The sequence below is a fragment of the Cupressus sempervirens genome, chromosome 4, assembly GCF_028749045.1.
Source record: "Cupressus sempervirens isolate cs-2001-9-10 chromosome 4, ASM2874904v1, whole genome shotgun sequence".
Lineage (NCBI taxonomy): Eukaryota > Viridiplantae > Streptophyta > Pinopsida > Cupressales > Cupressaceae > Cupressus > Cupressus sempervirens.
Genome location: NC_143121.1, coordinates 695,985,221 through 696,057,309, shown reverse-complemented (window position 1 = coordinate 696,057,309; position 72,089 = coordinate 695,985,221). Strand labels below are relative to the sequence as shown.

Here is a 72,089-nt window from a genome sequence, read left to right as displayed (position 1 = left end):
CACTGAATTGTAATATTGTGGTTGTACCTCATCTTGCAGTGCAATGTGTAGTTCTCTAGAAAGTCAACAACTAAAAGTATAGAACCAATTGGAAATGTATTCTTACATATGTGAATTTTTCCATCAAGCCATCTAGCATATTGAGAGTGTTTAACATATTTTGGTATGATCACACTCTTAAACTCATCCATAAATGCATGACAACTAACTTTATCTATAACTAGATCACACCTTCTTCCCATCTTCCCATCCTTTAATGGATATTCAATAGTTTTGAATCTTTTTACATCAACTAACAATTGTCCAAAAGTAGTCAAAGCATTTTCATGCAAAAATTCATCTAACAAAGAAATATTACCACACATATCACATGTACTAGAAAGACACACCTATATTGAATTTTTTATTGGAATGTGCACCCAAATCTCCTTGTATTGGGTTCTCTTCTTCAACCTTTGCATCTGTTGTGGTATCCTTAATGTCTTTTTCCTTTGAAACATTGTTCAATTCTCTAATTCTTTGTCTTCTCTCTCATTGACGTTGTGCTTTATTCTCTCTTTTTTTTCTGCAAATTTTCTCAGTTTTTAGAACTTTTATTTTCTTGTTTCTTCATTTGTTGTTGCAGATAGAAACTATTATTCAATCATTGCAATCATTGAAAATTGGCCTATGGGGCATCTTTTGGGGCCTAATGGGTACATTAGAATCAGGTACCAATTTGTTTAAAAATTGGGTACCCAATTTTTAAACAATCAGGTACCTGATTCTATCAATGGTTAAAATGCAATTAGGCACTTGATCTTTGAACTACAAATTAGGTGCTCGATTGTAGTGACATAGGCAAAAATTTAGAATGGCCACAAAACTCACATGGTTTTTTTTATTAGGGAAAGGCATGGCATAGGCTTGGTCCCACCAAGCCATGCGTTTATGAACCATTTTTTCTCTAAGGCATTTAATTGACAATTTCAAGGATTTTTGTAATTTTTATATGGTCATCCCCATTGAATTTTGTGATGAAACAAAAACCTATTATAGGTCTTACTATTCTGATTTCAAAAATGTAAATTTTATACTGTTATTTTTTTATTATTTATTAATCAAATGTATTTGTTAAACATTAAAAAGTGACATTGACTAGAACTTTAATAACTTTTTAAATTTTTCATATTTTGTAAATTAATTTCCATGTCATCAATCCTCACCATTACCATTGAGCATGTGGAACCTATTGGTGCTTCAACTACTAAGAATATGAGAAATAAAAAGGAAAACAACCAGGCAATGCTAGGGATTGACTCTACCCTAAGTTATTCTGAAATTGATGATACTAAAAGTCTTGATAGTGCAAGGAAAATGTGGGATGCCCTAGTTGTCATCTATGGAGGAGACAACAATATTCTTAGAGCCAAAGTTGAATGCCTCAGAGGTAAGTTTGATGAAATGAGAATGGAAGAAGGTCAAAATATTGCTCAATATGTTGCAAGAATAAAAGAAGTGCTTAGTGCAATAAGAGGAGCAAATTGAAAACTAGATGATGATACTATGTTAAATAAAGTTTTAAGGACACTACTACCTATATATGTTATTAGAGTCTTTGCAATTCAAGAACTAAGATGTATACAAGGGAATGATCTATCACTTGAAGGACTAGTAGGTAGACTCACTGCTTTTGATCTATCTAATTTTAATAATTAAAAACTTGAGAGTATTGAATCTACTTCCAGAGCTAAAGTGTCATTGAAGGAACCTGATGAGAAGAAGAAAAAGGAAAAGATAAAATATGTATCTAGTGATAGTGGTACAGATGAGGAGGATGTTGAACAACTTAAAGCACTACTAGCAAGAAGATTCCAGAAAGGTAAAGACAAGTTCAAATGTAAGTTGCCTATCATTTGTTTCAATTGTAATGACATTGGTAATTTTTCTACTAAATGTCTAGAAAAGAAAAATTATAGAGGTGGTGACATATACAAGTATAGAATAGATGAAAAAATTAAGGACTACAAAGACAAAGGCAAAATGTCATGCTACATTGCTGAAGAAGAAGCATCTGATGAACATGATGATGAATTAGTATATGTTGCAATGAAGGACAAATCTAATGAAGATGAGGCAACTACACTTGTAACTTGTGTGAACAAGAATGATAGATGGATCATTGATAGTGGATGTTCACATCATATGACCGGAGACAAAAGTAAGATCATTACCTTGAATTGTTAAGATAGAAATGGTGCAAGATATGATAATGATGTACCATGTTTGATAAAAGGAAAAGTTTCTATCAAACTCACAAATAAGATTTTTTTGGAAATGCTTACTATGTTGAAGGACTTAACTATAATTTATTGAGTGTGTTCACAACTAAATAATTTGGAATGTAAGGTTGAGTTTGAAAATAATGTTTCTAAGATATATGATAAAAATGGGAAACTAATTGGAAAAGGTGGTCAAACTAGAAGCAATATTTTCTATCTTGACATAGAGAATGCTACTTATCTTGTTGTAAAGTTTGATGAAGTATGGATATGACACAATGATAGTTATGCAAAATGACAAAGTCAAATTTTTAAGAGCAAAACGTACATCTCAAAAGAAATACTAGAGATTGTTCATACTGACTTGTGTGGACTAATTGATGTGCAAAGTTATAAAGGAGATAAGTGCATTATGTTGTTTTTTGATGATTATACTAGAATGATGATAGTTATGTTTATAAAAAAATAAAAATTGATGCCTTCAAAATGTTTAAGTGGTACCTAGCAAGAGTTGAAAAGGAAATAGGTAAAATTTGAAGTGTTTAAGATCTAACAGAGGACAAGAATTCACATCAAATGAATTTGAGATGTTCTACAATAACAAAGGAATCAAAAGGCAAACATCTATACCTGGAAACGCTCCACAAAATGGAATTTCTAAAAGGAGGAACCAATCTGTAGTGGACTATGCTAGAACATTCATGATGGAAAAGAATGTTTCTTTGAAATACTGAGGAGAAGCTATAAGTACAAATGTCTATACCTTGAAACATGTACAAGTCAAGAAAGATACTCATTCAACACCTTTTGAATTATGGTATGGATACTCACCCAATGTAAAATATTTTAAGGCATTTAAAAGAAAATGTTACATTATTAAGGATTTTAGGAATGGTAAACTTGATGTGAAAAGTGAAGAAGGTATATTCCTACGCTATTGCACAAGAATTAAAGCTTTTAGGTGTTTAAATACTAGCACTAACAAAGTTGTGGAAATTGCAAGTGTAAACTTTGATGAATACACATAAGTAAATGAGGGTGAGCCTGTGAAAGAATGAAGAGAATATAAATTGTTTTTATACTCTTATGAAGGTATGTTTGTTGAAGAAGATGTTGCAAATAAAGCTACAATTAGTAGCAAGTTCCAGTGAGTATTCAATCACATACTATGAATGTTGAGTTGCATTCAAGAAGCAAGCCACATTCAGATGTTGAGTTACAGAATGAGATTGAAACATATTCCAATTCTAAGATTGGTGAAAATGCTATGTTACTTGATAGAGATGCACATAGTGATTCTCAAGAGGAAAGAAAGAGTAAAGAAACAAAAGCTGAAGCAAGATTGTCCAAACATGTGAAGAGAGATCACCTTACTACACAAATCATTGGAGATAAATATGCTAGACCAATGACAAGAAACAAATTGAGCAATGATACATGTTTGTTGAGATGAAGAAAACCTAATAAGTGAAAGATGCATTAGAGGATATAGAGTGGAGAAATGCCATGGAAGAAGAGATTGAAAAAATTGAGTAAAACAAAACATGGAGTCTAGTTCCTATACCAGATGACAAAAACATGATTGGCACCAAGTGGGTATTCAAAAACAAGTTAGGTGAAAATAGTGATGTCAAAATGAACAAAGAAAGACTAGTTTGCAAGGGATATGCGCAAGAAGAAGGAATTGACTACAGAGAGACATTTTCACTTGTTGTTAGATTAGAAGATGTAAAAAATCTACTTGCTTATTCTGTATACAAAAGTTTCAAGTTTTATCAAATGGATGTTAAATCTACATTTTTTAATGTCATATTAGAGGAAGAAGTTTACATAGAACATCCAAAAGGTTTTGTTGACATTAATAATAAGAACATGGTATCTAAATTACAAAAATCTCTATATGGTTTGAAACAAGCACCAAGAGCATGGCATGAGAGACTTCATAAGTATCTTGTGAAGATTAGATTTGAAAGGACTGATGATAAAAAAAATTTGTACATAAAAATAGAGAAAGACAAAGATATTTTGTTATCTAAATTTTTTGTTGATGATATCATATTTGGCGGTCAAGATGCTTTATGTAAAGATTTTACAAATTAGATGAAGCTAGAATTTGAAATGTCTATGTTTGGAGAAATCTAATTCATTGTGGGATTGTAAGTATATCAAATGAAATATGGTATATACCTCACTTAATCAAAGTATGTCAAGAAAATATTGATTTTTTTTGGATTGGAGGATTGCAAACTACTAAGTACACCTATGGTGACAAGACTTAAGTTGTCAAAGAATTATGATTCAGCTGAAGTAAATCCAATACTGTATAGGTCTATGATTACAAAATTACAATATGTGGTACATAAAAGACTTGACATTGCATTATCTATAGGGATAGTTGCAAGATTCTCTTTAAATCCTAGGGAGAATCATTTAATTATTGTGAAGAGAAGAATGAGATATCTGAAAGGAATAGAAGAATTTGGTCTATACTATAAGAAGAATGGTAAATTTGAGTTAAGAGCCTATACTGATGTTGATTGGGCTAGAAAAATTGATGACAGGAAAAACACCAGTGGAGGAGTATTTTTTCTTAGGCAAGAGACTAGTTACATGGACTAGTAAGAATCAAAACTACACCTTGTAATCAATTACTAAAGCTAAATATGTTGCTACTATTGTAAATTGCATAAACATTGTATGGATCAAATAGCTACTCAAAGGAGTTAAGGAAGAGATCATAGAATCAGTGATACTTTATTGTGATAATACAAGTGCTATCAATATATCAATGAATCCTGTGATGCACACAAAGACTAAGCACATTGCAATCAAGCATCATTACTTGAGGGAGTTCGTTCAAGATAAAGAGGTGAAGATGGAATATGTTAACAAAAAAGAGAAAATTGTTGATATCTTCACAAAAGCATTGCCTAAGGATGCTCATGAGTACCTAAGAGGTAAACTAGGGGTAATACCCCTATCAAAGGCTATCTAATAACAAGATGAGTTTTGTGTATCAATCAAGTTGATGTTCATATCCTAAAAATTGATGCAAAGGATCATACTTTAGGAGCTTTCTAAAGTAAACCAAAGAACTAAAATCTCAAACTAGTCATAAGCAAGGTGACAGAGGGAGAAACCAAAGAAACTGAAATCCAAATGAAAAAAAACTTGCTGAGCTAGCAAATTTGTTTTGGCATAAGTCTTTGGCATTGTTGTCAAAGAAGGAGATATAATTACTGATCAAGTCAAGAACAAGCTAGTACAGAGAAATTTATTGATCAAGACAAGATTGCCAAGAAAAGAGAGAAGAAAGAGGGAAAAATCCAAAAATATCTACCTAGTAAGAGGGAGATATAAGATGAAAATCAGAGGGAGTTATAAAGAGTTTTGTACCCTATTCAGAACATGGAAGTTTCTGATAGAGGGAGGGATTTCAATACAAATAATTACTTTCTTTTTGGTATTGATATTTTCTTACTATTTTAACCTTACAATTTCATTAATTTGGTTGATCAGTTTGGTTTGCCATTAATGCCAAAGAGGGAGATTGTTGAGAATGGATCGAAGAAGATAATCAAAGAGGGAGATTATAAAATGAAATTGTTGAGAACATAAAAGTATGCTTCAATCATTATTTTGTCACTAATATCAAATTTACTATTTACTAGTAAGACAATTGCTTATATGATTTAAGTACTATCACTTAGATGATTAATGGAGAGGATTTGATCAAAAGTTGTAATAATAGCACATAGAGAAAAGGCCGAGTTATGATAATATAAAGAAGTACAAGAATCAGTTAAAATAGTGATGACATGATGTATTGATAATCTACTTAATCTTATAGAGGCTGGCTACACTAAGAAAGTTCAAAAGAACAAGGTACACAAAGTTTTCCTACCAAGCTTGACTAAGTGGATAGTAGGTGCCGAGAAAAGTCAATGCAAGCTAAGAAGAAAATTAGTTGAAGCTAAGTAAAAGTTCATTCTATTGTATGTCGAGCAGAATAGTGGACACTAAGAAAATTTTGGTTGATGTCGAGCATCAGTAAACTTTAATTAATTTTGAGTAATTTTACATTGGATGTAAAGCAATGCAGTATGTGTTGAGCATGTTGAGCATTAGAAGCAAGATAATGTCAAGTTGTTGCATTATTTAAAAGATCATGAATTTGATGAATCTAAGCCAACGAGTTTGTTTTCTTTGATTATGTGAACTAGGTGAAAGATAAGGATGATGAAATGGTGTCACAAACTTTAAGGTAAACTATTTTTAGGCTAATTCAAAGAGGATTCAAATAGAAATTTCTAGAAGAGAGATGGAATGTGTAATAGATTCATTATATCCTACCTAATCTATCCTAACCCTAAATTGAATGATGGAGAATGAGCAGAAAAATATCTTAATTTCCTATTTATAGGAAATGTTGTTAATGAAGTAGAGAGAGTTAGGTGTGAGAACCTAAGGAAGAGAAGGAGTCGAGGGCTCTACTTCACCAAGTGACCTAAGAGAACAATTTGCATTGGCATGCTAACCAAAGAGGCTTGAGATGAATGTTTGAAGGGTGAACAAGCTATCAAAGCTACAAAGTATGAAGGCCAAGAAGAATTGAGGACTAAATAGTGATCTGTAATTTGCAAATGAAGTTGTAAGTTGTATTAGATCAAGCCTTACTCTTACTCTCTAACAATTGTATCAGTCCAGGGTAAATCCTTTGGATTAAGGTTGACTTAATAGTCATTTGTAAATTCTTTAGTTGGGTGACATTCCAAGTGAATGGTATAAAGTCCTATAACAAGGCTCACTCCTAATAGGGTGATTGAAATCCTTTAATAGGATCATATTTAATAGTGCGTATTGTAACCTTTAATAGGGTTGACCTTTCATAGGACATCACTTTAGAAGAGTGAAAAAAGAGTAGCATGTTACTAATGGTTTTTTCAAAATTGAGTTTCCACGTAAATCATTTTGCTACGTGTCCTAATAAATCTATTATGTTTCATTTTTACATTTCTGCAAGTTGATTTGACAATAACCTACAATTTGTAAGTGATTGCATAATTTTATGGATGCATACATGATGAATAAAGTTTTATGGGTTTACTAAGTTGTGAAAAGTTTTAACTATGCATTTGGACCTTGAGTAACTAATTTCCCCGCCGCTGCCCAGTTATTCTAAAAGTATTCCAACATGAAACATATGATAGGTAACTTACCTTTGTATTTTCCTTTGCCTCGATGAAATCTCCTAACGAACAATGCTTCAAGCTCCTAATGAGCATCTTCATCTATATCACTTTCACTAGAAACATGTTTGATCTTTTTCTTTTTCTTTTCCTTAGTCTCTTTGAATGGTAATTTAGTTTTGAAAGTAAATTCAACATTTTTAGTTGTGAAATTATAAATATTAGAGAGTTCAAAGGTAGTGAGTCTACCCATCTAGCCTTCAAGAGTCAGATCATTGCAAGGTGTGCATCTTAGCTCTTGTACGACCGACACTAATAGCACAGATAGGTAGCAATATTCTCAATACTTTTCTAATTATACTCTCATTTTCAATCTTTCCAATCACTCCTTTAATAGCATTTACAACTTCTTTTAGGGTAAGTTGTAGAAGTTAGGTCTCACTTTTGGGCAAAAAGTGGAAGTGTTTTTCCAATTTTGGAATTTTTTTGTCAATTGATGTCAAAATTTGAGGCATTTAGAGATTGAATATAAAAATACTTCAAAAATAAAAAATTTAGCATTTGAAATCTACTTTTTGAATATGTAATTTATTTGTTTACCCATATGATTGATTTTGTTTATTGGTATGGATATTTAGAAACCAGTTTTTCAAAGTGCTTATTTCAAGACCATACCACACTCGTGTACGGACACCATAATTTGACACAAATAAATGAATTTTCATAAATCCTTTTAGAGGGAGTTACCTAATACACCTAAGATTGATGAAAATATTTTTTCTTAATTTTTTATTGAATATTTTTTTATTAATTATTAATTAGCTATAAAAATAAAATTGAAAACCTCTCATGCACGGACACCATAATTTGATCAAAATTTCACTTTTTTCAAAAATTCATTTTTTAACCTCAAAAGAGTTTTATGTAGATTGATGACATATAAATTAATTTAAGAAAAAATATAAAATAAGAAAGTTATTAAAGTTATAGTGGACTTCACTATTTTACATTTAGGTACCACCTTTCATTAAAAAATAGTGCAGAAATAGTAAATAAAATCATAGTACTATAAAATTTATATTTCTAAAATCACAACAGTGAGAACTCTAATGGTTTTCTATTTCATAGAAGAAAATTGATCGAGAAGACCCTTTAAAAATTATGGCAAGATGTAAATTTGTTAGTTTAATGCCTTAGCCAAATCTTGAGAGGTCAAGGCATAGACTTGGTCTAACCAAGCCTATCCTGAACTAAAATATGAGGTAGGAGGAAAAATTTCTGCCCCATGTTGTAAGAAATGAGTACCCCTTATTTGACATTCAAAAAATGGGTACATGATTTTAAAATATCAAATTGTTGCATAAAATTGCCCAAAAACAAGAAAATTTGAATGTTTAGAATGGGTACCCATTTTTGAAAAGTTAAAAATGCATAAAAAAATGGGTACCCATTTTTTTGTTTTAAAAAATGGGTAAGCCCTTTCTAAAAAATAAAAATCTTTTATATTTTCAAAAATGGGTACCTATTTTTTTTAAATAAAAAATGGGGACCCAATTTTTTTAAATTGGGTGCTCATTTTTTAAATTTTTGATTGGGCACTCAAACCTAGAACAGGTACCCATTTTTCAAAATCGAGTACCTGTTTCTGAAAGAGTGTGATTTCAATCCGTGGACTTCCACAAAATTGAGACCCAACTTCTTGCTTCTATCCTTTTACTCTAGCATAGTATTGAACTATATTCTCACCTTCTTGCATTCTCATAGCATCAAACTACATCTGAGTCTTTAAGATTTGGCTCTTAGCACATTTTTGTCTCCCTTGTAGATATTTTTAATGGTATCCCACATCTCCTTAGTAGAGTCAATTCCTTTGATGTCAGTGAGCTTAGTGTAGCTTAGGGTAGATGCAATCTCCAACATTTCCTAATTGTGCTATTTCTTATTTTTTTAGATCTTTAGGAGTAAGGGCTGCAATAGGGTTAACATGCTCGACAAAAATGGTATATTATGCATAGTCTCCAAGTCCACCTAGGTGTAGCTCCATCAAAATTTTCCATGTAGGAAAGTTCTCCTTGTTAAGATTTGGTACCTCTCGTTTGGGCATTTTGATCTTTTAGCTTATAATACATTAAAACTATTCCTAACAAGAAAAAAATGTTGTGATACTAATTGTTGGAATACTTTAGAATAACTGAGGGGAGGCTAAATCAATTACCCAAGATCCAAATGTCCTAATAATATTTTTCAAAATTTAAGAAAACTCATACATATATATCATTATAACATATCTTGCATGTATCTAAAAATTCCATAACTTAATAGATCACTATCTTAAACTAGGATTACTATGTAGAAATATAGACATTAAATACTACAAAATCATTCACACATTTTGACACAAGGATTTTACATTGAAACCCAATTTGCGAAAAATGACGAGTAACATACTACTAATTCTTAGCCTTTTGAAGTGATGCACTATGAAAGGCCAACCTTGTTAAAGGTTAGAATATACAATCTTAAATGTGACCTAGTTAAAGGATTTCAATCACCTTGTTAGGAGTGAGCCTTGTTATAGAACTTTAGAACATTCCATTAAAAGGCCACTCAGTTAAAATATTTACAAATGACTATTAGGTCAACCTTAGTTCAAAGTATTTATCCTAAATTGATCCAATGGTTATAAAGTGATAGTCAAATTTAATCTGATAACAAATCACAACTCACTTGTCCATTACAGATCTTTGTTTTAGTCCTCCATTCTACTTGGCTTCATTCACTTTAACTCTAATATCTTGTTCGCCCTTCAAGCATTCATCTTGTCAAGCCTACATGCCTTGCATGTGAATTGTAGACTCTCTTATTTGGCCACCATATCAAACAACACCCTAGACTTATTGTCTTCCTTGCATTCTCACACATGTCAATTGTTACTTCAAGTCTTGTAACCTCTTATAAAGAGAATTTAGGTCTTTTTCGCTTAATAACAATTGTCCAATTTAGGGTTACATTAAATTCACTAAATCCTCCCTCTTTTTCATTTTGTTTACTCTAGAAACTTCTATAATCCTCTTTGAATTTTCCTCAAAATAGTTTTTCTTGAATTTTATGCCTTCAGCTCATCAAGATTATCTTCCACACACTTCACACAGTCCAAGAAATTGACTTTTTCAACTTAGATTTAGCGAATCCATCATTAAAGTCTAATTGTTGTCACTTAGGAGGAACTAACCTTTAATGTTCGAGACATAATGTATTGCTCGACATCAACTAAAATTCATTTGGCACATACTAAGTTATATTGTCACTCAACACACATTAGAATTTACTTGACACATCCTAAATTCACTCGGTATACAGTGTAACTTCACTTTTCTTAGAACTAACATAGTTTTCTCCCACCTTGAACTAACTCTGCTCAGCTCCTACTAATCACTTAGTCAACCTTAGCAAACTCTATTTTTTTTTCCTTGTTCTTCAAGACTAATCTAGTGTATCGATCAATTTCAACTTTAAGTAGATAAACAATAAAACATATCATCCATGTCTTACTTGGTCTTATTTCTCCTTTTATACACCATATAACTCAACCTTTCCTCTAGTTTCTCTTGTTATCTCATCTTATTAAATCCTTTCCATTAATCAAACAACTGGTAGCATTTAGACCAAACAAACCATTATCTCACCAACAAGTAGCAAGTTTGACATCATTAAAAATATAATGATTGGTTTAGATTTCATACAAGCAATCTTGTTTTTAACAATATACCAATTATTGGATTAATTTAGAATAATTGAGAGGGGGTGTATTAGTTATCCAAGGTCCAAATGTCCCATATTTAAAACTTTTCAGGACTTAAATATTTTTTTTACTTACATATCCTTATCATGTATCTTGCATGTATCTAAAAATTTCATAAGTTAGTAGGTCACTGTCCTAGGTAAGAATCACTTTTCAAAAATATAAACATTAAACACTTCAAAATGATTCATGTATTTTGACACAAGCATTTTATGTGGAAAACCAATTAGGGAAAATGTATGAGTAACATGCTACTAATTCTCACTCTTATTAAGTAATACTTTTTTAAATCTTCTAATGCATAATGTTCAATGGGGCTTGGTTAAAGGATTTCAATCAGCCTATTAGCAGTAAACCTTGTTAGAGGACTTTAGAGCATTCCATTAGAATATAACCTTGTTAAAGGATTTACAAATTAATATTAGGTCAACCTTAATCCAAAGGATTTATCCTAAACTGATACAAAGATTACAAAGTAATAGTAGGACATGATCTTATAACAAATCTCAACTCACTTATAGATTATAGATCTTTTTTTTAATCCTCCATTATCCTTGGCATCATTCCCTTCAGCTCTCAAAACTTTTTTACCTTTCAATAATTCATCCTCTTAAGCCTTATTTCTATTCATGTCATTTGCAGACTCTCTTATTTATACACCATTTGCAACAATACCCTAGATTCCTTCTCTTCCTTGGGTTCTCGTACATCCCAACTATTTCTTCAAGCTTTGTATCCCCTTATAAAGAGAATTTAGTTCTTTTCCCACTCAATAAAAATCATCCAATTTCGGGTTAGGTCAAATTCATTAAATCCTCCCTCTTTTCCATTTTGTTCTCTCCAGAAATTTCTTCTACAATCCTCGTTGAATTTTCCTCAAAATGGTTCATCTTGAACTTTTTGCCTCGAAATCATCAAGCTTATCTTCCACACACTTCACACAATAAAAGAAATGAACTTTGTTAGCTTAGATTTAGTGAATCCCTGATTAAACTCTAATTGTTGTCACTCGACAACAACTAGCCTCTGATGATCAGCACATGCTGTATTGCTTGACATCCACTAAAATTCACTTCGGATATACTAACTTATATTGTTACTCAAGACACACTAGAATTTACTCAACACATACTAAATTCACTTGGCATACACTGTAAGTTAGATTTTTTTTGGGATTAACCAATTTTCTACTAAGCTTGAACTAACTTTGATTAGCTCCCACTCATCAATTAGTCAAGCTTAGAAGACTAATTTTTTTTTTGTTGTTCTTCAAGACTTAGCTAGTGTATACACTCAATTTTAATTTTTAGTGGAAAAATAATAAAACATATCAGCCATGTCTTAATTAATCCTAGTGCTCCTTTTATACACCATATAACTCAACCTATCCTCTAGGTTCTGTTATTAACTCATCTCATCAAATCCTCTTCTTCAATAAAACAAATGATAGCATTTAGACCAAATAAATAATTGTCTCACCAGAAAGTAGTAGGTTTGACATCATTGACAACATAATGATTGTTCCAAATTCTATGCAAACAATCTTGTTTTCAACATTTATAGTCCAAGAGACTTGACCATACTCATTATCCCTTAAGCATACACACATCCTTATGCCTAGATCCATTTTTTTTTATTCTAATTTTTGGGGCATGGAGTTCCCTTGAAGATGGATCTTCTCAATAGATTTGATAACATGGGACACACACTTTATAGACTATTCAATTCATCTTAGATAGTTTGACTAGCATTCCACACACACCTGCTATACCATTCAATGTCATGATCTCTTATCAGTAGACCCCTTTTTATTTTGTTTTTCTCTATGTAGTTCCTAACTAGGAAAAAAATTGTAGTTGCTCTACTTAACTATATATTTTCTTATAAGTGACATATGGCTTATTTTAATTTTGGATATTATGAGGAATCAAGTCTCTTGGTAGCTTGATGGTTTCTTCATCTCCTTCATCATGATGTGATCAACCATTTTATTTTAATCTCCTCTACTACATGTTTGGTAAAACTCATAATCTTACTAAAGTGGGTGATTAATGTCATCTTAAAATTGAAGCACCCATCATTTAAGACATTTTAGAACCTATTTTATAGAGACAACATGATCCATAAATTCACCCACACTACATGTTCTCATTCTCATATTACCATGCATAAGGAAAATGTTAATCTCCTTGATACATCAACAACTTTTCTCTCCCCCATTGACATGAATGAAAACTATACCACTATGTAAACTCTCAAAGTTCAATCATTTCCAAAATAATATGTCAAAGCTATAGTGTCTGAAGACACTATGTAAACTAATACCAAGAGTCCTCAATGACTTAGCTCAAACACAGATACTCCCCCATAGGAGAAGAATCAAGAATCTAAGTTTAGATAAAGAAATAATGCTCTACTATCACCTTGATTGTTCCAATCTTTGTATCAACTACTCTGAACTAGGTTGGGGCATAATCCCAAACATACCTCTCAAATACTAAAATGTATCCTTATCTAACAATTTTTTGAAATATCTTCTATCTTCTCCTTTGAGCTAACATACTGAAATCTAATATGATTGTCTCCAACTTTCTCTCTCAAAAGTGATGCCTAATAGATATATTATTTATCTTTTAAAGTAACACTATATTTATTGACAAAGTTACAATACTTTTTTTATTACAGTGTGTGATAATAGTCTCAAAAACTCTATTCCAATGTCTTTTAACATTTTATTCATCCAAAACATCTTGTTACAAATGTTTTCTCCTACTTCATACTTTGTAATTGTTGTACTTTATGAAATACAATCTTGTTTGTTACTTAGCCAAGAAACCAATATTTGTCCCAATAGAAATGTTCCACCACTTGTAGTCTTTTAGTCATCTACACTTCCTTCGCAATCAGCATTAATATATGTGGTTAAATTGAAATCATTTGATCTATGATACCATAATCTATAATCAATTGTGCCTTTAGAATATATGAAAACTTTTTGTACTGCAGCATAATGTGATAATTTAGGATCCACCTGAAATCTTGCTACAATTTCAACTACATTAGCTATATTAGGTCTATTGTGTGTCAAATGCTACAATTCCTCAATCATGGATCTATACTTATTTTTATTTAGTAGTAGGGGATTCATCTTTTCTAGATACTTTATATTTAGTTACCATAGCTTTTCCATTAGTTTTTCCACTTTCCAATCAAAATCTTTTTAGAAAATCTTTAAGATACTTTGTTTGTGATATAAAAATTTGATCTTTGTTTTGTAGAACATTCAATCCCAAGAAGTATTTCATCTCTCCAATCATACTTATTTCAAATTCTTTATTCATTTCTTCTAAAAATTCCTCACTTGCCTTGATTATTTCCTCCAAAAATAATGTTATCCACAAATACTACAACAATTGGAAAACATTTATGATTCTTTCTTAGATACAACTTACAATTGACATTACCTTTTAGAAATCCCAAAATTTTCAACTATTTATCCAATCTCACATACATGGATCTAGGTGTTTGTTTCAATCTATGTAGTTCTTTTTGCAATCTGCAAACCATATCAATTTTGTCTATGAAAGGAAAACCAATAGGTTGTTCAATTTGTAGCTCTTCTTCTATTTTATTATTTAAAAAACTTGATTTGACATTCACTTGATAAACTATAATTTTCTTGTTAATTTCTTATGCTAAAAACATTCTTACCACTTCTAATCCAGAAATAAGTTCAAAAATTTCCTCAAAATCAATTCCTTCTTGGTTTGAATAACCCTTACATACAAGTCTTTCAATGTTTCTAAAAAATTTACCTTGTTTACTCTTATTTCTAAATACCCATTCAGTTCCAATAACATTTGTATCTTTAGGTCTAGGAACCGATTCTCAAGTATTGTTCTTTTCAATTTGATCTAATTATTCTTTAATATATTTTATTTTATAATAATCTTTACAAGATTCAACAACATTCCTAGGTTCAACTTGAGAAATTAAACATAGTTCTTCATGTACTTTCTCCCTTCTAATTACTTCTTTGTCTTTACTTCTAATGATTTTTTCAAAGAGATGATTATTTGCCACATTCCTCTTAAGAGTCACTTGTTGAATTCTAAGTTCTTCTCTAGGTTCTCATATATTTTCTTCTCTCTTTTCTTCTCTTAATCTAGTTTGCAAATCAATGTCAGTCTCATAAAATAATTCTTGTTCAACATTATTCTTGTTAGTTCTTTGATTAGTTTCCTCATTAGAATTATAATAGAGTATCATTTGATGAATTCTAAAATTTTCATGAACTCTCACATTAACACTCTCCACAATAATTTTTGATCTTTTATTAAAACATCTATATATGTTTCTTTTTAATGAACATTCCATAAATATTCCTTCATCACTTCTATAATCATACTTTCCAATACCATCATCTCTCTTAATATACCATTTACTTTCTTAGGTTCTGAACTACTTTATAGTAGGTGCATGTCCAAACAAAAGTTCACATGGGGTCTTTCCAGTGCCTTGTTTTATTTTTAAACTATTCATACTATATATTGCTTTATATACTTCTTCTCTCTAGAAGATATGTGATTATTTATTTTCTAACATCATTTCTCTTTCTACTTCACAAACTAATTTGTTTATCCTTTCTACAATCTCATTCTACTTACATGTCTTAGGTGCTAAAAGCTACCTCTTTATATCATTGTCTTCAAAAAAATAAAAAAAATCATTTGAAATAAATTCTCATCCTCTCTCACATCTCAAGCATTTAATCTTCAAACCAAATTCATTCTCAACTCCACTATTAAATATCTTGAACTTATTGAAAGCTTCATTTTTTTCTCTAAGAAATGAAAACCATATAATTTTAGTGAAATAATCAACAAGAATCATAAATTACCTTTCACCATAGAAGGCTCTAGTTTTTGTAGGACAACACAAATCTATTAGCACAATCTACAACTTTACTAAAGTAGTAAACTATTTTCCTAGAATGGAATATTTCTTTTCATTTGTCATCATGAAAGTCTCTAACTAAAAATTTAGTACTGGACTTCATAATGTTATCAAAGTTGATATAATAAAATCTCACTTGCTATAACAAAGTCTTATCCACTTAAGAAATAAAACTTAACATTTCACTAGGATTTAGTTGAAATAAATGGCCTCTTGTTCCTATACTAGTATCATTTAATCTATCATTATTATCCTTGATAAAATAAGTCTCTTCTATGAACTACAACTAATATCCCTTATCAACAAGCTATTCAACACTTAAAACATTATGTTTTAAACCATCCACAATGTAAATATCTTGAGTGTTAGTCTTTCCATTGTTAGAGTAAATAATTATTATTTATACTTTACTTAAATTTACTTAGGTTAAATGCATTAGTCACCTAGGAGTTAGCATAGCTTTATGTGTTGACTTGTTGACAACATAGAAGTTTGTGTACATGTTTTCAACACTTCATCATACTTATCCTCTCATAAAATTGGAGGGAAATCCACTTTTCATGAATGTATTCTTAGTTTTCATACTTATTTCCTAGCTCATTCTAGCTCATTCTAGAAGCTTCTTAGAGGCCTTTATAAACAGGCTCTCCTAGTGTATTTGCATGCCTTATTGTATAGAAATTTCATTTTTCTTTGTTGCAATATACTCACTATTGAGATTCTCCAAGCCCTACCTTTCCTTCTCTAGTTTCTTTTTAGCAAGTTATTTGCATGCAGGTGATCTTGGTGAACTATGAAGCTAGCTTTCACAACTTCTACATGGTATCAGAGCCTCCTTGTTGCTTCCTAGTTTGAAGGATTTTCAAAATCATAATTCTTAGAAACAAACCCTAGTTTGTTTGTTATTTTTTTCTTCAATTAGGAGGAAGTGATTTTTTTGGGGGGCACTTTGGGCTCCTATGTCTGGCTTTGGCTCTTGCATCTGGTTCCTGCGATTGACTTTGGCTTTAGTGTCCAGCTCCTACGATCAACTTTGACTTCTCCATCCAACTCCTGCATCTAGTTCCTATTATCAGCTTTGGCTTCTACATCTAGCTTTGGCTCCCACATACAACTTCTATGTCTAGCTTTAGCTCTTGCATTTAGCTTTGGTTCATGTGTCTGGCTTCAACTCTTGCATTTGGCTCTAGCTCGTGCATCTGGCTTTGGCTCTTGCCTTTGGCTTTCGAGTTAGTCCACCATTGTATCAATGTCATTTCTTGGTAGGAAATTTTTGTTTTCTAGTGATGGGCTATTGACGGCCATACAACCATCAATTTTTTTTCCCGTGACTATAATTTTCCAGTGAGTTTGATTTTGAAGCAGCAGTTCATTTTTTGGCCCACTACCATGTGGGTGCCACATGGCAATCTCTTTTTTGTTGCGATAGCCTCCAAGCCATCAAGTTAAGGACAATAAAATTCTGATGTTAGCATGATGTCAACACTACATTAGCCCTCCTGCATCCCCTTTAGGTCCTTTTTTGACATATTTTTATTCTTTTGGCCATAACTTGAGCATACAAAGATTTTTTTCGATCCGAAAGAAGTGTTGGAAAGCTAGTTCTAAGATGAAGGCATTGGTGTAACTATTTCTTGGTTTTGATGTACTTTGGTTGCCTATTTTTTTAGTCAAATTTAGATGTTCTATTTTTCACTCCAATGAGCATATCTTGAGTGTCCCATCTCTGTTTTTTTGAAATGTTATATTTTTGGGAAGTTGGTTTTGTCTATTTTTTTAAAATGTTATAATTTCCTTTAGATTCTGCCTCATGCTCTTTCTATCATGTTTTCTTTCTTTTTTGCACTATGGTGGATATCTTGGGTGTTCTAGGCTCGAGGATCATTTTCATGGCATGGGATTTTTTCTTTTGGGCTGTACTATGTATTGTACCATCTTTTCCCTTTTTGATCATTTTTGATATCATTTGTAAGCATCTTTATGCAAATGCACTAAGATAAAGTGCCACTCTTGCATTTTAGGATCTTGAACATTATTTTGAGATAGTTGTACTCACCCTATATTATAAAGTGCAATGGGAGATTAGTTGTTACCATTTTGTGCCCTCTTCCTTTGTCAAGTGAGTGTCCCTTCCATGATATTAGCCCCATGATGTGTTGGTTACATGTGCCTTTATAGATGTTTGGACCTCTTCCTCACTCTCGTTATTCTTGGTTGTTTCTCCAAAGGTCTTTTGGCCCACTTTCTTAGTTTTCTATCACCTCACCTTGTCTACATTAAGGGGTGGTTCTTTTGTTGTTTCTAATGCTTCATTGTTTTGATCGTTCAATGGAATGGGATATGTATTTAGTATTTGATCCTAAATACTAATTGATTGTAGTGGTTAGCTACCTATGCATTTTGGTGAGATGGATCATCTACCATATAGACATTCTTCCTATTCATAGCCTTCTATTTCTATGGAGGTTCTTCAAATTAGCAATTTTCTTTTGAAAGAGTTTGTGGCTTCTTCATGCTTTAGTGATGTTCTTCATGATCTTTTTGTTCCTATTTTCTAGGACATTCCTCTAGTTGGAAGCTTCTTTAGTCCTTCACTAGGTTTTCTACTATCTCTTTGTGGAGAGGGGTTTTTCCCATTGGGTTTTCTCCTTTTTCTTCGGCTTATAGAGATTGCATTGCATTTCTTTGCATTTCTACATGGGTACCTTTCTTGGCATTGTTAAGATGGCCCATTCTGAATTTCATCTTAACTTTTTTATAAGCTTAAGTGCATTCCCCTAAGTTGTATTTAAGGGGGGGTGTTAGATTAAATAATAATTATTTATGCTTTACTTAAGTTTACTTAGGTTAAATGCATTAGTCACCTAGGAGTTAGCTTAGCTTTACGTGATGACTTGTTGACAACACCGAAGTTTGTGTACATGTTGTCAACACCTTGTCATACTTATCCTCTCACCTACTTGGAGGGTAATCAACTTTTTGTCGACGTATGCTTAGTTGTCATACTTATCTCCTAGCTCTTTCTAGCTCATTCTAGAAGCTTTGTAGAGGCCTTTATAAATAGGTTCTCCTAGTTTATTTTCATATCATATTGTACAACAATGTCATTTTTCATTATTGCAATATAATTTCTCTCATACTGTTGAGATTCTCCAAGCCCTACCTTTCCTTCTTCGGTTTCTCTTTAGTAGGTTATTTGCATGTAGGTGATCTTGGCGAACTGTGAAGTTGGTTTTCACAACTTCTACATCCATCAAGTGCAATAGATATTTTTCCTTATATGTGACATGTTGCATTATTTTTGGCTCTAATGATTCCACCATCATCACTATTAAATTTTTAAAAAATCACATATGTTGTGATATGATGGGAACATCAAATATCTATAACTTAATCAAACTTTTTCTTTTCAACGTCCAATATTAATTCTCTTTCTTCTTTTCTAGGGCTCTCTTCTTTAATAGAAAAATCCAATTTCATCATCACCGTCATTCAAGAAGTCTACCATTTTGAAATCAAATTTTACCATCCTCATTAAGATAAAATAAATCCTTATGTATTATTGATTTATAAGACCTTTTAGGCTTAAACTTCTTTTATTTTTTAAGAAATTAAGGAGAATAGTGATTAAATTATTTACATATCCATCAAAAAAGAATTTTGATAACATTACATTCTCTCCTTATATGTAGGGAAATTCCTTCTTCAATATTATTTTATTCATCATCTTTTTTTTGGATACTACTAGCATAGTCCCCACTTGTACTTGTACTTCTTATAAATTTAGGTTTCTCTCTCTATTAGCTGAAAAGAGTCTCCACTCTAGGAAAATTTTCACTTCATTTCATCCATATTTGAGATGTATACAATCTTGTAAAAAGAGTCTCTCTTGTAAAGTTGGTTCTGCAAGGAATGGCATATTTAATTATCTCCATTGTCTATTTATAATAATGTGTCAAGATCTTCAATATTTTCCATAGAACTACATCTTCTAATTTTTCTTCTCCACATTCTTTATTCCAATGAAAAACCCTTATATCGTAGCAAAATATCCTCATACCATTTCATCTTAAAATATCTTAGCATCTTGAAAAATATATTTTATTCTCTGATCTTGACTTCTTAGATTTTACCTCTAGATATTCAATTTCAGGACGAGCTAATAACATTTCTTCTTTACCAATCACATTTTGTATAAACATATCTTTTTGTGCTTTGTTACAACCTACAAGATTTCCTTTTCCAATCATAATTATAGTCTTTGAATTTACCAACTAAAATTTTGGACCCATGCATAGAAAATGTGTCTTTATCTTTTATTTCTAGCTAACATAGTTAATTATATCAAACTTTTGACTGTGTTTTCTAAAATGTGCCATAGTTCTCCTTAAACTATTAATATTTTTGTTCAAGGACTTGATGCTATGATACCAATATTTTTTAAAGAGGGAGGTAGGGGGTATAAGAATTTTCCTTAGGGAAAAATCACCCAAGACCAAGAAGCTCAACAACTAGCACAAAATAGACCAATACAGTATTATCATAATATTGATATGAAAATGAATGATATATAAATAAACTAGAGGTTCATATATATATAAAGGACTCTAAGATGCATCTAGAATGTCTCTAGAATGAACTAGGAGATAAGCACGACAACTAAGCACACATCTACCAGAAGTGGATTATCCTCCATTGTGGATGAATGCACATGCATCAATGAGAGGATACGTATGAAAAGGTGTATCTTGTGTAGATATTTTGTAGACACTATGTGCTTAAATTAGATTATAACTCCTATGTTGTAGAAACTATGTGCATAAAAGAGTTTCTAACTCTATGTTGTTAACAAGACAACTCATATGAGTATATAAACTCCTAGGTGCCTAACCTAATAAATAATAGAATAATGCATTTATCCTAAGTAAACTTAAATAAAGTGTAAATAATAATTATTTACACTAACACCCCCCCTTAAGTGCAACTTGGGGGAATGCACTTAAGCTCACAAAAGATATGATGAAAATCCATGATGGGTCCCGGCTACTAGGCCATGTCAGGTACCCATGTACAAATACAATGTAATCTCTCTGCAAAATAGGGAAATAAGGAAAACCTCATTGGAAAAAACCTCCCCCAAAAAGAGAGATAAGTACAATAAAGAAAGATGCATGAATGGATGGAGTAATCAAGAACCCCCCATCATGACATACATCATGCATATACAATAGAGAATCCCTCCATGAAATCCCCCCCATAGTGAAGGATCTCATAATGATGAGTGCTTGAAGACAAAAGAGAATCCAATACCTAAAAGAAACATTTATCCCTTTGGGAAGAAGATACACCAACTATAGGTGAAAGTATGCTTCCCACTATGTATAGGAAGATGGAAGAGAGATCCATATGTAGTATGTTGTCAATGCTACCTTTGAAGTCTACTCATATGTTGACAAGTCCTTGATGAATATAGATGCCACAAACCAATTTGGTGGATACCCAAAAGAAGGTGGCAAAGAATGTAGCATGTCCATGTATTAAAGTGAATTAATCTACAAAGACACAGAATCATCCTTATAGGAAGATATTGGAAGAGAATCAATGTCACCTCCCATCAATGATTGATGCACACCCATGATAGAGGCTCCTTGATGACTGAAGAAGCTACACCATGAAAGTTAAATGATCTTCCTCCTTGTAGGAAGAAATGATGCCATAGGTGTACTAGAGAATGCTCCCCAAGTAGTAGGAAGTATCCTTAGAAGATATGATATCTGAAAAATATAGAATACAATCTCCAAAAACTGATATGTCTCCTCTAAAGTGAAAGAGTCTTGCATCTATTGTAAAGAAGCCACAATCAAGTCACTCTCAAAACAAAGATCAAGTGCTTGAGGGTCAGAGTGTTTCCTCACAATGAGTGAAGAAGTCTCCTCGAAAAAGAGAAGATGGATGTCATCAATGATGTCTCCCAAATCTTCAATGCATGAGTCCATGAACAATGTTGCAATGTCTGGAAGGAAGTCATCCCATGAAGCTAAAGTAGGAAGACATGGTATTTCCTACTACACTGAATCAAGAGCATCTGTGGCTAGAACTAGATCAATCAAAGAAATAGGAGCATTAGGAGGTAGAATCTCAACTGGTGTTAAAGGTACCATAACTTGAGTGATAAGAGGTAGAATATCCTCTAGAAATGGAGGAACTAATCTCCATATGCTTTCCAAAGACCTATCCAAATGTCATAAGGATCATTGAACTTGTTAATGACATCAAAGAAATATTTATTGACACTGAAATAAATAACATCCATAATCATTTTAATGGGTGTTCGATCATCAGAGGATCATTCTTTCAAGCATAAATAAGGAAATAATTCCTCATGCTCTCTTCTTAAATGATCAATTATCAAGGCACTCCATTTTTGATAGTGCCTCTTTGTGAACCTTGGTCTAACACCAAATTGAAATGTGACAAAAAAATCCATGAGATCTATGTATGCACCCCTCAAAATTAATGAAGCCCCCCTAATATATGATTTGGAACTTTATACTTAGTGCAATTATAATAGCAACTTGCCAATTTAGGGCCTATTTATGAAACTATTATTTATATCCAAATAAGCCTATAATATGATTACAGATCTACAAAGCCAACAAAAAATTATGCACTTATAAAAAAATGGAACTTGATTATGTATCCAGATGAGCCCTGGACTAAGCCTTTGAAGTGGCAAAAATCAAGATTTGCGATTTGCAATAAAATCTAGGGAAAAAGATCTCAAACATCTTGCACCAATGTGTAGATCATGAAATTCTATCGCAAAATAAAAAAGAATGCTTGAAAAAAGGAGTCTCTATGAAGGAGATATCGGTGTTTTAAAATCACCTTTGTAATTATTTTTCCTGAATCACCGTAGTCACGCCTCCAAAAATGACATGACTCTAGCTTTCACCTTAGATGTCCAATTTTGATGAAACAAAAGTCAATTTAGGGGTTCTTTGACCTTCTAAAAATGATGTCAATATTTGACTTGTACCAGCAAGCTCCAATCTTCACCTATAAAAAGCCTCCCCTATTAGCCTGATGGCCAATTTTTTTTTGGAAAATAATGCAAATCCAAAAAAAATTGTAGAGATGCAAATAAAAAATGCAGATCTAGAAATTAATGGTACAGATCTGAAATGATCATACCAATTTGAGTGTTGGTTTACAAAAAAAATTGCTCAGATTTTCCTATGGCCTAAGGTAGGCAAAATTATAATTAAAATTTACTGAATCGACTCTCCAGATGCAATGGTGAGGTCCACTTTAGCTCTAGACACTCCCAATAACTACGAATACTCTAGATCTAAATCAAGGTCCTCCAAGAGGTGAAGCAAGAATGGTCTCCAACGGCTATAAAATGACACCTCCTCAACTCTTATACCATGCAAGAATTTGTCTTTGGGAAAAATCACCCAAGACCAAGAAGCTCAACAAATAGCACAAAATAAACCAATAGAGTATGATCAGAATATCAATATGAAAAATGAATTATATGTACATATACTAGAGGTTCTTGTATATAAAGGCCCCTAAGATGCATCTAGAATGTCTCTAAAATGAACTAAGAGATAAGCATGACAACTAGGCACACGTCCACTAGAAGTGGATTATCCTCCATTGTGCATGAATGTACATGCATCAATGAGAGGATAAGTATGACAAGGTGCATCTCATGTAAAGATGTTGTAGACAAAATGTACTTAAACTAGATGCTAACTCCTATGTTGTAGAAACCATGTGTATAAATGAGTTGCTAACTCCTATGTTGTCAACAAGACAACTCATATGAGTACACAAACTCCTAGGTGCTGAACCTAATAAATAATAAAATAATGCATTTATCCTATGTAAACTTAAGTAAAGTGTAAATAATAATAATTTATACTCATAGGGGGTGGGTTGGGGGGTTTCGATAAACCACCTATGCTCTTCAAATAACTCTTGATATATTTATTAATTTTGAAACATGTAAATCATAGATACAATCACTATAGAAAGATAAGCATGTACAATAGCACAAGATATATTAACTAGGGAAAACCTTGATCAGAGGGAAAGCTATAGTGCCGATTGTACCTGGAAGATGATGCACTAATATAAAAATTCCTTCTTAGATAATAGACCCCATTAGGAGCCAATAAAATATAATTAATACATATGAGTTCCTATTAGGAGACTCTTAATCTGTATTAGGGTATTCCAACTTTGTTAGGAGTTGTGTTAGAGCTTTTATGAGTTAAAAGGAGGAACACTAAACCTAGTTAGCCTCATTAATATTCCTTCAAAATAATACAATGTGAACCAATAACTAACTAACCAACAACTTATTCTACCAAATATAGTTCCTTGCAATCTTGACATGCCTCAATTGCACTAAAATCTTCTTTGATCTTCAAAAGATCATACAATAAATATTATAAAGATATGACCATATACCATTACCTTACCTCCAAGGAAAACATATTTCCTTTATATCAATTCATAAAACAAGTTACTGAGTCATCCTTGAGGCTTTCCCAATTTACAGTAATAATATAGTACCATCTAAAGATATTACAATACATGTACATAACTTTTATATGTTATCTAGGATTACAAACAAATTGTCAGCTCACAAACTTCATTAATTTTCACTGAATGATATTCGCATTATACCCTCTTAATAAAGGCATGTAAAACATGTATTCCACCTTTTCCACAATCCACTTATGCCAATTCCATCCCTCTAAGAAGATAGATTTTAAAAAACAATATCCAATTTCCAAAAATATTCTTTAAAAGCTACATTCCCTCAAACTCTCATAACCATTTCTAATCTTCATATTATTTTGAATGCTCTTAAGTATAGTATCTAGACATATTGGACAACATAACCTCAAGTGCACATTAGTTGGTCTTCAATCCTTGAACCGCATCAAATGCTTCTACATTTGTAACTTTGCTAGTCTTCTTAGAATAACCAATATGTTGACATTAAAGACAAATACTATTATGAATGGAGCACATAACATCTGAATCATGTCTATAGTAATGCTAATATACTCCCTTATTGTAATATCATAAGAATTCATGCTAAGAAACTCCTAAACTTACATTTTTATAGATAAATAGAAAGTGATGAAAAAAATCCAAAAAGGAAAAAAAAAATACATTCTAGCAAAAATGATTGAGCATGGAAAATAGGTGATAATGTAGCCATTTGTACCTTCCCTCTCTAGTGAAAAACTAGATGAGTACTTTCACCATGTTCAAAAAAAATCCTCCTTAAAAACCATTCTCATATTCATCAAAATTTTCACAACTTCCATACTCAACATAGAGATGGCCCAAGTAAACTCTAGCATCACCGCAAAAGAAACATAAGACGTAGTTATCTTCTTGGCTTCCCACGATTCCCCAATCCTCTAAGATAGATTAGGATTGTAACCATTCATACTAGTAATGTGCTTAGTTATCCCTACATAATCAAGAGTTTCCTAGAACTCTACATCACTCTAATATTCCTTGCAATTATCAAGGTTCACTTAAGAAAGACCCCCCATGACCTTATTCTCACTACACAACCACCTAAGACACATGTAGGAATTGAATTTCTGAAAAACTAGAGAAAATAAAGAAAAATTTTAGCTTCACATGCATGTTAAATAACAAAATCTAGTGTAGAATCCAATATATAAAAAGGGCTATCATAAAAAAACCCCATTAAGGAAATAAATACATTATCATTAATGAGTAATCTCTCTACAATAATAGAAGATCAATTTGTATGTCTTCACAAGTATACACAAGTTGTCTTTCAAAATTTTGAACACTTGTTCAAATCTTACCATGGCCACCAATATGTTCATAGCATGATTTTGTTCTTGATCAATGTGGAAGAATGATACCTTACTAATACTATTTAACATGTGTCCAATCATGTTAGTGACATCTCTTCCATTCTATTGCAACACTCACCACATTGTTTCAAATATTCATTATGTTAGGGGAGACTCCCTCAAAGATAACATTTTAATCCAATAATATCATTTTTTCAATTCTATAGGTATTTCCATAATCAAAATGTATTTTCCCCTAAAACTCTTTTAATATGATTCTTGGCCAAGGAATCCAAATGATTAAGTTTGTGGTTATATCTTTAAGCTTTATTTCCCCCATTTAAGGCCATTGTCTTATCGCTAAATGTGTGGCATAGAACATTATTGGTTCTATTGTTGACTAACTACATAAGTCTTTCATACAAGATAACCAGTAGAAAAACCAACTTGAAAGGTCTCTATACTGTAAGATCAAGATATGAATGCGTAAAAGATTTATTCTAATTAACTAATTAATATATTTTTTATTTTTGTGTAATTATGTGTGTAACCATTTATCTATGTGAATTTTTTATTTTTTTGAATTATCCTTAAATATACTTTTGATTTAATGATTAGTGATTCTAATTTTTAACTAGCTTGTTATTATTAAAGATTTCCTTCAAATTTATACCATTTTCTTCATTACTAGCCAGCCCATTGGATATTTTATTTCCTTTTCTCACTAAAACCAAGTTGATATTTTAATTTAGTCATTTGTAACATCTAAATGCATTAATGATGATATACCATTCTCCTTTTTATTTCCAAATATTTTATGCCAAGTTCTTTGCATAATATTAACCCTTATACTAGTGCGAGTATTTATGCACTATTATTTAAGGTTTACTGTAAGGGTTTTTATAATTTTGTCAAAATTTTATTGTTCAATGAGTGTATTATGCAATCTATAGAAGTACTTTTGGGATTACCCATGAATGCTCCATCAAATTCAACTTATACCCAATGTAGTTTAGGGCATTAGCATTTCGTTTTTCCTTTCCTAGTCTTCTTACGTTCTTTACCATAATGGGGAGGGGGGGTTAGGGTGGGAGTTAGGTTTGATCCAATCATACCCACTTTTTGAATCATTTCATCCGATTATGAAAAATTTCCTTCTTTGTGATTGGTCTCTCTAGGTCTATTATTTAAAGTTTCCACAATATTGGCTTCCATTTTGTTAAAAAATCAAATAGACTATATGTATCTACTTTCTTTATGAACTACCATATCATGATGGAAAGTGTGATCATCCATTAGTTTTTGAATGAATCAGTTTTCAAATACACTAACCCAAAATTTTAAACCATCCAACTATAACTATTCATTTTTTTTAATGCAAGCCATAAAAAAGTTGTTGGAAACTACAATTGGAATAATTTTTATGCTGTTATTGATGTCAAAATTCCTAGAGAGAAATATAATAATATTGTAGACTGCCATATAAGTTGAAAAGTTAATTATCATGGAAAATTTACAATGGGCACTTGGTAAGTTAGTGATTGACAAGATAAGGTGTTGTTTAATCAATACATGATGTAAAGAAGATGAGTGAAATGATTGAGTACTAGTATTGGTTGGTCAATGAAGAAAATGAAGGAGAAGATTAAGGAACTTAAGAATTATTGGAAGTCTTATTAGGGAAGTGAGATACTTGGTGAGAGAGGGGGTGAATCGGGATCTATAAAACTTTTAATAAAATACCAGATTAACATAATTCACTCCTAATCCATCTCATGTCTAAATCATATACCATATCATCATGTATTGTAAAACTTAAATAGACCTAACTATGCATGACATCCATCAACACGAAAATGTAAACACATAACACAAAGATTTTGGTTACTTGAAAGCCCTCCAAGTTGAAGGTAAAACTAGGGTGGGGATGGCAGCAAATAATCTCCACTACTATAGTAATAAAGATTTCCTATAAGGGCTACAATGTTGATCACTTCTAATGATCTACGCTATGAGGGGTATACTCGGTTAGAAGCATTACAAGACTATTAGGTTTATCTTGATTAAAGCATTTAAACCTATAATGAACTAAGCAATATGTCAGGAGATTTAACTAGGTTTGTTAAAACCACTCTGTTACCTAAGATTTTCATTGATACACTGGTTATAATATCTAAGTACCTAATTCTTCCATTTCCTCTCATGAAGCTAATTAAATATCTACTCTATTCAATGTAAAAATCTGATCTCATTATCTCATTCACTATATTATATGCTTTACTGGTAGGTTTCTTTGCCTATTCACTTGATCAAACTTAGAATTCCTTGCCCTGTCCTTATAATTTTCATGTATTCATGATCTTCCTTCTAACACACTAATTTATAGTTTGATCACTTCTTCAATAGATAATAGTGGAAGGTTCTAGATCATAATCAATAAGCTAGAATTCAATTTTTGCCACATAGTCCTTCTACTTTATGGTTTCTTATTCTATCTTTCTAGGTATTGATGTCCTCTGACAAAACATGTAATTATCTTCTTAGATATCTCTAAAATTCATGAAACTTACATACAATTTGGTCAAATATATTTTCATAAATGTGTGTGCCATTACAATCACATATACCAAAATAGGATTACTTGGGAATTGAATATCCTGATGCTCAGTCATAACTAACATTCTTGTTGTCCCTCAACTTCTATATACTCAACATGTATTGACTCACTCAGAATAAAATAAATTTATATTTCTCAGTCTACATATGTTTCACTCAATATATATTTTGACTTTGTCTATATTGGGGTAGTCAACAACCTTTGACTTATTTTTTGTAAAATATAAGCAAGTCCATGTTGCTTGGTCATATTGGATAGCTCAGTCATAGTGATGACCAACCAATGTTTCATAGAAAATTACTAAGTGTTGGAAACTTATAGGCAACAAGGCTTAGAGATCAACATCTCCCCCTTTGACATTAGTGGCAAAAATGCTTTGTCAAGACTTAGAAAAATAATAAAAATTAGTACTCTGTCTTAGACTTTGATTTGATTTCCAAAAAAACTTGATTTTATTATACATAATATAGGTACATGTTTGATGCTAATACATCCAATTTTCCTTTTGCGATTTTGATATGATTTCTTTGGTTTGCCATGTGGGTTGTCTTTTCAGTCTATGAGATGTCTTGATTACTATAGTGTCATGGTTTATTTCCCCCTTTCCTTAACACTCCATGGCTTGGGGTTTACAAGGGTCAGCTAATATCCATCTAACAAAAAAGAGTTGACTTGATGAAATCACCTCTAATCCTTGATTCCATCTATATCTGGCTAATTGTAGGGCTTGAATCTAGATTTCTAGATGAGAAACTACATCAACTATACTAGCTACAATTGAGAGACCAAGATCTCTTGCTGGAAACTATAGTTAAAATAATTATAATGTTGTCATTGATATCATATATACTGATGACACATATTTCTATCTGATCTAAATATCACATCTATTTGATTGATGAAGAGGATTTGAGAAATTTCTCATAAAAAAAGTACCTAGAGGATAGGTTGAGTTATTAAAATGAAGCTACAATCTAAATTTGATTAGTTAGAGTATGGTAAGATAATTTGATAAGTGTATCTTGAGTGATGCTAGTGTTAATTGAGCTATTTTAAGTACCAAGAAAATATAGTGTTGATTGAGCATCAGTGTCCAATGGTTGATAGTATTGATGCCAAACTAGAAGCTCTATAATGATAGAGCAATTCAGTGATGATTAAGTGTGATAACTTAGTGCTAGTCGAGGAAGATCATTTTAGTTGATTGCAAGAAATTGGGATTTCCAACTGACTCAGTTGATTTCTTGGGATATGGAAAGTGTGTTAAAGATAAAATTTGTGAGTTGGATCATTTAATTTAAGGAGAGGATTTAGTAAGATACCTAATGAAAGGATTTTGTGAGAATTTTCTAGATAAAAGATGGAGATGAACAAATACAATGAATCTGTTGGATCATATCATAATCCCTAAGATCTACGGTGATTATGAAAATGAAGAAGGACTACAATTACCTATTTAAGGACATATAGAGATGAACTTTAAATAAGGGGTGAGAAGAGTGTGAATGATAAATGAAAAGAAGAGAATAGAATAGAGAAGTTGTGTGTATTTCTAGAGATATGGAACAAAGATGTTTAGATTGATAATAGAATCTAAGTAGGAGGCTTAAGTTTGTTGTGAAACGAAGGATGGTTTCTTTAAGGGTTGCCGAGAAAATTAATGAAAAAAATGACAAGGAAGGATTATCAAAAAATCAACATATGACCTGAATAAAGATCTAAAATTGCAAAGTGATTTGTAACCATATAAATCAAACCCTACTATTTTCTTTCTAATAAAAGGTTGACTTAATAGTCATTAAGGACTTAACTATCTATATAAATCCTTAAATTGAGCAAAATTCTAACGAAATGTTCCAAATTCCTCTAACAATGATACTCCTAATAAGGTCATAAAATCCTTTTACCAGGTCACATTTTTAATATATTGTGTGTATTGTAACCTTTAACATGGTTGGCTCCTAAATGGGTTCACTTCAACAGAGTGAAAAAGTGGTGGCACGTTGTTGGTGTTTTTCTGAAATTGGATTTTCACATTAAATCCTAGTGTAAAAATTATGTTGAATGTTTTATGCTATTTTATATTTCAAATGTTTGCATTCAACAATTCTATTATATTAGGACAGTAAATTGTTAGTTAATATTGTTATTCAAGTTACAATAAAGAGTGAGTTATAGGATAATGTTAAACATAAACTGATTAAGAATTTGATTGTTCAATTGGTACTAGAGGACCTTGAGTAATTGATTTACTGATGTAGAGGTAAGGGTGGTAGATGAATGGCCCAATTACAAGCTTACAAATTTGTGAAGATCAATTAGTGTTTTCCAAGGCCTCAATTGCTTCAATGTCTTCAAACCTAACATAAACTCCTCACCAAGATTCTAATTGATAAGGTTGATATATTTAGATGATATTAGCTTAGGTTTAAAGATTATTAGGATTTGAAACTATTCCCAACTCTCCAACCTTCTAATATCTTCAAGCAACCTTCTAGCCCTAATTGCCCCTATTAGGCCTCTAGCAATAAAGAATCTTCATTTCCTCTCAACTTTCCCAAAGACCAAACCTAACTCTATATGTTTTCAAATACCCATTTGGCCATATTATAACATATGAAAAGGTTACCTAGGGTTCTTTTAGACCAAATTGTGAATATACCATGGCTCCAAAATGCCTAAAAAGAGGGCAATTTAACAAAGCAACTATAATTTCTTTACATTCAAAAGACTCTACACTCTAGATAGACTCTTCCTTGGTTATGAATGCCAAAAGTCCAAAAGAAAATTGACCGAAAACTCTTGAAACATCAAAATCCCCAAATTGCTCCCCAAAACTCTAAAAAACTATGGCTTACTAATTAGATGTTTTCCCCACACTTATAAGATCAAAGAAGGTTTGATTCACCTTGTCATCAACATATTCAATTAGTTTCAATCATGCAAAACTGAACTCCAATGGTTAGAACTTCTACTACTACTCCATACCTACATCTCCATTCACCATTCACACTTCCTTCTTGGCTACTCACCATCAAAAAACTCTCATTTGAACATGTAAGTGTTATAATATCACTTTACATGTCAGGTATGAGTCATTCCATGAAAATAAGAAATTTCATTCATGGAATGATCATCCAACCTTTAATTATTGTCAAAACTAGCAAAAATTACACTATTCTTAATTTTTATCAGAAGTAATTTGTAAAATTAGAGACCAACAAATGAATTCGAAGAATCTAAAGTGGATCTCATAAAAAATAAAATATTTTCTAATGTTACAACACCTTTTGATTAAGAAGCTAAATAGAGAACATCAAGATAGCATCAACAAAATGGAGTTTTATTGATCTTTCTTGCATAGTCCATACAAAAAAAATTATTCTAAGTGATGCCTATTGTACAATGCCTCCAAGTGATCTTAAAAACCTTCTTAGAAACTATCCCAATAAATTGGAACTAATTTCATGTTTAGTTAGGCTTAAAACTCTAAAAAAGCTACTTTCCCTCTAAAAATGCACTAACCGTTGGGATTCAAAGATTTGTATTCTCCAACATACAACTACTGAATTAAATAACTATTTAACTTTGAAAACTTGTCTATTAGGTCCCATAGCTCAAGTTAAAAAATTCTAGGCCTACCTAAGACTCCAAGTAGAATTTATTTGAATGCATATATTCCTTTCTACCATTGATTCATTATTATAGATCCTAAGGTCCTTAACATTCCCTTTAGTATTCATTACAACTTTGACATTTTTTAAGAGCCTCCTAAGGCAATGATTGGCTTCAAAATATGACAATGAATTAGTTCATACACTTCTTTTCCTCTTATCAACCTTTTGTCTTCTATAGGGATCCTTGCATGTACTGATGTTTCTGCATCATACTCCCCTCCTCCAATGAAACTCTTGTCCCAAGAGTTGACCATCTTAAGCCAAGCACTAATCTTTGGTGACATCTAGTATGTAGGGATGAGCTAATCTCCCATGATGACCTACTGATTCATGATATACCCTCCACTCACATACAAAGGATTAGGTAAATAGTGTGTCCTTGCTGACTATCCAGATGAAGGAAAATAAGATGGTTTTAAGGCATTCATTGCTGATTCATTATTGGGATAAAACATCTCCCTCCCCACTTCTTCTTTAGTTCTATGTGGTGGCTCCACTACATGACATTTAACTACCCTAACTTGCACAAATTTTAAATCCCAAAGCTCCCCTCCTTTAGGACTCTTCTGATTACTCAATGAATGCACTCCCTTATTGTTGTACCATCCAGTATCATACTATACTTGCACATTTATTTCCTACCCAAAACACATGATAATTTGATCTTGTTGCTCCTTTGAGAGTTTTATAAATCATACCCTCTACCTTCATTTTGAACTAAACTTTTTCTTGTGAAACCATCATTTATAACTCTTCTAGACCATTGCCAAGGTCTTCCTGAAATCAAATGTCCACAACTCATATTGAGAACATCACACCATACCTTATCCATGTACTTTCTGAGTAAGAACTCAATCATGACTTGATGACTAAAAAGAATATGCTTATTCGTGTTTATTCAAGTTGCATAATATGGTTGAGGATGTGGAAAACTTTTTAGATTCAACTTGCTAACAACTTTATGAGACACTACATTATGACTTTCTCTTGAGTCTATAATGAACTGACATACCTTATCTTGGATCAAAAGATTCTTAGATTGGGTGGTTTTCCTCTTTCCATTAGAAAATATTCTCCCTCTTTAGGTAAAAATAGGATGTTTCTAGACTCCTCTTTTAGTTATTCTTGGGTCAAAGTGACTCTCTTATCTCTTCCCTTGTCTTCATTCCATTTAGGACATCTATATGACTGATGACCCACTTCATTGCAAGTGAAAATCTTCCTATGAGCACTCCATCATCCCTTCCTCCATGTCTTCCTCCCCTATAGCCTCCTCTTATCTCTAATGTGTATGGTTTTTCCTTGTCTTTATCACTATTGTTTTAAAAATCGGTAGTCTATATACCACATCTTCCTCTCATTGATGAACTTCCTCTTGTGTTACTTTTTCTCTCTTGCCTTCTTCTAATCTTTTCCTTAGCCTTAATGCCCAACTTGTAACACTCTTCAATTGATCTAGGGGCAGCAAGACTAAGTTCATCTTGGATATGGAACCTAAGTCCCCCCATGTACCTTGCAATCCTTTCTTTAACATCTTCATCATTACTCACCCTTGTGCCCAAATTTCAAATCCCAAAGCTCCCCTCCTTTACAACTCTTCTGATTACTCAATGAATGTACTCTCTTATTGATGTACCACCCAATATCATACTATAATTAAATCTTTATTTCTTGTCCAAAACACATGATAATTGGATCTTGTTTCTCGATTGAGAATTTTATATATCATATTCTCTACCTTCATTTTGGACTAAATACTATCTTGTGAAACCATCATTGATAACTCTTCTAGACCATTGCCAAGGTCTTCCTGAAATCAAATGTCCATAACTCATTTTGAGAACATCACACCATACCTTACCCATGTACTTTCAACTAAGAACTCAATCATGACTTGATCACTGAAAATAATATGCTTATTCATGTTCATCCAAGTTGCATAATATGGTTGAGGATGTGGAAAAGCTTTTAGATTCAACTTCCTAACAATTTTATGAGACACTACATGATGACTTTCTCTTGAGTCTATAATGAACTAACATACCTTACCTTGGATCAGAAGATGCTTGGATTGGGTGGTTCTCCTCTTTCCCATAGAAAATATTTTCCCTCTTTAGGTAAAACCAGGATGTTTCTAGACTCCTCCTCTTTTAGTTCTTCTTGGGTCAAAGTGACTCTCTTATCTCTTCCCTTGTCTTCAGTCCTTTTAGGACATCTATATGACTAATGGCCCACTTCATTACAAGTGAAACATGTTCCTCTAAACACTTCATCATCCATTCCTCCATGTTTTCCTCTGCTATATTCTCTTCTTGTCTCTAATGTGTATGGTTTTTCATTGTCTTTATCACTGGTGTTTTGAAAATTAGTAGTCCATATACCACATCTTCCTCTCATTGATGAACCTCCTCTTGTGTTACTTTGTCTCTGTTGCCCTTTTTCTAATATTTTCCTTAGCCTTAATGGCCAACTTGTAACACTCTTCAATTGATCTAGGGGTAGCAAGACTAAGTGCATCTTGGATATGGAACCTAAGTCTCCCCATGTACCTTGCAATCTTATCTTTAACGTCTTCATCATGACTCACCCTTATGCACAATTTGTGTAACTCTTTAGTTTACCATTATACATCCATGCCTTTTTGCTTAAGACCTTGTAGCATCTTGTATAATTGTACCATATAGTCATTAGGTAGAAATTTTCCCTTCATCTTATCCATCATAGTGTACTATGATGTGATTTTTGGCTTTCTATTCTTCCATCTCTCCACTTAAACACAATCCCACCATAGTAGAGAATGTCCCTTCAACTTTGACTTTTCTATCTTCAACCTCTTCCCCTCTTCAATATCCTCACATTCAAATAAATTATCCATGGCACTAAACCAATCTATTAACTCTGCATCATCCATCTTTCCTCCATACATAGGAAAATCTTCTCTTTCCCTCATATCTCAATCTTTATAGCTTTTACAAACTTAGCAATCCTTACATCCTTATGATCTAATTGTTCTTCCTCTTGGGGCACCTCTTCCTCTTCTTCTTCAATTTCTACTTCCTCATCATGTCCTTTTCCTTTATCACTTTTCTCTAATGCCATGATTATTTTCATCATAATTTCTAATGTCTTATCCTTCTCATGATATCCCTTCTCTCTTTGCTCCTATGTTTCCTTTAACTTCTTGTTATCAGCCAATTATTCTTTAACTATATTTTTCAACTCCACATTTTCCATCCTTGTGGGTGAATCTCCTTCCCCTTCAGACATGGTTCCTAATCCCCTTGACAAGCTGGATCAACTCAAGTGCTACTCCTTAAAGGATACTTCAGCTCTAATGTCTAACTAAGGATCCAAAATAGCAAATTTTTTAAGATTAATTTACCAACTTTCTAAAGGATTCTTACTAGGCTCTAATAGTACTTGATGCTCAGATAAGGGTGGTGGATGAATGACCAAATTACAAGCTTACAATTTTGTGAAGGTTAACTAGTGTTTCCAAAGGCCTCAAGTACTTCTTAAGAAGAAATCTTCACCAAGATTCCAAGTGATAGGGTTGATATATTTAGATGATATTATCTTAGATTTAAGGATTCTTAAGGTTTCAAACTATTCCCAACTCTCCACCCCTTCTAATCTCTTCAAACAACCATTTACGCCCACTTGTCCCTATTAGGCCTCTAGCAATAAAAAATCTTTATGTCCTGTCAAATTTCTTAAAGCCCAAACCAAACTCTATAGGTTTTTAGATACCCATTTGGCCATATTCAAACATATCAAAAGGTTGCCTAGGGTTCCTTAGGACCAAACCATACAATCACTATATGGTGGTTTGAAAATGCCTTAAAAGAGGGTAATTTAACAAAGCAACTAAATTTTCTTTGGACTATGAAGACTCCACACTCTAAAAAGTCTCTTATTAGGTTATGAATGTGAAAATAAAAAAATAAATTAGACCCAAAAGTCCAACAACACCAAAAACCCCAAATTTCTCTCCAAAACCCTAAAAAACTAGGGCTTTCTAATTAGATGTTGTTCCCACACTTCTAAGATTAAACAAGGATGGATTCACCTTATCTTAAACATACTTAATCACCTTCAATTATGAAACAAAAACCTTCAAATTCTATGACTTCTATTGCTGCTCCATAGTTATATGTAACATCTCCATTCACCATTCACACTTCTTTCCTAGGTGATCACCATCAACAAACTATCATCTATAATATTAGTATTAGAATATAATTTTACAATTTAGGGATGAGTCATTCAATGAGTGTTGGAAATTTAATTCATGGAATGATCATCCAACGATTAACTCTTCTCAAAACTAGCGAAAGCAACACTATTCTTAATGCTGTCGGCATTAATTTGTAAAATCAAAGATCACTAAATGAATTCAAAGCATATAAAGTGGATCTCATAAAAAATACAATGTCCTCTAGTGTTATATAGTCTTCTTATCGCAAATATAAATGGAGAACATCAAGACAGCATCAACAAAAAGGAGTTTTATTGATCTTACTTCTACAATCCAGACAAAACAAATGAATCCCAGTGCTACCTGTCATACAATGCCTCCAAATGATCTGAAAAATGTTCGTGGCATATATTCCACCAACTGGAATTAGTTTCCATGTTTATTTAGGTTTAAAACTCTTAAAAACTACTTTCTCTCCAAAAATGCACTAACCACTGGGATTCAAAGGTTTGAATTCTCCAACATACGAATTATTGAATAAAACAACTATTGAACTTTGCAAACTTGTCTATTAGGTTCTTTAGGAAAAGTTAAAAGATTCTAGGCCTATCTAAGTCTTCGAACTTATTTGAATGCATATTCCTTTCTACCCTTAATTCACCATTACAGATCCTAAGGTCCTTAATAGGCCCTTTATGATTCATTACAACATTGAAATTTTTAAAAAGCCTCCCAAAGCCATGAGGGGCTTCAAAACATGCCAATTGACTTGTTCATTTACTTCTTTTCCTCTGATCCACCTTTTTTCTTCTATAGGGATCTTTTCTTGTGTTGATGCTCTTGCATCATTCCCTCCCCCTCCCCTCTTAGTTATTCTAAACATTCTAAAAATTGGTGTTAGATTACCAATTCTTATCAAGAGACATTTGAAGGTACTCAAAGATAAAGATCATGAATCACAAAAGTGAGGTACCAAAGCTAAAAAAGGAGAACTTTCTTGCATGAAAAAAATTTGATGAGGCTACATATATTTAGTATTATTTATGGTGAAATAAACTATGTGGACACTGAATATGTGAAGATAATGACTATTCCTCTAACCGTCAAAGAGTTGAAAGGAAAGAAAGAATATAATCAAGTGATGTTGGAGATAGCTTCATCCTAAGCTATACCGAGTTTGATGACATAAAATATTGTGATAATGCAAAACAAATTTGGGACAAAGTAAAGACTGTGTATGGAGGAGATGACAAATCAAAGAGCCTAAGTGGTAAATTTGATGAAATGAGAGTGATGGAAGGTGAGAGCTTAGTGCAATATTGTACAAGAATCAAGGAAGTGGTCAATGTTATTCGAGGTACAAATTGAGAGATTAAAGATGAAAAAATAAGGTATTAAGAACTCTAATTCCTACTGAGATGCTTTTTAGGTAATAATTTGAATTTGGAAGGTGTAATTGGTAGATTTATTGCTATTGAGATGTCTAATTTTGATAATTATAGACCTACTACTATTGAATCTACTTTTAAATCACAAATAGTTCTTAGCAAAATAAAATGAAAAAATATGAAGAGTGATAGTAAAACTTTTGATTATGAGCTTGATGAACTTGAAACACTTATTGAAAAATGATTTAGAAGAGGTAGAGGTAAATACAAAGTTAAATTACTTTTTTTTTCTCTCATGCAACAAGGTTGGCCATATTGTTGCAAGGTGTCCTAATATAGAGGAAAAGGATGATAGAAAGGAAAGAAAATAAAAAGGAAGGAGAGATGACTGAGGCTATAAGAAGAGCAAGGATGACAAAGGTGAAAAAATTATTATATTGCTAAAGAAGAAACTGATACTAAATCTTAAAGTAATGACGATGAAGTTGTCTATGTTGCTACAAAAGAAGACTCTGATGAAGATGACAAAATTGCTTTAATTTCTTATGTGAAAAAAATGGTAGATGGATAATTGATAGTGGTTTCAATGGCCGTAGAAACTAATTTGAAGATATTGGACCATACAAGAGTGGTTGTGTTAAATTTGGTAATGATATTCCATGTATAGTGAAAGGTAAACGGAATATTTAATTGACTGACAAAATCAAGTGTGACAATATGGAAGGACTTAACTTTAATCTATTAAGTGTTTCAAAAGTAAACAAATCAGGATACAGAGTTGAATTCCATCAAACTAAGGCCAAGATATATGATACTAATGGGAAGTTGATTGGAAGTGGTGATCAAACAATTAAGGTAACTTGTTCTATCTAGATTTACCTAGTGATACATGCTTGTTTGCACAACAAGAAGATGTTTGGCAATGGCACAAAAGGTTATGTCATGTTAACTTTGATAATTTGGTGAATGGTAAAATGATAAAAGTAAGAGGGTTTCCAAGACTAAACAATCCTGACAATGCTATTTGTAAAAAATATCAATTGTAAAAAATAACAAATTCGAGTTTTAGGAGAAAAAATACACATCTAGTGATATTTTGGAATTGGTTCATACTAACTTATGTAGAACTATTGATGTTCAAAGCTATTATGGAGATAATTATTTCATTTGGTTTGTTGATGATTATGCTAGAATGATGCCTGTGATTTTTCTCAAAGATAAATCTAATGTTTTTCAATTATTTAAGTGGTATTCGGCTAGAACTGAAAAATAAACATGGAAGATTCTAAAGTGTCTAAGATCTTATAGATCAATCATGGATTGTGTTAGAACATTGATGAAGGATAAGAATGTTTCACAAAAATATTGGAGAGAAGCTATTACTATTGTTGTCTATACCTTGAATAAAGAGCAAGTCATGAAAGATACAAATGCTACACCTTTTGAAATATGGTATCGATATGCTTCTAATGTGAAATATTTCAAAATATTTGGGAGAAAATGCTACATATTTAAAGATAATAGGAATGTAAAACTTGGAGTCAACAATGATGAAGGTATATTCCTAGGATATTTCACCAAGACTAAAGCTTACAAGTGTTTAAATACTAACACTAACAATGTTGTGGAAATTACAAATATGACAATTGATGAATTTATAGAAAAAATGATGTTGAATGTAAGAAAAAACCTGAAGATTATAGTGCATTCATATATGTTGATGATGGAGCTATAAGAACTCCCATTGAGCAACAAAAAAAATTGCACTTTCTCAATAGATAGGGAATGCCAAGGCACAAACAAATGATTATTGAGTAGAAGACAATGGGTGCTAAGTAACAGGAAGAATATGTCAAGTCACAGACAAACAATACCAAGTAGACAATGTTGAGCTTGTAGAACCAAAACCTGAGCCTAAACAAGAAAGAGATAATGAGCTTGAAATTAATTTTCAAGATGAACCTTTTGAATAATAGAGAAGGAAATGACCTATGCTAGCTAAGTATATAATAAGACATCATAAGATTGATCAAATTATTAGAGATGTAGAATCTAGTATAGTGACAAGGAAGAGACTAAGAAGTGATGCATGCTTACTTTGTGAATTTGAACCCAAACAAGTGAAAGATGCTTTGGATAATAAAGTTTGGATTTGGTCAATGAATGAAGAAATTGACTTTTTTTAGAAGAACAACATTTGGACCCTAGTACCTAGACCAAAGGACAAAAATGTTATTGGAACAAAATAGGTCTTTGGGAATAAGCTAAATGAAAAAGCTGAAGTGACAAGGAATAGGGAAGGATTGATATACAAATGATATACTAAAGAAGAAGGAGTTGACTATGGAGAATTTTTTTCTCCCATAGCAAGATTGGAATGAGTCAAAATTCTGCTTGCCTATTTAGCAGACAAAAAATTTAAAGCATACCTAATGGATGTCAAATCTGCATTTTTGAATGGTATACTTGAGGAAGAAGTATACATAGAATAGCCCAAAGGATTTGTGGACCCAAAAAAGAATAATATCCTATGTAAACTACAAAAAGGTCTATATTGATGAAACAAACCCCAAGGTCATGGTATGAAAGACTTCATAATTACTTAGTAAAGATTGGTATTCAAAGGAAAAATGATATTAGTAATCTATACTTGAAGACTAGTAACAATAATGAGGTTTACTAACTAAAATCTTTGTTCATGATATTATATTTGGAAGAAAAGAAGCATTAAAAAAATCATTTGTTGATGAAGTGAAGAAGGAATTTGAAATGCCAATATTTGCTAAAATCAAATTATTTTTTGGTTTGCAAGTATATCAAATGGAATCTTATATTTTCATTACTCAGTCCAAATATATCAAGGAGATGCTAATTTTTTTTGGAATGGAATAATCAAGACCAATGAGCATACCTATGTGTCTAGAGCATAAGTTATATAAAAATGATGAATCTGCTGATGTGAACCAAACACTATAAATATCAATGTTTGGAAAACTACAATTATGTTTTTCATAGTAGACCAGATATTGCATTAGTAGTTGGGATAGTTGCTAGATTTTCAAAAAATCCTAAGGAGAACAATATGATGGAAGGGAAGAGGATATTGGGATATTTGAAAGATACAAAAGACTATAGATCATATTACAAGAGGAGTGATTGATTCGAACTGATGGTATTCACTGACTATGATTGGAAATGAAATAGTAATGATAGAAAAAGACCCAATAGAGGTGTATTTTTTCTAGGAAAGATATTGGTGGCATGGACAAGCAAGAAACATAACTGGGTCAATGCAAGAAGTTGGGTCTCACTTTTGGCCAAAAAGTGGAAGTGTTTTTCCTGTTTTTGAAATATTTTGTCAATTGATGCCAAAATTTGAGCCATTTAGAGATTAAATACAAAAAAAACTTCAGCAATAAAAATTGTAGTGCCTGGAATCTTCTTTTTGAATATGTAATTTATTTCTATACCCATATGATAGATTTTTTTTTGGTATGGATCTTTAAAAACCACTTTTTCAAAATGCTTGTTTCAAGACCATACCATGCTCATGTACGAACACCATAATTTGACACAAATGAATGAATTTTTGCAAATCTTTTTAAATGGAGTTACCTAACACACCAAATATTGATTAGAATATTTTTCTTGAATTTTTTAATGAACATTTTTTTAAAATTAATTTTTAATTAGCTATAAAAGCAAATTTTTAAACCTCTTGTGTACGGACACAATAATTTGATCAAAATTTCACTTTTTTCAAATTTTTTTTTTTTAAAACTTCAAAAGAATTGAATGTAGATTGATGACATATAAATTAATTTAAGCAAAAATATAAAATAAAAAAGTTATTAAAGTTTTAGTGAACGTTGCTATTTTACATTTAGGTACCACCTTTGATTAAATTTTTTTAAAAAAATAGTATATAAAATCATAACTCTATAAAATTTATATTTCTAAAATCAAGACAATGAGAGCTCTAATGGATTTTTGTTTCATAATATAATTTGATCGGGAAAACCCTCTAAAAATTATGGCAAGGTATGAATTTGTCAGTTCAATGCCTTAGCCAAATCTTGAGAGGCCAAGGCATAGGCTTGGTCTTACCAAGCCTATCCCAAACCAAAATTGGAGGCAAGAAAAAAAAATCCCACCTCATGTTGTAAGAAACGGGCACCCATTAATTGAATTTCAAAAAATGGGTACCGATTTTGAAAAGCTAAAAGCAGCATGTAAAATCTGCTGAAAACTTTTAAAAATGAATTTTTAAGAAACGGGTACCTATTTTTTACTTTTAAAAAATGGGTACTTGATTTTTTAAAAATGGGTACCCGTTTTTCATTTTTAAAAAATGGGTGCCCATTTCTTAAAAGTTCAATTTTTTAATTTTTTTAGAAATAGGTACCCATTTTTTGAAAATAAAAAATGGGTACCCAATTTTTAAAAATAATCGGTGCCTATTTTTTAAATTTAGGGTCGAGCACTTGAGCCAAAAATGGGTGCCTGTTTTTTAAAATCAGGTACCTATTTCTAAGAGGTCTCATTTTGTAGATTTGACTTCTGTAGAATTGCAACCCAACTTTGTGCATTCACCTAACTATATTTCTCAATCAACAACTAAAGCTGAGTATGTGGTAGCTACCCTGATTAGTTCAAACATTATGTGGATCAAGCAATTACTGAAAGGAAAAAAAGAAGAAATATCACATTGAGTTGTTATGTATTGTGATAACACAAGTGATATCAACATATCAAAGAATCATGTGATGCAATCTAAAACAAATCACATTTATATCATGTATCACTACTTGAGTGAACTAGTTCAAGACAAAGAAGTGAAGTTAGAATATTGACACACCAAAGAACAAATTACTGAAATATTCACTAAAGCCTTACCTAAAGATGCTCATGAATATCTTAGAGGTAAAATGGGGGTGATTCCCCTAAGTAAAGCTACTTAAGCTACAAAGAGGCACTACATCAAATGTGCTAATCATAATATATCTTACGCATTGATGAAAATAGTTCTACTTTAGGAGATGCCTAAGGTAGTGAAATAAAGTAAAGAACAAGGAGAACAACATAATAGATTAGTTATTTACATTTGATAGAATCAAGCATTGACATGTACTTATCTACATAACCAAAATGTTTGAAGAAAATGAAGCCAAGAAAAATAGTGTCTTTGGAATTATTTTCAAAGGGAGAGAAGTACTAAAAAGGGAGAGAGATTATTAAAGAGAGAGAGAGAGAGAGTATGTAAGGGAGAGATTGTATCTAAGATGTAAGAGGGAGAATTTACATAAGAAAACAAGCATAAATATCTATGATAGATGGAGTTAGAACTTAGAAGGAGTTTCAAAAAATGCATAGATCAAATTCAGAATGAAACTAAGGATATTGGTTACTAGCGGTAGTGAACTCTTCTAGATTGTAGGGTAATAAAGAGAGAGATTGTATTTTAATGAAATATACTTGAGATGTTTTCAAGGGTTGTCATCAATTCCAAAGAGGTAGATTATTGGAACTACAAGTGAAAAAAATGTTATGTTGTCATTAGTATCAAATCTATTGATGAAAGATGTTGCTATCTAATCTAAATGTCATATCTATTTGGTTGATCAAGAGGATTTGACAAATTGCTCATAAGAAAAGTACATATGTGATAGGTTAATTTATGAAAAGAAAGCTACAATGGATATTTGATTAGTTAGACTATGGCAAGATAATTTTATTGTTTATACTATGAAAACAAGTGAAGAAATTGATAAATTGCATAAGCTTGACCAATCAACAAAGTAAAGATTAAGGAATGTTGAAGTCTATACCAAGTAATGCTAGTGTTAACCAAGCTACTATAAGTTCTAAGAAAATTTAGTGTTAAGTGAGCATCAGTGTTGAGTGAGTGACAATATTGATGTTGAGCTAGAAGTTCTATAGCGACCAAGCAATTCAGTGATGACCAAGTGTCAAAACTTAGTTTTGGCCAAGGAATAAAATTTTAGTTGATCGCATAATTCATGATTTCCAAATGACTCAATTGATTTCTTGGTACATGGAAAGATTCTCAAATATAAGATTGATGAGTTGGATACTTTTATTCAAGGAGAGGATAAGGCAAGATACCTAATGAATGGATTTTGTGAGAAGTTTTTAGAAAAGAGATAGAGATGAACAAATATAATGAATCTACTGGATCAAATTATAAAGCCTAAGATCTACAATGACTATGAAAATGGAAAAAGGACAAAAATTACCTATTCAAGGAGGTATAAAGACAAACTTTAAATAAGGGGAGAGAAGAGCACAAATGATATATGCAGAGAAAAGAACAAAATAGAGAAGTTGTGCAAGTTTCCAGAGAGATAGAACAAAGCTACTGAGGTTGATAAGAAAATCAAAGTATAAGCCTAAAGTTTGTTTTGGAAAGAAGGACGATTGCTCAAAGGGTTCTCATTAAAATCAAGGGAAAAGGTGACAAGGAAGACTTATCATAAAATAAGCACATGAACTAAATAAAGATCTAAAAGTTCAAAGTGAGTTGTAATCATACAAATCAAACACAACTATTTTCTTTCTAATCATTGTTAAAAAATCGTATTGAAATCCTTTTAATCAGAGCTTGACTTAATAGTTATTAAGGACTTAACAACCTTGTAAATCCTTTAACTAGGTGACATTATAAAAGAATGTTCACAAAAGTCCTCTAACAAGACCACTCCTAAAGAGTGGTGAATCAACCTAATATCATCCCTCCCAAAAGCCCAAGCACTCAGGATTCAAATGTATTGGAAAGAGTAACAATGAACATTACCTAGCTAGGTGCAAAGCACATGCCAAAAATAATGCATCTGCCGTGACAGGTTTTTTAATTTATTAATTAATTTAAAATCACGTGCTAGATTCTGTGATTTTTAAATTAATTAATAAATTAAAAAGCCTGTCACCTAAGGTGCATGCTTTTCGGCACAACGACCCGTCTAGATCCAACGTGCAAATACACGGAGAGAACAGTTTATCTTGATCAGAACGTACTGAAACCATTAGAATACTCCAGTAGTTTGGTAGGCTTATATCAAATACCCAGATCTAAAATGTAATTTATAACCAAAGTTGGTGAAGCTAGCTGAGTCTACAAGGAGCCATGGCACCTGCAATTTATATTAATGCTTCGGATCCTGCCTCCACCAACATAGGGGCTTTGCTTCAAGCCGCCGTTCAAAGCTTGCAATGGACTTATTCAATTTTTTTGCGTGTTTCTCATCAGAGAGGGTTTGTTTGTTGCTTCACATAATTTCAACTTCTTGGAATTTCAGGGTTGTGAAAATGTGTGGTTTTTGGTAGTGAACTGAATTGTTTGCTATTGCTTTGCAGATTGCTGGTTTGGGGCGATGGGTATTACAATGGGGATATAAAAACAAGGAAAACTGTTCAAGCAAAGGAGAGGCTGGGGCAGGATGAGCTTTGTGTAGACAGAAGCCTTCAACTGTGAGACCTTTTTAAGTCCCTTTCCTGTGAAGGTGGCAATGATGTTCAACTTCTTAGGAGACTTTCTGCTGTTGTTTTGTCCCCTGAAGATCTTACGGACACCGAGTGGTTTTATCTCATCTCTATGTCCTTCGAGTTTGCAACTGGAAATGGGTATGAAATTTTTAATACTCTCAAATATCCCTAGGGTGTCGATTGGATGCACAATATCTTGTCATTCGGAATAACCCATTTCTTGTGTGTACTGTTTCGATCCATTCAAGCAACGCTTGGTGACCTTGAATGGTATTTACTTGGCATTCGTTCTATTAGGTGAAACACTCAAATTGAGACTAGTAATATAAACCGGGAGTATATGACAATAATGGCTTATTTCACTAGTTTCAATCTCCTCTCATCATCTTGCAATGAACGTCAAGTAGCCCTTGAAACTTGAGACTTCTTAGACTTTTGAGTTAATGGAGTGAACAGTTACTCAAAAGATTGGCTAGATGGGATTATTGTGTATTGATTCTGGAACCCAATTTCTCAGAGTTTAGAGAAAGCCTTATTTGGTCATTCTCTCTGAAATTCAACTCAAAATCTAGTAAATCCACACACCACAGTTGTGCCAAGGATCAGAAATATATTTTTAGCTCTTTCATCTTAATGATAGGTCATTGAGTATGATCTGAAACAATGATGCTATTAAACTCGCATTAAACAAAAGTATAGTTTTGTCCTATGTTACGGAGGCCATGAATTTTTATTTGGACATTGGATTTTCACAGATTACCAGGCAGGACTATGGCAAATGGGCATCCTTTTTGGCTGTGTAAAGCCAATGAAGTGGAAAGCAAAGTTTTATCCCGTGTGCTTCTTGCGAAGGTGATTTTCACATTATACACAGCTTTACCATTTCTTTCATACTTGTTATAGCAGATAAATTCATGCTAACATATTCTACATTGGCTCTTGGGCCTGATCAGGAACTACCAATCTTGAAACAGACTTCTGGCATACTGGTAAACTCCAAACTATATTAATTAGTGAAGATTTAGCACATAAAGAGAAGCTACAAGCAGAATTCATTTTCTAATGGGCATCACCTTTTGCAGACTGTACTATGTATTCCGGTCGCACATGGAGTGATTGAAGTAGGTGTAACAAAGCTGGTGAGGTGTTAATAGTAATGACCCAGCAAGTATTTTCCTAGAGGTTTTTATCCTAAAGTTTCCGATTAAGGCAAAATCAGGTTTTGAAAGGACCCCAAAACACTATAGAATCTCAAAAGATAGATATTCAAAGAAGCTCCACAAACAAAACGGCTGCTAAACAAGAAACAGCAGCACCAAAACAGAACTAGCCAAAAAAACATTTTTATCCGAAAGTTGTTATTGATGTATTTGATCATTTTGTTGACAGATAGCAGAGGATCCAAGTATTATAGAGCAACTTAAGAACATATGGGTGGATGAGGAGGATCCAGATCCAGAACCAGAGATATCATCGCAGCACTCAACTTCAAGTCTGCACAGTTCAGATGGCAGCGTTCAGTCACAAGAAGAATGTATACAGTACCCACACATTTCTGGCTTACATAATGAGAATGAATCAGTGCAAACCATCAACTCCCCGATCTGTTCGAACTATATTGCTTGGCCTTACTATAATCAAGAAGACATGGTCTACAATGGAGGAGGAAATGTATTCAATTCTTATAATAATACTCAGTTTCAGGCTAATGATCCCATGCTTGTTGGAATTGAGAAGACCATGACCCACTCTCTGTCTCAACACAAGAACGAGATTACTGATGACAATAGTCCCTTTTTAAAAACAGTATCTTTTATACTGCAACAACAGCCGTTGCTCTTGAACCCCTGGCAGTTGGAGAGTTCCTATGGCCGTGCTTTTTCAAAGTGGGTCAATAGAGGGGTTGCCAGGGCCTCAGCTAGATCACAATCAATGGTAAAAATCGTACTGTTTAAGATCCCCAGGTTGCAATGCAAGGACGGAGGCGAAGCCTGGCCTAAAACTAGTGAAGAAACCCTAAATGGTTCTAAGCTAGAAAAGCTCAATACAGGTCATGTTCTAGCTGAGCGAAAGAGGAGGGAAAAGCTGAATGAGAAGTTCAAGATTCTTAGATCTATAGTTCCGTTTGTCACCAAGGTAATTTAATTAAACCTAATATTCCTTGGCATTGCAATTGCTACTAAAAAGCAAAGTGCACACGGACTTTCAGTTAAAAATTGAACTACCCACCCCTTAGCTGAATGTAATCTATTTTGATTCCATTGGACAACAGGAGTGTTCTTCTAATATCCCTTCTCAAGTCGCATTCATTTGCATCTTGAGTCTTGTCAGGGATACATGAAGAAGCACACAAAGTAGTAATCTAATACAAGGCCTTTCATAATACTTCGAGGGAATCATTTAAAATTTGGAGTACAATGTCCTAACAAGCACTGCTAAGTGAGAAAGCAATACCCTGTACAAGAAAACCTCACAGTATCAGCGACATTAATACAAATAGTTATCATTTCGGTTTTTTTAATTGTAGTTAACAATTGAGAAAGGAAATGGAAAAGAACGCTATGCCTACAAAAACTCAATAAAGGATGATGATTGCAGTTTATATGAAGAGTGTAGTTTATATACCCTCCAGATTTCAGCTATGCCATATAGCATGGATATAATATAACTATAGAAAAGTATATAGTTGTAGTGTATTTCTTTGCAATTCTGTATTTCATTAAACCTTTTAGGTTTTCATGAGGTTCTCTGAATACTGTATTTCATTGAATTTCTTGTAAAGCTTCTGGCTCTGACCCCATAAACATTTTTTTCATCATTGAATGCTCTGTTTCATGTTTTCAGATCTTTTTCCTGAAATCTGCTTCAAGGTTAGATAATGTTGTACTTATATATCTTCTGGCTTCACATCTGTGTTAAATTGAAACCATTTCTTGTATACCATAGATGAGGTACACAGTAACCTCTTTTGTAAATTGCTTAAGAGAACATGCTTATATGCTTTTCGTATGATGTGTCTCTATGTCAAATTTTTTTTAAAAAATTGTAACTAAACGGCATGAATGATAATTTATATGTTTGTCCTGTAACAGACAGACAAGACATCGATCCTAGGAGATGCCATAGATTATATGAAGCATCTTAAACGGAGAGTGGTTGAGCTAGAATCTTGCAAGAAGAACCAGACAGAAAGTAAATGTACTGGGCCTTCTATCAGAGGCGAGAAATTCAAGGACAATGGTTATGAAAGACTGGATAAGAGAAAGTTCCGCATTGTAGAAGAGCCTTCTTCATCAACAATTATTAGAGCAGTCGATGCATTTCAGGAAGGTATTGAAATATCTATCATTGATGAGGAGGGTTTGATTGAGCTGAAATGTGCCTGGAAGGGAGGGAAATTGCTTCAAATTATGCAGACTCTCACTAATTTCTGTGTAGAAACTTATGAGCTTCAGTCTTCGAGGGTTCAGACCGACTTCCTTGTGGCAACCATAAAAGCAAAAGTATTCTCAAATCCCTAAAACTATACCACAAGCACTTTAACCCCAAATAAAACTAATCTGCTGGCCTTTTACGGTTTGTTCTATTAAAACAAATACCATATATGTTTTTTGAATCGAAATTCCCTAGAAAGGGGCTCAATTACCTGTTTTGTATACCTACACTCTAAGCTCTCTAAATGAATCTGTATACACCTCGCATTGTCTTGTTCTTTGAAACCCTTTAGTAAATGCAGAATTAGCACAGAACTCGTGACCTAACTTGACCATTCAATTCAAAAGCCCTAAAGTTGCATTTTATAATTAAAAGCTGACATTGAATTTACAATTGTTCAGGTGAGGAGAACACAAAGTGGGGAGAAAGTAACCATTGTCGAACTAAAAATGGCCCTTCACCGAGTTGTGCAATGAAATGGGTTAAACGATTCTGTCAATTAACAAACTGCAAGCTCTTCCGTATGATGACCATGCTGCAGGAGCAAGTGGTGGGCACAGGAATAAACTTTTGGATTGCATTTGTGGTGGTGTTTAAATATTTTGTTATTATTAAATTTTAGGGTTTGCATTGGATTTGGGGTGGTGTTTTAAATTTAGGGCATATTTTTAATATTGTGTTATAACTTTAGTAAAGGTTTAAACAAAACCTTTACGGATTTGGTGGTTGCCAAAACCAGTTTTTAACTGTTTGGCTTTGTTTATAAATTCTCACCAAAATCTTTTGGGAGGGCATGATTTTATTTATTTTTCCTAGGAAGAAGGCTAAGAACATTGAGCAGATTGTGAAGTTATTTTTGATGTGCCCTAAATAGATGAAATAAAATATTGTGGTGGTTTCCTATTACTTAGTTTTATGCTCAACTATTTCTAGCATGCCTCAATATTTTAACACTGCAAATTGATGCACATCATCTCTATTGGTTTCTTCTAAATAAAATAGTGGTGGTATTTATCTAGTGTGTAGAAGTCATTGTTGCAGGAAATAGACTCACAAAAGGTTTTGAAAGTCAATTTGAATAGAAGTGCCTCTTGCTTACGTGAACTCCATGTAATGTGGCCTGATCATGGTGGAAAGTGGGTAGGAGGAATGTACAGTATTTATTTCATGGCCATTTGCAGGAAAAGGCTGAGAGTTGAGGGATCACGCATGTGGTGAGGCAACATCTCTATGTGCTTGCCATGAATGAATGGATGCAAACTATAAGGTGTTGTTCATATTGAAGTTTTTGCCATTTTTCTTATGACATTGCTATAGAATTCTCTAGCTTCTTCCTTCCATCTCATAAGTAAGGCTATTATTATTTTTTGTCCTTGGTATTAGAGCGAGACAAGGTCTTGCTGGGAAGTGTATGTCTACAGAAGAATCATAGGCTAAAGCTGAGGCTCACACCATGCCTCCGAAAAGTATGACTCCAAATGCCATCAAAAAGATGATGGAGGAACTTCTCGAAGAGAAGTTGAAGGAGTTCAAGAAGGCGTCCATTGACAAGGATAAAGAGAATGAGATGGAAGAAGATGCCAGTGAAGATGAAGAAGGAGAACAGCACCAAGATCCACTAACAAAATTGCCTACAGATCAAAAGGCATTCGTTGATGCTTTAAAGTAAAAAAGAGGATATGTTGTTGACAAGCTACCCACATATGGAGGTAGTCTCAATAGTGAGGAAGTGATTGAATGGATTGAAGCAATCACCAATCACTTTGAGTTGAATAAAGTTCCAAAGAATGATAGGGTAAGGAATGCAAAAGGAAATTGAGAGGATCTACTCTGTCATGGTGGAATTATATTATAGGAGAAATGATAAAAAATAATAAAAGTATGATTTCTTCATGGGAAGTAATGAAGGAAAAAATTAAGGCACAATTTTTGCCTACAGATCATGAAGTGCAATTGTTCAAAAAGCTACAAAGCTTGAGGCAGTGAGAGATGGACATGAATACCTATACAGAGGAGTTCCATAGGTTAACTCTTAGGGCAAAGAAACAAAAGGAGGAACCAAAAAGAGTGGCCAGATATTTAAATGTTCTGAGAATGAACATATAGGAGGAGATCAGCCTCTTGGCCCTAGATACATTGGGCAAGTGTTTGCAACTTGCTCTTAAAGTTGAAGAGAATTTGAAGAGGAAGGGTGATCAGCAACAAGGAGGGAGAAGTGGAAGGAATGATCGAGGTCAAGGAAAATTCAACAATAGAGGACAAGGCCACAAGTCCCAAGGCGAGTCTAACCCTAAGGAGCAAGCGAGTGACTCTAGTAGTAGAGGAGGCTATAGTGGAAGGCGATCTAATGGAGGAAGGTCAGGTGGATCAAGCAATGGATCTAAGTTCTTAGGAATGAAGTGCTACAGTTATGTTCAGATGGGGCACCCAAAATATAAGTGTCCAAAAAGTGCATCTACTTCTCAAAATGGTGAAAGGAGAGTCACTTATGTGTAGGAAGATAATGTGAGTATGAACTCACCAGAAGTTCAATTGATGACAAAGGCTCAAGGAGAAAGTCTCATGTTAAGGAGGACATTTCTTAAGTAGCCATTGAAAGAAGATACCACTCAAAGGAGGGCTCTTTTTCGAGTTCAATGCAAGGTTAAAGGTAAGTTGTACAAAGTAATAATTGATTTAGGTTCCACAGATAACATCATCTCACTTGAACCTATAAACAAATTGAAGTTGGAGAGATTTCCACATTCTTGTCCATACAAGGTTAGTTGGTTGAACAAAGGGCAACAGAAAGTTGTGAATGAGAAAGCTTGGGTGGAGTTTAGTATAGGGGAATATAAGGATAAAATATTGTGTGATATCTTGCCCATGGATGCTTTCCACCTCTTGTTGGGAAGACCTTGGCAATTCAATAGGAAGGCATGCCATGATCGTGAGAAGAATTCTTATAGCTTCGAAAAGGATGGAGTAACATACAAATTGGATTCTGAAGGAGAAGACAAAGGGGCTGGTCAAGTTGGACCAAGTGTGTTGATGGTGGGTGAGAAAGAGTTCATTAATACTCTTGAAGAAGATGGAATAGGCTTTGCATTGATGCTGAAGCCTAAGGAAGATAGGAAGAAGCAACGTAGAACAATAGGCTCGAAAGAAGTTGAAGAGTTGTTGAACCAGTGCAAGGAGATCATTGCTGAGGTAATGTCTGAATCTCTGCCACCAATAAGAGACATAAGTCACCAGATTAATCTTATTCCTGGAGTAGTGCTACCCAACAAGGAAGCATATAAGATGCACCACAGTAAAATGAAGAGATTGCTAGGCAAGTACAAGAGTTGCTTGACAAGGGGTTGATAAGGAAAAGTCTTAGCCCATGTGTCGTACCCTCGGTTCTTGCTCCAAAAAATGATGGTAAGTGGTGGTTGTGTATTGATTCTAGGGCCATTAATAGGATAACTATAAGATATAGATTTCCTATTCTTAGAATAGAAGATTTGTTGGATTGTTTGGGGGGAGCTTCATATTTTTCTAAAATAGATCTCAAAAGTGGGTATCATGAGATAAGGATACGAGAGGGTGATGAATGGAAGACAACCTTTAAAACTAATGAAGGGTTGTATGAATGGCTGGTTATGCCATTTGGTTTATCTAATGCTCCTAGTACATTTATGCAACTAATGAATGAAGTTTTGCATGAATTCATTGGGAAGTTTGTTGTTGTCTACCTTGATGACATTTTGGTGTATAGTAGGAATAAGGAAGAGCATTTGCAGCATTTGAAGATGGTTTTTCAAAGGCTATAGGAACAAAAGTTGAAGATAAACTTGGAGAAGTGTGATTTTTTGAAATAAGAGTTGGTGAATCTTGGATTTGTGATATCCAAGGGAGATCTAAAAATGGATCCATCTAAAGTGGAGGCCATCATTAATTGGCCAACACCAAGGGCTATTGGAGAGGTTTGATGTTTCCATGGTTTGGCCACATTCTACACGAAGTTTATAAGAAACGTTAGAAACATTTGTGCACCAATTTTAGACACCATCAAAGGAGGAGGTAAAACAAAGTTTGAATGGAATAATGCAGCAAATAAGAGTTTTGAGGAACTTAAACGAAAGGTAGCCAAGTATCCTGTTCTTGTTTTACCAGATTTTAATAAAGTTTTTACATTAGAATGTGATGCTAGTGGCTTTGCAATAGGGTCTATTCTTAGTCAAGAAGGCAGGCCCGTTGCATTTTTTAGTGAGAAGCTAAATGAGGCAAAGAAGAAATATTCTTCTTATGATTTGGAATTGTATGCCATGGTCCAAGCATTTAAAAAATGGAGGCACTATTTGCTGCCTAAGGAGTTTATTGTGTATACTGACAACCATGCTCTTAGTTTCTTGAATGGGTAGGAAAAACTCAACCATAGGCACATGAAATGGGTTGAGAGTTTGCAGGCTTATACCTTTACGATCATCTATAAGAAAGGACAAGCCAATAAGGTGATTGATGCAGTTAGTAGGAGAGTGTTAATGGTGCAAGAAGTAAAAATCCAAAGCATGGGTGTAGATGCATTGAAGGGAATGTATGCAGAAGATAGAGATTTCAGTGAAGCATATGAGGTTTGCACTAAATTGGAAGATAGTTTTCATTCTAATTTTTCTGAATTTATTGTGCAAGATGGACTATTGTTTAAGGGCAGCCAACTATGCATTCCCAAATGCTCTATGTGGGACAATGTTATTAAAGAAAAACATTGTGGAGGTCTTAGTGGTCATTTTTGTCTGAATAAGACATTAGAATTGATACAAAGGTTTTATTATTGGCCAAAGATGCAAACAAACATCAAGAAGTTTGTGAAAGGCTATCTTGTGTGTCAAAGGGCCAAGGGAGTATCAAGAATGCTGGACTTTATCAACCCTTACCCATACCAAATAGACCTTAGGAGTGTTGTAGTATGGATTTTGTGATGGGGTTACCAAGGACAAAGGTAGGTTATGATAGCATATATGTGGTTGTTGATAGATTCAGAAAAATGGCTCACTTTATTCTATGTAAAACCACTAATGATGCTAGTTATATTGCAGGGCTATTATTTAAAGAAATAGTTTGTATTCATGGTTTTCCATTGAGCATTGTATCTCATAGGAACAACAAGTTTGTAGGTCACTTTTGGAGGACCCTATGGAAGAATTTGGGCACAAATTTTTCTTTTAGTTTAGCCTATCATCCTCAAATAGATGGGAAAATTGAGGCAGTTAATAGATCATTGGGAAACCTTTTAAGGTGCTTGACACGAAAATATGGAGGTAGTTGGGATGCTATCATACCTCAAGTAGAGTTTACATATAATGACTCGATGAGTCATTATATAGGCATGAGTCCTTTTCAAGTTGTTTATGGGAGACATCCAAGGGGAAACATTTCATTGTCTTAAGGTGTGGGTCACATCCCAAGATTTGGTTTGTGTGGTAGAACAAAATTCTCTCCTATCTCGATGGAGGAAGAGTAAACTCATGTTTCAATTACTGTTCTTGATTAACGTAGTTTATTTTTTATTTTTTATTAAGAAAATGGTTTAGGAAAGGGTCCAATAGGATGTAGCATGTCAATTAAAAAATAGGCTTATTCTCATACTTGCATTGTTTGGGCACTCAATTTTCCAATTATTCAGTTTTAAGAAGTCAAAAGAAAGATAACTAAAAACTTATTAATAAAGTTTTCTATAATTAAAAGTCATTAAAAAAAAGTCTATTAATAAGTTTCAAATATATTAGTACTAGATCACTTTTTAATTTTTTGGTTCATAATTGGTCCTATTTGTGCATCACTACTAGAAAATTCATCTATGATCACTTAAACCATTGTTCATAAATACTAACAATTTTGATCATGCAATTACTAAGGCATCATTTAGTAGATATCAAGAAACACTTTGAAATGAACACTTTTTACTCTTTGACACTCAAGAAATTATACAAGGAGCTTCACTAATAGTTGGAAGCCAAAAAAAGAAAGTTGAGATTTGATGAATAGTTTAGGCTCTATAGATGCATGAAGTTAGGTGTATTAGACATTAATACGTTTTCCATAGTAGTAAGATCAATTGTATAAGTTTTTTAGTACCAATAGAAAATCAAGGGCATTTGCTCATAGGCATTGGATCAATTTTGCAATTAATTTTGTCATCAAAGAAAATGGGTAATCGAGCAATAGGAAATATCTAGCTACTAGTTAGTCTGAAGACACTTTGAAATGATCATTTTGTGACTCTTGCATTATTTATAAAAGTCATAATGATAGTTCTAATTAGGTAAGTCACATATGAAGACAACCAAAAATAATTGGTGAAATCCTATATATGATTTAGAAGCTTAGATTTTAATCAAAATTTGAGGTGCTCAAAACTCAAAACTCTTTTGAGCCCAAAAATAAAATAAATAAACAAACAAACACCACTTTCAACTTTGCCAAATAAATGGTTGGGTGACGAAAATGACATGATAGCTAGGTAGCACAAGTGATAATGAAAATCTTATAAAATAAAACAAAACAAAACAAACAAATGTCACTTTCAACCTTGACAAATAAAGGGTTGGGCGATGACAATGACATGACTGCTGCATAGCACAAGAAGTGATAAAGAAAATTATAAAACAAAACAAAACAAATGCCACTTTCAACTTTGACAAATAAAGGGTTGGGTGACAACAACGACATGATAGTTACATAGCAGAACTAGCGATAAAGAAATTTTTATAAAATAGAATATGTAGTGAAAACCAATAATGCATTTGATGTGTTAGGGAAAGAAAAACCTACCATTACAAATCACGATATTAACTTCAAATGGTTTTGGCCAATTATAGGCTCTGATGAGTCAAAGAATAATCTCAATGTCAACAATTAACTAGTGAGCAAACATAGTCAAAAGGCTAATTGGAATTCATGGGCTCTACTATAATGGGCACCCAAGAAATGACCAAGAACAAAACCAACTGTTGTTAAAGATTTTAATGTTTTTGCATAGATTTTGAAACCACGTAACTTAAGCAAAAAGGAATTTATGGAAATTGAAGATTGAACTACTAATAAAATAATATTAGTTCTGAAACAAAAAAAATTAAATGCATCGAAAACTCACTAATTACTCCAACATTATAACATGATATTCCAGTAATGACTTCCCATCTTGCTGCTATAGTAATATGAATAGTGTCACACTATAGTGCTGCTATAGTAAAAACTACCTTCAATTAGTCCAAGACCCTCATAAAATCATCCCTCCACAATGGCATAAGTATCAGAGAACGAGAAAGAATGATATGAGCGAACACCTAATCTACTTGTAGCTAGAAATGCACCCAAGCTATCAATTAATGAAGTTGATAGCAATGAATTCCAAAGGCTAAACCCCAAGGGAATGATGTCTAGAATGTCACAAGAGAGGAAAGACATCCTCTAATGCCAAAATAGATCTATAACTCACACATCCATTCTCCTCATATCCAACCTGCCTAACAATAGCCACAAGCTCTCCTTTTATTCCTACTTCATAGGGTCAAGAACTTTTCACAAGAAATGTGGGATAAATAAAAGAAAGGAAACGAAAAGAAAAATCTAACAGTCATATAGCTGGACAATTGCTAAAGTGGGGACATTACAGTCCACCCCCCTTGAAATTGCTTTTCCTCAAGTAATCTCAATCCTATTTACCGTAATACCTACTCACTCTCCCAAGTAGCATCATCCTCTGGCATGTCTCTCCATCTTACTAAATATTCTTTAATCAACCTGTTCTGTAGACTCATCTCCCTGGTATCTAGAATAGCCCCAAGAATTGATACGAGCTTCGCCTCCTTATCTAATTGTGGCAAATCTATAGAAAGCACAACTCTCTAACCAATGGCTTTCTTAAGCTTTAACACATGAAACACATTATGCACCTGACTACCCTCTAGAAGCTCAATCTTGTAGTAACCACACCCACCCTTCGAATCACTCTATAGCGACAATAAAACCTACATTTCAACTTCTCTTCTGTGCTCTTCTTAAGTAATGATTATTTGTATGGTTGTAGCCTCAACTAAACCATATCCCCAACCTCAAAGCTGTGCTTTATCCAATGCTGGTCAACATAAAATTTCTTCTAATTTTGGGCTTGCTATATATTCTCCTTGAGCACCCTCAAAATATCTTGACTATCCTGCAAGAAATTTTTTTCTTTCGGAACTCTACTATACCCCAGAACTAGATGCATGAAACTAGGTGCTTCATGACAATACAATGCCATGAATAGAGTCATCTTGATGGAGATATGATAAGTGGAGTTATAATAGTACTCTCTCATATGTAGCCATTTGACCCAAGCCCTCTATTGTGCAGTCACATAGTTCCTAAGATATCCTTCCACCCATTTATTCACAATCTCTATTTTCCCATCTATCTATGGATGATAACTAGTGCTAGGTGTTAGATTTGTACCACACAACCCAAATAATTCCTACCAAAAAGAACTCATAAATTTACTATCTTGATCACTAACAATGAAACTCGGTAGCCCACATAACCTATATATCTCTACAAAGAAAAGACCAGTCACCTATGCTTCTATGTAGGTAGATGGAATAGGAAAGAAGCTAGCAAACATTGTCAGCTAGTCCACTATCACATAGATTCAATGTCTCCCCTATAATCCTGGTATCCTGGTGATGAAGTCCATAGAAACACTTAACCATTTCCTATCTAGAATGGGTAAAAGTTGTAACAACCCTGCAGGATGTGTGTGTTCTCCCTTATTTTGATGACAAATTGTACACTCCCTAAAATGCTTCTAAACATCATCCTTGAGCCCTTTCCATGGAATAGGTCATTGATTTTCTTGTAGGTCTTAAAGACACAAGGATGTCTAGTTGTAGGTACATCATGAAATGCCTTCAGTATTACCTCCCTAAACTGTGATGAACGAATCAAATATATCCTACCCTTGAACTTGATCAATCCATCCATTACGACATAATGATCATCCTGTATGGTTCTTACAATCACTCCAAAATCCCAAGTGCCCCTCACATACTCTATTGGAATCTTTTTTCTCCAATCTGCTATAATCTCAGGTAGAACACAAATATGTGGTGTCATGCATAAAGCATCTTCAACACATTCTTCTTACCTTTGACAAACTCAATGTCAAAGTCATAAGCCTACAACTTCATAATCCACTTTTGTTGTCTATCATTCAAGTCATGCTAGCTCTAGAAGTATTTGATTCTATTGTGACCAGTCTTGATAACAAACTTCCCCCCAATGAGGCAGGATTGAAACTTGGCCAATGCATGCATAATATGTTAGGAATGAACTAGAGATAGAAATAACAATTACATACAAATATAAACAATATCAAAAAATAATATATCATAGAGAAAAGAACACAAGACACCAAGATTTAATATGGTTCACCCAATCACTGGGCTATGTCCACCAAACAACAAGTCCAATATTATTACAATCCAGTGATTACAACCTACTTACAATCTATAATACCTTACAACTCAATACCACCACAAGAACCAATTTTTGCATCACCTACAATGAAAAAATCCTTAACCCTAAGCACTTTTATACAAGTATTAAACTACTTTGGGGTTATGAGGCATGTACGGTACTTTCTTGATCAGACATCACAAACTCAAAATCTCCCACTTGGGGATTGATTAGACTCCACACTAAACAACAATATTCCACTTGGAGACTAATCCTGTAGCTATGTTGCTACTCCATGAGACTCCCACTAGTTAAAACCACCCTAGACTTTCTTGTTCTTTTATTCATGTTCAATCAAAAAGACCAATCGAAGCTGAAGAGGAGTTCAACTTCTCCCTTGTTACTACCTTTGTCAACATATCTATGGGATTGTCATCTATATGTATCTTGTCCATCTTTAACTATCTATGCTCCAAACTTGATCGAATGAAATGGTACCACAACTATATGTTTCTGGTCTTTGAATGCAGAGCTGAATTCTTCGCAAGATGAATGGCACTCTAACTATCTGTAAAAAAATAATTATCTTTCTGAGGGTGTCCCAATTCTTCTAAGAAGAACTGAAGCCATATCATCTCCTTGGTTTCCTATATAGTAGCAACATACTCTGCCTCTATAGTGGATAAAGCATTAACCTTCTATAACCTACAAACCCAGATCATGGATGCCCCACCAATAGTAAAGACATAACCTATAGTAAAACGCCTATTATCAATATCCCCTGCCAAATTTGAGTCAACATAGCCCTATAAATTGGTAGTAGAGCCCCCAAAGTGTAAACGCTTATTGGATGTTCCTCTCAAATATCTAAGAATCCATTTGACTACATTCCAATGCTCAATTCTTGGATGACTCATATACCTACTAATGACTCCCACTGCATGTGCAATATCTGGCCTTGTACATTTCATAACATACATCAAGCTTCCTACAGGTGAAGCATAGGGTACTTTGCACATCTTATCCTCCTCTTCTTGTGTCCTCGGACACATCTCCTTAGACAACTTCAAATGACGAGGTAAAGGTGTGTTGATAGCTTTAGCATTCTCCATAGAGAAATGTTGCAACACCTTCTCAACATAATCAACCTGAGATAGCATTAATTTCATGTTCCTCCTATCTCTACAAATCTTCATACCAAGTATTTGTTTTTCTTCCCCCAAATTCTTCATAGCAAATGCACGTGCTAACTGGCATTTTAACCCCTTAATATGATCCATGTTAGACCCAACTACAAGCATATCATCAATATATAAACATAAAATAATTTAGTTGTCATCATCCAACCTCTTAAAATAAACACAATGATCTAAATGACACCTACTATAGCCATGCTCATGCATAAAACTATCAAATTTCAGATACTATTGTTGAGGTGCTTGGTTCAAGCCATATAAACTTTTCTTCAATTTTCACACTAAGTTCTCCTTACCTTTTACCTCAAATCCCTATGGCTAAGCCATGTATATCTCTTCAACCAAATCACCATGAAAGAAGGTTGTTTTAACATCAAGCTACAATAAATGCAAATCTTCAATAGCCACAATACTTAAAATAGTACAGATAGAATTCATTTTAACAATAGGAGAAAATATCTCATCAAAATAGATTCCTTTTTTCTATGCAAATCCTTTTAAAACTAACCTAGCTTAAAATTTTTTCTTACCTCCTTCCTCTTCTTTTAACCTGTAAACCCATTTATTTTGTAAAGCTCTTTTACCTATAGGAAACTTTCATAAATCCCATGTCTTGTTCTTTAGCAAAGAGTCCATTTTGTCTTTCATTGCAGACTCCTACTAAATTTTAGTATCCACTTGTACTACTTCACTATAACTTTCAATTTCACTAGCATCAATAAGTAAAATTGAAAACAAAGAGGGAGAGAATCTTTTTGGAGGTCTAATTTTCCTTGTTGACCATCTAACGTTCACCAGTGTGTGTGGTATTTTTTTTTATGGTTGTTGCACATCATGAGGAATGGCTGGAACATTAGCTTCTAGAGTACCATCCAACACTAAATAATCATCTTCTTTCTTCTCATGTTGCTGCAATAGATCTCTGTACAACACTTTCTCATTCAATGTGACATCCATGCTTCTTACAATTTTCTAATTTTCAAAACCCCAAAGCCTATAACCAAATTCATTAATGTCATATCCAAAAAATACACATTTCTTTGACTTAGCTTCCAGCTTGGTTCTATTTTTAGAATCTATGTGAGAAAAAGTTTCGCAATGGAAGGTTTTGATAAAAGAATAACTCACCTTCTTGCTAGTCCATACTTCCTCTGGAATACCACAACCCAAAGGAGCAGAGGGACCTCTATTAATCAAATATATAGTAGTATTAACAAACTCCTCCCACATGTGTAAGGGCAACCAAGCATGCAACCCCATGCTCCTTGCATGCTCCATTATAGTCCTATTAATGCATTCAACCACTCCATTTTCTTGTGGAGTCCTTGGAATAGTTTTTTTGTCTATGAATACCATTAGTGGAGCAATAATCTTCAAATTCATGACTGCAATACTCATTGCCATTATTAGATCTAAGACATTTTAATTTCTTACCAATCTTATTTTCAACCAAGCATTTCCATTTCTTAAAAGTTTGAAATCCATCAGATTTCTATCTAAGGAAATAAACCCATACCTTTCTAGTTGCATCATCAATAAATGTAACATAATAATGAGAGCCACTGAGGGAAGATACCTGAGTTGGTCCCCATACATCAGTATGCACAAGCTTTAATTTCTCAATTTTGTTTTCCTTCCCAGTCTTCATAAAACTCACTCTCTTTTGTTTTTCATATATAAAACTTTCACAAAAATCCATATTAACACATTTTAGACCTAGTAAAACATTCTTTGAATGAAATACTTTCATACCTTTCTCACTCATGTGCCCAAGTCTGTTGTGCCACAACACTATATTAAAATTTATAGCAGCTATTTGTTCTACCTACTCAACTACAACAATTGTTTTTGACCATTCATTTTTGTCTAAAACAATTAAAGTAGAAGGAACAATATGACTTGTATAAAGATATAAGGTGCATACTTTCACACTTTTTGGTACTACAAGGAAACCTTTTGAAACCTTCCAATTTTTATCATTATAAGTAACTACACAACCCCCATCACTAAGTTGCCCTACTAAAATTAAATTTCCACTCAACCTTGGAACATGTCTTACTTAATGTAGCAACCAATGATTCCCATTCTGCAAGTTCATCTTAACTTTTTCTTTTCCAACAATCTAACAGGGTTCATTATCCCCCAAATAAACAAGTCCAAAATCCCATTGAACATAATCAATAAAATAACCTCTATGAGGTGTAGCATGAAATGAATCATCAACACTTTCTAAAGCTACAAGCAAAGCATCTTCTTTAGATTTCTTACTTACCACATTTTTCTCCTTGTCTCCGTCTAGTTTATCTCCATCATTTTTCTTTTGATTCCAACAATCTTTTTTTTGTGCCCTGGTTTCCCATAGTACCAAAAATTGTTCGGTCCTCTCGATTGAGACCTCCTCCTCTTTGACTTTCATCTTGATTTCCCATGATTTTTGGAATTACTTCCCCTCTTACTCATTATGCCCCTACTTTGTGTATTCAAATAACTTCTTGATGTAGATCCACTTGAGTATTTCCTATGATTTTTCTCACTCGAAATAACACCGATCACATCATCATATTTTAGGGTACTAGATCTAGGAATAGAATTACTCATAGCCATTACCAATCCATTACACAAAATCAAGAGAGCCCTAATTTCTTCATCAAAATTGATACCCATAGAAGATAAATGACTAGTAATGGTATTAAACTCATTTAAATGATCTACAATAGATCCACCTTCTACCATTTTCATACTAAATGAATGCTTCATGAGAAATACCTTGTTTGAAGCAGAGGGCTTTTCATACAATTTTGCTAGGGTTTGCATCAACTCTTCTATTGTCTTCACTTTTATAATATTAAATGCCACTGATGGTGCCAAGCATAATTGAATGCTTCCAAGTTCCTTTCTATCCAGAAGATCCCAATCATCATTTGACATAGATCTCTAATTCTTGCTTTCTCCTTCCAACAACTTCCATAAATCCTTTTGATAAAGATAGTCTTCCATTTTCATCTTCCACAACTAGAAGTTCCACCCATTAAACCTATCAACGCTCAGCTTACCCTTTTCTTCCATCCCTCCCACTCAACCATGAGACTCCCACTCAACAGTGAGACTTTCTTACAAAGGATAAGTGAAAAAAAAAAACCTTTCTTTGATACCATTTGTTAGTAACAAACCATGGATAGAAATAACAATTACATGCAAGTATAAAATATATCAGAAAAGAATATATCACATAGAAAAGAGCACAAGACACCAAGATTTAACATGGTTCACCCAATCACTAGGCTACATCCACTACACAAGTCTGATATTATTACAATCCAGTAATTACAACCTGATTACAATTTGTAATCCTTGATAGCTCAATACCACTGCAAAAACCAATTTTCACATCACCTACAATGAAACAATCCCTAACCCTAAGCCATTTTATACAAGTATTGAACTAGTTTATGGTTATAATTAATAATTACATGTCAGCCCAAAATCTTGATAAAATAGGGCCCAAATTTTTTTTTAGGGCTATCTCAAAGAATTTATGAAGTATGTACATTACTTTCCTAATTAGTCATGACGAAATAAAATAATAGCCAATATCACCCAATCATAGATGGAATAGCTCCTCTCCACTCCATGGAGCTTCCTACTCTAAAAAGCAATGGGATGCTTTTGTTGCATCAAGACTACCTCAATCCCATCACTTCGCACATCACAATAAAGCTCAAGTGTTATCATGAAGTTTGGTAGAACTAATACTTGACATGATGACATCACTTTCTTGAAATGATTGAAGCTTCTCTAAGCCGCCCCTGTCCATGCGAAGGCCCCTTTCCTAGTAAGGTCTAGCAAGGGTGTAGCGATCTATAAAAATCCCTTAACAAATATCCTATAAAACCTGCGTAGATCGAAGAACCCCTTCAGCTGTATAAGATTTGTAGGAGTAGGCCAATCAATAATAGCTCTAGTATTTTTGGTATCTACCCAAACTTCATTTATGCTAATGATATGCTCGAGGTATAGTAACTCAGTCAACTCAAAGTCACACTTAGATTCCCTGGCATATAGTAAATCTTTCTTCAAAATGGACAACACCATCTCAAGATGTTGTAAATTCTTAGGTCCCAAGTCTTACTAAAGACCAAAATGTCATCAAAGGAAATCAATATAAATCTCCTAAGTTGCCCCCTTAATACCTGGTTCATGCAACTTTGGAACATAGTAGGGGCATTGGTTATCCCAAATGGCATAACCAAAAACTTGAAGTGGCCATAGCAACACCGAAAAACCATCTTCTATATGTCTTCCACCCTCATCTTGATCTAATGATACCTTGACCATAAATCAATCTTCATAAAGAGCATGCACCATGCAACTCATCAATCAACTCATCTATAAGTGGGATGGGATATCTGTTCTTTATGGTCTTCTTATTTAATGCCCTATAATTGATGCACATGTGCATCATCCCATCCTTCTTCTTTACCAATACTATTACTGAAGCAAAGGGGCTCTTACTAGGCCTAATATGCCCCATCGCTAACAAATCTTTAATCATCATTTCTACCTAATCCTAGTATTTCTTAGGATGATGATAGGGAGTAATCATAACTGGTTTGGCTCCCTCCTCGAGTTTAATAACATGCTTCATCCCTCTATTAGGAGGAACCCCATGCAGAATCTTGTCAAAAATTTTAGCATGCCTGTCAAGTATCTCCTAGATATCTAGTGGATGACTCTTCACCTATGGTTCCTGTGAGGCAGGCATATTAAAACATTCTGTCACCCACTCCACATCATCATGGCAAAAAAATCTCTACATTCTCCTCGAGGAGATTACTCTGCATCACCCAACTAAAAATCCTCTAAGTAAAATAGTTCTGCCCTCATGTTGAAACCTTATCTCTGATTTTGCTAGGTTGAGTGTGAGCAAGGCCATCCATGTCTTGCCAAGGATGACATCATTGTCTCTCATCTCTACTACATAAAACTCATCCTCCAACTCATAACCATCTCCAAACCTAGTGTGAAGATTAGATATCTTCTAAGTGCATAATAATTTGTCACCATTAGGTACCATGACTCTATTGACATATTAGTCAAGTTTGTTATTAGTGACATACACTTATTCAGATTGTAAGTATCTACCACACTTATTGTATAGTTGATAGTGTTTATCAAGTATTTCAATTGTCACTAAGTTCTACAATTTTTGCCAACTTGTTTGGACAAATTTTAGTTTATGTTGAGAAGTTATAGTTAGTGTGAAGATTAATAGAGTAAACCAAGCATCTTAGAGTATGCCGAGTTTACTAGTGTAAACTGAGTAGTGTAGTGCTTACCAAGTTCACAATGGCTGTGATGTAAGTCTAGTGTTAATTGAGCTACTCTATGTTAACCAAGTGATTTAGATTATACTAAGCATAACAGAAAAGGAGATTAAGGAATCTCTAAAGAAAAATGAGGAAAAATGAACTCTCAAATTCAACACTTGTCTGGTTCTCATGAAAGCCATTGAGAATGTTGATAAAAATGCAACAAACACATGGAAGAATATCTATCTTCTTCATTAACCAAGTGACTTCCTTTTCAATGTAAATGATGATGAACAAGAAAAGGATGAAGAAGGGACAATGAAGATTCAACACATTTTGTTACTATTAACTATGAAGAGTATAAAGAGCAATAAGGAAGGAACCCAAGATGAAGAGGAAACTAATCCAATCAAGATTGTTGGAATAGTTATTGCCTTACTTCCTCACTCTCCAAGAAAGTTATTGACAACATTAACCACAGAGACTGCCTTAGTAGGATTGATTGTGACCACCAATGACAACACAAACATCCAATCAATCTTTGCACCAGTTCAGTCTAGCACATCATTGACTAAATTGACTTCCACTTCATCTACCAAACTATAGACTCTTCTCTCTTCTACCATGTTGAGCACAACAATTTTGAACACACCTCTGGTTGACACATCAATTTTGGACACATCAATTTTGAATACCTCAACTTTTGATTCCTAAGGTACTTCTACTAGCATCTCTATTATAAGTGCAATATCAATTCTTTTTAGCTAGTCAAATTGTATCTACAATTGTTTCTATTCTAGGTACACCAGTAATAATTGCAAGAACAGTTGAGACCAAGGCTCCACTAAGCACAAAATTTTTGGGAAAAGGAAAAGAAATGGAGGAAAAAATAGACCTAGATGAGGAAATTATAATCCTTAACTGGGACACTTCCAAGCTCAACCCTCATCAAATGTAGACATTTGGTGAACTTCTCCAGAAGAAAGCCAAACAATAAAGGCTAAGAGAGGAAAGGGATAAAGAATTCAAAATTATTGAGGATGCAAAGAACATTTGGGTAAAAGCTATAAGTATTGAGGTTGACAATTCTCAACCAATTTTTGTATTAGTTAGCAAAGGTAGTTCAAAAGTTTAATGAAGATATTGATGGAAAAGATAGGTTAGTGTAGAAGGTAGAAAATAAGTTTGATAATAAAGTGTTAGAGCACATTGCTCAACAAATTGCAATTTATCAAGTAGAACTCTCTACAATGGTCCTCTGGAGACATCTTGTACAAATGTATCATCACTTTTTGGTAAGCTACGTGATGTTTCCAATTTTACCAAGGAAATAAAGGAAAAAATGTTAAAGATAGATGAAGACCTTAAGGCAAGCACTCAATAGTCATAGCTTGACCCTAGTTAAAGTTTTGTACACTTCATGAAGATAAGGTTTTAAATAGATATGTAGGTAGAATTGCTAAGGGAAGAAGAAAGAATCAAATCTACATTAGTAGATATTCAAAATATGATTCTCCCTAACATGGATGCGTTACAAAAACATATTGAACATTCTAAATCCTCATTCATGACAACAATTTTTCCATAGCAAACCACATGATTGAGTTGTCAACAGAAGTGTAAATTACACTAAGCACATGTAAGGTCTCACAAGAAAATTGGGATAAAACTATGGCTATCATACTCAAGGTACATTTAGATTTCTTGTAGTGCTTACCCTCGTTCACATATTTTCTGGACATATTGTTGCTCTTATTATCAGACTATGATGGACTAGTTTAGTGGTATTGTTTTGAGACTATCAAACATTATGTTATGGATTCAGTGGTTATGTGATGAGATCATTTAGACATTACATTTCATGCACACATGATGATCATTATATTGTGTTCAGTTATTGATGATTAGTTGGATGGTTTATTATCTCATGTGCTTTATTATGGATTCTTACCCCATACTTGCATGTGTATGGTGTGCGCGTTTTCTTATTGTATGGCATTTTTGATGTGGTTAAGGAAGGGAGTCGTAGTCACCTGCTTAGTTGGGATCTACATGATGCACCACTTCCTGTCATTGTTTGTTTAGCTTAGCATTATATATATATTGTATGTACATGCATGGTTTTTCTACAGGTTGCAAGTACCGGGTATCAACTTCCCTGAATTGCCAAGATGAGCGTACCCTATTATACTATCTCAATGATAAGAGAAGGGAGATAAATTCTCAAGTCCAAATTCCAAACCTTTAAGCCAAATGTCCTAGTGAGGTAAGACAAGTATCTGGATATTTTACCCACTGAATGTGTCGGATGACATAATTCGTGATTTTTAACCCTTTAGACTGAGTTTGTGTGATTTTCTTTATGAAGGGTTTTCATATTTTATCTTGGAGGTCTATGGTGAATTTTCTATTAATTAAGTCTTAATAAATAGATTTAATTAATAAATTAATTATTTGAGAAAATTAATATAAAATATCATGTTATTTGATATTTTGATTATAATTAATTAAATGAGGATTAATTGAGGAAAAAACAATTAAATAAAAGAAAATTAGAAATTAAAATTAATAATAATAATAAATTAATAATAAAGAAATAAATGAATAATAATAATAAAAGTTATAAAAATTAAAATGAAAGTTATAAATATTAAAATAGAAAATTATATAAAAGTGAATTGGAGTTATAAGCTTGCATGGGAGTTAACACACTTTGCTATTTCTCATGTGTCAACAACACGGGGGTTAGTGCATCAATAAAGCACATGGTGTCTACAACCCTATGGCTCATCTTGAAGGTTGGAAAAGACCCATGCTTAGTTGGTGACACCTTCTAGCTATTTCTAGAAGCATTCTAGGTGTTTCTTGAGAGCTGCTTATATTCAAGCATTCTTAGAAGCTTAGACATAGCATTTGGAGTGCAATTGGAGCATTGGAGGATTCGAGAGTTCTGAAGAAGGGAGCTTTCTCTACGAGTTTTCAGAGGAAGAGTGAATTAGCATCAGAATCCGAGTAGATTCTTGTGATTTTACTTATGCTATTTTTGCATGATGCATTCCTTGTCTTCGTCATGTCTTCCATATGTCTTCTGAGGAATTTCATATTTTTATTGTATGCATTCTCAATATTGGTAGTTTAATTTATTTGAGAATTTTATATGCATAGATCTGAAAAGAACACCGGGCTGGGGTTGAGATTCATAGTCAAACCCATTAGATTAATTATTGGAAATTTTGGAGATCAAAAGTTTATGGAGAAATTTTGAAAATTGAAATTTATATATATATATATATATTGTCAATTTGCATACACATATACATATATATATATATATATATGCAATCATATATATATATATATATATATATATATATATATATAGTCAATTTGCATACACATATATATATGTTGTGATATTTTTAAATTCTACATGTATTTGTATATATATATATATATATCTTAAAAACTGAATAATATATCCTTAGGCGAAAATGTTTTAAGAAATGTTAAAACCAAATCGCAAAACATGAATGGAAATCGCGTAAGCGATTTTAAAAATTATATACATATTATGCATTATGTAAGGGGGGGACAAGACCCGCGCCTCCAATGCAGTCGCAGTGTACCGCCATCGCAGGTACTGTGACAACAGTGGTACATAGTACGACTGACGTCGCAAGCCCTGCTACCACAAGGTCTTGCATACCGGCGTTTATGTTATATATATGTGTTTATAACATTTTCCATATGTATGAAGTCAATTTTAATTGTTATTAAAATTTTATATGTGTGAAATGGTATTAATCAAATTTGTTAATTCAATTTTGTTTAATAATTTATATATATAAGTATGTATATAATATGTAAATATGATTATTAATAATTTATTTTATAATTGTATAACTGATAAATGATTTATATCAAAGGTTCATGGTTTAAATTAATTGTTTTATTAAGTATATGAAATTTAATTATTAGTTTTGGTGGGGGACATTTTGAATCAAAGTTTATAATTAAAAGATGGATTTAAAAGAATATTTGTATTCATTCAAAACATATAAATGTTCCTCGAATTCTTTCTCTAAACTTGGAAATGTGTGTTTGCCTCACATGTGTTTGCATTATGTATTCTTTATGCTATTGTCTTGGGTTTTGGGTTGACTAGTGTTGACCAGTTATAGGACGTCTACCAAAGGCTTGGGGGTTATGTGATTGTGATGTCATTATGATGTTTAATTTTGATCTTTATAAACCCAACCATGGTTATGTCATGGAGTGCTCTATGTTTTGGATGTGATTACTGATTGTTATAGTTGAGATTCTTATGTATGAGATACTTGACTTAACCATTATTTTTGGTCATTGATCAGTTATCCTTGGTTATTTTCTAGTCGCAATGATGGGACTGAAATGCTGATTTATTTTTTGATGATGTCATGTTGTAACATGTTTAACTCAACCATTTTGGAGTCTTTGATCAGTATGATTTTGAGATATTCTTGGTTTCTTGTTGAGAACCAATGGATATTGTGATTTATTTTGAGATATATTTTGGTTATTAAGAACCAATGATTATTATGATTATCAGTGATACTTCAGTTGCCAATAGAGAGCTGTTGTGTTCATGATTTTCTATGGATGTTTGCTCATGGAGATTTGATGCTTTTATGCATATTTGATGATTTTATTATGGATTATATTTTGTGAATTTGAGATTTATGATTTCATGAGCTTAGGGTAGAATATCTACATGTAGTGATGGGAAGTGGCTTGCAATGGGGCCCAAGGCACTAAGAGGCTGCCAGGGTAACTCATTATAAGTTGGATTAATAATTGATAACATTCACACCTAATACTAGCTTAATGAACCTAAAAAGATAAGTGTTTTGTTCTCGCCCATGCCTTGAGTGCTTGTACAAGCTAGGATGGGAGTAGTGAGAACACATGGTTGCAACCTTGCATTCGTAGTATGCCTCATCAGTATGAGAGGATACTAGTGGCCGCATGAGATTAGTATGGACCCATGGAGTTTAGCTAACTTCCAGGGTAACTTGTATGTGATAATTGTGATGACACTTTCCCTCTTGCATAGTAGGTTCCTACATGTCATTGTGTGTCTCTGGGATTAGATGTCAGATTTTATGTTTGGAACCTTTGAGTTAGTATACTTTTAGGATTCCTAGACTTGTAGAGATTTGTGCTATGTGATTTTGTTAGCCTATATGGGACTTGAGATTATCTCCTCAGCACGGTGGGAGTGAACCACTTAGGTACCACGCGGTCGGGTGGTTGTGTATTTTCCACTCTTATCATTTGAGATTCATTGAGACATCGTGGCTGATGCGTCCTTCATGTTGATAGATATGTATCCTTTCATTGATGATTAGCATATGTTAGATGATGTTATCTTATGCTTATATTTACATGTTAGATTACTTTCTACAAATGATGTTGTATATGTTAGGAGTGACATTCCTACTATGTTAGTACTGATGATCTCTTTAGTGATTTGGAATGTTATGCACGGAGGGATGGCTAGGATCCATGATGGTCTAATGATGCTATTAACGGTTGGGAGGAACCGTGCACTTAATTTATTATGTTTGATCTTTATGATGGATGTGTATGTCTTCTATGATGATGTATCATGTATATCATGAATCATGGATTATAATAGGATGATATACCTTATTCTATGTATGTATATTCTTTGAGCTTGTCATACCCTGTGACATGTACAGTGGATGATTGAGTATTTGAAATGTAATGAATAGACATTGGACTTATCATTATTATTTCATGTGGATGTTGTACCAGATGGATTCATGTATGTTAGATGTTTCTAGATGTAATCCAACATTAAGGGATCTTAAAGAATGTAATCTGATATGTATGTTATGTTTAATTTCAGATGGACATTACTATTGCTTTCGTTATTGTGCATAAGTTATATGTGGTATTTACTTTCATGTTAGAAAAAAAAAAATGCTACCAAACTTAGTGAAATTTTAGTTTAATTCTTTGGATCCCTTGGCAGGGCATTACATTTGGTATCAGAGCCTGGGTTTCTACATTGGGAGCTCTGGGTATTTTGGAACAATTGGAACTTTGAACTATTATCTGTATCTTTTCAAACTTGAAACTAGTTGAACTGAGATAGAACCTGAACTATTACTTGCATATTTTTCATACTTCAACACTTAGTTTCAAAACTAGAAATTTTACTTAAACCTAAACATAGAACTAAACTTAGTCTATTGCCACATGTGATCATAATTGTACCTTGCACTATTGTAGGATGGTATCTGAGACTTGGTCTTCTGTTAGAGGCCATGGTAGAGGTCATGGTCATGGTAGAGCTATCAGTGTCCATGAGTCTACCCATGAGGGATCAGCTCACGTAGAGAGCAGGGAAGAGCACTCTAGTAGGCAGTAGGAAGAGAGCCATAGTGAGGACCAAGCTGAGTCTGAAGGGGTCAGTTTGAGATAGATGATGCACACTATTCTAAATCATCTACCTCCTGTTCAAGAATAGCCTAAAGTGCACCAAACAGAACAAGAGCATAGACCCAAATCTAGAAGTCCTCGAAAGGATCGTCAAAGGTCCATTGTGTCCACTCAGATGAAGGATCTTTCAAGATCTAAGGTCAAGCCTTTCAATGGGCAAGGTTCTGGTTATGCGGCCAAGTAGTGGCTTATTTCCCTCAATAGGATTTTTTCCATGCAGGAGTTCGACAACAATGTTAAGGCAAGATTTGTGATTACTAATTTAGAGAATTTTGGGGCCACATGGTGGATGATTGAGGAGAAGATGCTGGGAATCGATATGAGCAGTGTTACGTGGGAACTATTCTTGGAAAGTTTCTGTGAACGATTCCTACAAGAGGAATGGAAATAGCAAAGGATAGATGAATTCCATAATCTTAGATAGTATACTTTGTCAGTAACTGAGTATGAGCATAAGTTTTATGAGCTCATGTCTTTTTCAAGGTTCAGTGAAAATTTAGCTTAGTTGACACAACATTTTATTAGGGGTTTGAATAACCATATAATTGGGGGAGTTAAGGTATTTGAGCCAAACACCCTCAAGGATGCGTTACATTGAGCTATCCTTGTTGAGCACAGTGTCAACCTTGGTCAAGGTGGTTTTGTAGGAGTGCCAGCAGTATCGGGATCTAAAGGCAACTACAATTCTGGTGGTAACAAGAAGTTTTTTTTCTCTAAGGGGAAACAGTA

The 72,089-nt window shown here is 33.3% G+C and overlaps 1 pseudogene; it reads left to right on the top strand.

Annotated features, from left to right (window-relative positions):
• The first annotated feature begins 45,098 nt into the window (after nt 1-45,098).
• On the top strand, nt 45,099-49,368 carry LOC149563180 (transcription factor TT8-like; annotated as a pseudogene).
• The last annotated feature ends 22,721 nt before the right edge of the window (nt 49,369-72,089 follow it).